General features: G+C 44.7%; 1 protein-coding gene across 1 annotated transcript; it reads right to left on the reverse strand.

Annotated features, from left to right (window-relative positions):
• Positions 1–10,296: 10,296 nt before the first annotated feature.
• Positions 10,297–50,219, reverse strand: GAL3ST2 (galactose-3-O-sulfotransferase 2). Its single transcript, XM_020989059.2, has 4 exons — positions 50,105–50,219; positions 20,178–20,264; positions 17,686–17,944; positions 10,297–12,374 (listed from the first exon to the last, which is right to left on the reverse strand). The coding sequence occupies exons 1-4, from the start codon at positions 50,131–50,133 to the stop codon at positions 11,565–11,567; spliced, it is 1,185 nt and encodes a 394-aa protein (XP_020844718.2). The 5' UTR covers positions 50,134–50,219; the 3' UTR covers positions 10,297–11,564.
• Positions 50,220–72,089: the final 21,870 nt, after the last annotated feature.

A 72,089-nucleotide genomic window follows, 5' to 3' on the forward strand; every position in this document is an offset into this window, starting at 1 on the left:
ATGTTATCAGCATGACAATAACAAATAAATAAGCAACCACTCAGACCCATGAAGTTCCCAGCCTTGTGACCTTTTCAATTCAGGAGGAACTATACAACTTAGCATCTGTTTGGTCCCTCGTGGCTTAATCACCTGCAGGTTGTTATGGAACATAAACAATACCATTTCCACATAGGGTTTGATGCACAAATCCAGTGAGGCCAGTCCTCAGATGCTAATATTGTAGGAACTCTGAAGAGAATCTGGGCCTATGATTCATGGCATGGGTAACGAACTCTGAATCCAGGTGGACATGGGAGAAGAAACATGAGTAATGATAGTTATGTCCCTTCAAGGAAAGTTCTCTTCTTTTGAGCCAGAGCTATGGTTTTATCAGCATAGAGAACTTCTGTCTTCTACCAGTGCAGACTGGCACTTGATTTGAAACTTAGAGGCATAGAGAGTTGCTCGGGGGAACTGAGAGGTTAAACAGTTTACCCAAGGTTAGGTTGAAGTCTCCAAGATAGTTTTTTAATTAATGAGAGAAATGTTGCAATTTAATTTATCAAAAAGGAGCTCTCCAAACATTAACCCAGACTACCAGACGGCCTGAGATGATGCCAAGTTGATGTGTGAATGAGGAAGAACTGGACACCAGCTCTTTCTGACTTGGAGGCTGGCTAGTTACCCGATGTTCGAGGCTGCCTCTCTCAGGTGTAGGAAAATGCTTTCTGATGATGGGGTAATGCCTTTGTCTAAACCAAAGAATTCATGGCAGCAAAGTACTATGCAAAAGGGCACAGCTATGAAGCCCCCTCAAAAACAGTGACGACTTTGCACATCCAGAAAGCAGGGCTCAATGGACTTGGTGAATTTTCTTTTCTCTTGGAAAAAAAAACCCCTATTTAATGTAGAAAGTTCTTAACACAACTCACCTTGTGATATTCCCCTTCAATGTAACTCTCTTCTGGGCTCATAGAGTCACAGAATCTGAGAGCTGAAAGGCACCTATACGGTCCCTTCATCCAATCGATACAGAAAAGGAACACGCTATAACACGCCTAGCAGCCTGAGTGCAAAGACCTCCAAGGTCTGGGTCTCTTGAGGCAGCCCACCTTGGACAGCTCTATTAGTTAGGAAGTTTTCCCTGATATCAAGCCCCAATTTGCCTTCAGGTACTTGACTGCAGCCATTCTGTGCCCCACTCCCACCAAGTTTCTCTTCTCCATGATAAACACATTCATTTCTGTAAGTAATTAGCAGACTCAAGGCCCTCCACCACCCTGGTTGCCCTCCTCTGCACACTCTCCAGCTTATCAATGTTCCACATCAGAACTGAATCAAATATGCCAGATGTGGTATGGTGACTGCAGAAGATGGTGAAATCCTGAAGATGGAAGAAACGGACAAAAAGGTAAACATGAAAAAGTAATCATAAAGGCCTCAATAAAGTTAAGCTGTTTACATTCCCATGTGGGAAGATGATATATGTAACTTCTAAGAACTTTATCATTATTAGTGAAATTAAAAGTCACTTACATAAAGGGCATGAGTGTGAGTCAATTATGCTGTAATCATCTCAAAAGATGAAGGGATGAGATAGAAGGGTGCACTACAAGAAGGAAGGAAAAGGTAGAATGGGGAAAATTTTTTCACATAAAAGAAGCACACAAGGAAAAGCTTTTACAGTGGAGGGAGAAGTGGGGGGTAGGCAATGCTTGAACCTCACTCTCATTATAATTGGTTCAAAGAGGGAAGAATATATATGCACAGTCAGTTATATAGGAATGTAACTTACCCAATAGGGAAATAGGAGGGGAAAAGGATAAGAGAAAGGGGGAGTGGATGATAAAGGGGAGAGCAGATAAAGGTAGTAGTTAGAAGCAAAATATTTTTTAAGAGGGGCAGGATAAAAAGAGAGAGGAAGAAACAGAAGAAAATGGGATGGAGGGAAATATACAGTTAGTGATCACAACTGTGAATGTGAAAGGGATGAGCTCACCCATAAAATGGAAGCAGAGAGCAGAATAGATTAGAAACTAGAATCCAAAAATATGTTGTGTATAAGAGAAAAAAAATGAGACAGAAGAACACGACAGAGAGGTAAAATAAAGGGCTGGAGCAGAATCTAATATGCTTCTACTGAACTAAAAAAAAAAGCAGACAAAGCAAAAGCAAAGGGGTTAAGGGGTTAAAAGGGATAAGCAGGGAAACTACACTTTACTGAAAGGTACCGCAAACAATGAAGTAATATAGACAATGAAGTAATAAAAAAAATTGATAAATGATCAAAGGACATAAAAGGCAGTTTTCAAAAGAAGACATCAAAATTATCTATAGTCTTGTGAAAAATGTTCTAAATCACTATTGATTATCTAACTTAGAGAAATGAAAATTAAAATAACTTTGAGCTACCTCACACCTAGCAGAAACGAAAAATGCTGGAGCGCATGAGGGTAAAATAGATACACTAATGAACTGCTGGTGGCATAATGAACTGGTCCAACCATTCTGAAGACCAGTTTGGAACTACTCTCAAAAGACCATAAAACTATGCATACCATTTGACCCAGCCATACCACCACTAGGTTTGTATCTTAAAGAGATCAAAGAAAAAGGAAAAGAGCCTATATGTACAAATATATTTCATTATAGTAGCTCTTTTTGTGGTGGCAAAGAATTGGAAAACGAAGAGATGCTCATCATTTGGGGAATGGCTGAACAAGTTATGGCATATGATTTTGATGGAATATTACTGTTCTATAAAAAATTATGTAGAAGGTAGTTTCAGAAAATATTCTAAGGCTTACATGAACTGATGCAAAGTGAAGTGAGAAGAACCAGAAGATCATTGTGCATTGTAACAGCAATGTTGTAATGATGATCAGCTATGAAAGACTTTCAAAGGACTCATGATGAAAAATGCTCTCCACCTCCAGAGAGGGAGAACTGATGAACCTGGAGTGCAAATTGAAGGATTTTCTCACTTTCTTTATTTTACTTGCTTTTTAAAAAATATGGCTAATATAGAAATAGGTTTTACATGAATTCACATGTATTATTGATATCATATTTCTTGCCTTTTCAGTGGATATGAGGTAGGAGGGAGGGAGAGAATATGGAACTCAAAATTTAAAAAGAAAAAATGTTAAAAATAAATAAACGAAATGTTAAAAAAAAAATCCTAATATTACAATATAAATTGTTTTCATCTCCCAAACCCTCCCCCCAAAGGGTTTCAGGTTCCAAGGTTCTCCAGACCACACTTTGAGAGCCATTGCTATAAATAGTTCTGCATGACTCAGCCATTTGGTCAATGCTCTTTGTTGGTTCAGTTTCAGTGGATGTCACCCATGGAGAGATTCCACCACCAGCACCACCATCATCATCATCATCATTATCCCTAGCAGCCTAGCCCCTGCAGTCATCATCCAGAGAAGTAACCACTGTGGAAGCCATCCCCACCAACCATGGACTGACTTGCCACCTATGTGGCAAGCAAGCCAGCCAGATTAGCTGAAAGAGCAAGGCAGCCTGAGGGAGAGACCCCAAACGGCTTGTGTCAAAGAAATGACACCATCACCACCAGCTCACCTCCTGACCAAGCACCACAAAAGGCGGAGCTGCAGCCTCTTCTTCCTTAGTAGTCACAGATCGGGGAATCGATGCCACCAAAGTCCTTGGTCAACATCAGAAGTGGAAATGGTTTTATCAAAATGACATTAAAGACGAAGCACTGTCATCTGCTCTGTGGCTGCATTCTAAAAATCATCAGCCAATCTATCAATAAATATTTATTAAGAGCTTATTATGTGCCAGATGCTATTCTAAGAGCAGGGGATACAAGAAGCAAAAGACGATCCCTACCCTCAAGAACTCACACTTCAATAGGGGAGATAACAGTGACTCCCCCCTTGGGATATAACCTCCCTGAGGGCAGGAACCGTTCCACTTGTTGTCTTTGTAACTGAACACTTTCCACAGTTCCTGAGCTTGTAGGCACTTAATAAATGTTTGTTGTTTGTCTCCTGAAGGAGTCATGCCAGATTGACTTCATTGCCTTCTTCGATAAAGTGAACTGACGTAAATACTGGAGTGTAGCTGTAAGCCCTTAGCATCAGGAAGGCTACTGGGAAGTGTAACTTTCCTAGCTGGAAGGAAGGCATGAAGGATCATAAGGATTAGATGCCGTGAGAAACAGGAAAAGCCCAGGGAGGTTGGTGCCCTGGTGCAGACCCAGGCCAGGCCAGCACCTAGCCAATTGCAAATGAAGGATGCTGCTCCCTCCAACTAAATAGAATCATGAGTTTGGCTGGCTCACCACTCCTTTAAAGAGTGACCTGCTTGCACAAAATGTGCTGTCACAAAAGATGGTGAGGTGCAGGCTAGTACAATTAGATAGATTTAGAAATAGGTTAAATGGCCAGATCCAAAGAGTTATCACTAATGGCTCCATGTCAACTTGTAAAGCTGTCTCCAGGGAGGTGCCACAGGGATCTATTCCTGTTGTTGTTGTTGTTATCGTTGACTCATTCACTAATGTCCAGCTCTTTGTAGCTCCTGGACTGTAGCACTCCAGGCCCTTCTATCCTCCACTGTCTCCCGAAGCCTGTCCAAGCCGATGTTCATTGGCTCTACGACACTGTCTGTTCACCTCATCCTTTGTCCTATCCTTCTCCCTTTGCCTTCAGTCTTTCCCAACAACAGGGTCTACTCCTGGCCCTGTGCTATTTGATATTTTCTTAGAGATGTGCAAAAAGGCCTAGATGGCCCACCTAGAGAATTTTCAGATGATGTAAAGCTGAGAGGAAGAGCTAACACCTCTAATGACAAAATCAGGATCCAAAAATACCTTGACAATCTACAACATTGAGACAAATTGATTACAAGTTTAATCAGTTAAAATAAAATTGTTGTTGAGTAGTATCTGACTCTTCATGACTCCATTTGGGGTTTTCTTGGCAAAGATGCTGGAGTGGTTTGCCATTTCCTTCTCCAACTCATTTTACAGTTGAGGAAACTGAGGCCAACAGGGTTAAGTGACTTGCCCAGGGTCACACAGCTAGTAAGTGTCTGAGACTGGATTTGAACTGAGGAAGATGAGTCTTCCTGACTCGAGACCCAGACCTCTATCCACTGTGCCATATAGCTGCCCCTCCTTAAGGGCAGGGACTTTCTTGTTTAATTGTATGCCCAGAGCTTAGCATGGTGCCTGACAAATAGCAGGTACTTCATACAGAGATTGGAAGATGAGTCAATAGGGTGACATCACATACTGTTAGTACAGTCTTTGGTATCATTAGCAGAAGCCTAGTTTGCAGGAATCATGAGGAGATGAGCTCTGTGTCCTGATCAGCCCACATCGAAAGTAACGTGCTCTAGATCCCGCCATTAAGAAAGGACGTTGGTGCTAAGGACGTATAAACGCCTCGTATATTTCTTTCATAGGTTTTGACATCCTAAATAGGCACTAAGCTTCTGGGTCTTTTTTCCCCTGGAAGTTCTTTTTATTTCGTAGCTTCCTGGGTAAGCCTTGATTAGTCATTAATGTAATATGTTTATATAATGTCATTTATCACCTAGCTAGAAGTTTGGAGTAAAAAGTTAATTTCTTCAGTGTTTCGCCCTCAAATCTTATTCTGCATCTCTATCGTTGATGATGCAGTAGAACACCTAGCATGTATAAAAGAGCCAGACTAACACCTCTTCTGTTTCACATGAGTTGGGAACTAATGATGAAACTTGTCAATCACCAATCTCTTCTAAAATTATACTTGTAAGAGATATAGGAAAGTAAACTGTTCTACCCAATTTTATTGTTGGGGGAAAAAAAAGAAAGGACGTTGATAAACCAAAGAGGAGGTGGCCCCGAGGATAGAGAAAGGCCTTGAGGTCTTGTCACATGAAGAGAAGCTGAAGGAATGAGCAATGTTTAGCCAGGTGATGAAAGACTTAGAAGCAACATGGTAACTAATTGCAATATTTAAAGGGCAATACGTAAAGAATTACACTTGTCATTTTTGTCCTCAGAGACCTACTCAAAAGGCGAATGAGCTGCCTCGAGTGGGGTAATAACAGCAAGATCAAGAACAAGTAGCATTTATACAGAGCTTTACAAGCATTCGACCCTCCACTCTCAGGGCACTGATCTAGTGTCTTATTATTACTGAATCCTTTGCGTCCTTGCCCTACCGTCTCCACACTGCCAAACCTCATCCCTGAACACCTCCCACTGTCTGTTGCCTTCATTCCTATTCACATGCTGTTGAATTGGAGGAAGTCATCCAACCATGCTAACTAGATCCACTCAATCTACTCTTATTTTATCTAATGGCAGCTGAGTCCTCACTGCTGCAAGGCAATCCTTTTAGTCCTAATTTTATTCTCTATCCCACTCGCCATAATTCATATTATGAACCTTGTCTTTTTTTTCTCAAGTCTCCCACATCACTCCCTACCCCCACACTCTCCATGTGGCTGAAAACCTTGCCTCATACTTTACTAAGAAAACTGGAGCCACTTGCTCTCAGCTGCCTTTACTCCCCTCTTCCTCTCACATCCCCCATTATTTCCTGCTCTAGTCTCTGACACCAAAGTGGCCCTTCTCCTCTTTAAGGTCAGTGACTTTACATATGCCCTTGATCCCATCCCATCTTCCTCATCAAATTGTCCCCAATGTAACCCTCACTCTCTCATTATCTAACCATCGATTTCTCTGTATCTATCGGTTCCTTCCTTGCTGCCTATAAATACACAATTTACCTCCGTAAAAATGAGTCAACAGCTTGGTTAAGGAGACATCAAAAATACTGAGGAAAAGAATACCTTAAAAAAATAACCCAGGCCACCTACATCCTTCACAAGAAAACTCTCACCGGATGTTACCATCCCCCCCAGACTCTATTCTGTATCTTCCCTCCCCTTCTCAGCTAGCCAACAAGTCAGTCAACAAGCATTTTTCAACATCTCCCATGTGGCGGCACTGTGCTAAGCACTAGTAACACCAAGAAAAGACAGCCCCTGTTTTCAAGGAGCTCACAGCCTGATGAAGGAGAAAAAGATCCGTTTGATCTTCGATCTTCTCAAGTGCTTGAAGAAGTTCTCTGTACTTAATGCTACATTTCCTCTTCTCACATTCTCCTCTAAACTCTGCACTTTGGCTTTCTGCCTCGTCATCCACCTGAAACTGCTCTCTTCAAAGTCGCTAATGGCTCTTAACTTTCAGATTTAAAGGTCTTTTCCCGTCCTTCATCCCTCTAGACCTTTCTGTAGGCTTTGAGTTGACCATTCTCTCTTCCTGCACACTTTCTTCTCACTGGACTGCACTTTTTCAATCCCCTTTGCTGAATCATCCGTGTTAAACCCTGTAAGTGTGGGTGCCCCCCAAGGCCCTGTCCTGTGCCCTCTTCTCATTACTCTCTGTGCTTTTGGTTACTTCATTAACTTCCATGGGTTCAGTGGTCACTTCTCTACAGAAGATTCCTAGTTCTATATATCCAGCCCTACTCTCTCTCCCAAGCTTCAGCCCCACGTCACCAACTTCCCACAAGCTATCTCAAAGTCAACCCACCCAAAACAATTTCTTATCTTCTTCCCAAACCCATTCCTCTTCCACACTTCATAGCTACTGACGAGGGTCTTACTACCCTCCCATTCACCCAGAGTCAGAACGTTGGTCTCATCCATGACTCTCACTTTCATCATCACATAAAGCCAATCAGTTGACCATCTCATTTCTTTGTCCACTCTCTTCTCTCCACACATTCCTACTTTATGTCTTTATCACTTCTTGCTCAGACTGTTGCAGCATCCCCCTAAGGAGTCCCCATCCTTCAAGTCTGTTCCCACTCCAGTCCATCCTCCACTTGGCTGCAAAGGGATCTTTCTAAAAGCACAAGTATGACCCCCCTACACACACTCAATAAACTTCAGTGGCTCCCTATGGAGTCCAAGATCAAATAGAAACTCTGTTTGGCATTTAAAGCTCTTGCAAACCTAGCATTTTCTTATTTCTCCAATCTTCTTAGTAAATAACTAATATTTACATAGTTTCTGTGAAGTTTGCACAGAATTTTACATGTCTCATGTCATTTGATGCTCACAACAGCCCTGAAAAATAAGTGTTATTATCATCCCTGTTTTACAGGTGAAGAAACTGAGGCTGAATGATTTGTCCAAGGTCACATATCCAGTAAGAGTCTGAGGCAGGATCTGAACTCAGCTCTTTCTGACTCCAGGTCCAGTGTTCTTTCCACTGCACCAACTAGCTTTCTTTTTTAATGCACCACTCACTTTTCCATACTCAACTGGCCTTCTTACTGCTTCTCATGCCTGGCACTCAATTTCCCACCACTATGTCTTTGCATTGACCAGCCCTCATTACTGCAATTCATTCTCTCTCTCTCTCTCTCTCTCTCTCTCTCTCTCTCTCTCTCTCTCTCTCTCTCTCTGTCTCCCTCTCCTTCTCTCTCTCCCTCTCCCTCTCCTTCTGTCTCTCTCTGTCTCTGTCTGTCTCTCTTTGTCTCTCTCTCTGTCTCTCTTTGTCTCTATCTCTCTCTGTCTCTGTCTCTGCCTCTCTGTCTGTCTGTCTCTCTCTCTCTCTCTCTCTCTCTCTTCTCTCTCTCTCTCTCCTTGGAACCTCTATTTTTACAACAAGCTTCAGCTCAAGGATCACCTTTTGCAGGAGGCATTTCCTGACACCCCTTCCCCTTGGCTGTTCATGCCTTTCCCTGTCTGGTTTTTTTAATGTGTCTCATATATGCCTACATGTGTACCTGTTGGTTCCCTTGTTAGAATGTAAGCTCCGTGACGTGGAAAGGCTGTTTTACTTTTGTTATTGTATCCCGAAGGACTAGCTCAGTTGATTGGAAGCAGTGCACTGCAATGGCAGTTGGAGAACCTGGGCTCAAACCCCACCTCTGATGCGTCGTAGCTGTGTTACTTTGGACAAGTCATTTAGTCTCCCTGCATGTCAGTTCCCTCATCTATAAAATGGGAGGATGGGTGGGCTAAATGGTCTCTTTTAACTCTAGAGCTATCATCCTATGAGCCCATAATTGAACTGGGAAGGTAGTCTCTAGTGCAGTGCCGCAAGGTTCTGTTCTTAGCCCTGTTCCGTTCAAGCTTATTTAGCAATGATTTGGACATTGATGGCAGACTTAGATGGCATACTTGGAAAATTTGTGGAGCCTGAAATGAATTGCTACCATGTGGGATGAAGAACTATTATGGACTGAATCTAAGAAAATGAAACTCACTAGGGATAAGTATGAAGTACATTAAAAATCTCAACTGTCTAACTACCCAAGCTCTACACTGAATAATGATTGACAAGGTAACTGAGCCTCTGAGTGTTCTGAAGGCTCATGAAGCTAGGCCATCTTGGCCTCCATTCCCCGAAGTCTGCCTGGCCTCTAGAATATGGCATGTGGGAGCCGTTGTGGGCTCTATTCTGGGCAGACTTCATCAGAAATACTACGATCAGCTCTTGGGGCCATCTTTTGGAAAGGACTGTTACAGGCTCCACTGAGTCTACAGGAAAACAACCTGAGCTGTGCCATAGAGGTCGGGCAAAGGCACAGGAGATGTTTATTCTGGACCAGAGAAGACTTCGGAAGAGCTTAAGAGGTGCCAATTAAGTACTTGGAAGCTGTCATGTGGGAGAGGGATTAGATTTGTTTGATTTGGCTTCATGAGGGAGGGCTGGCGCCAGGGGATGGAAGTACCACAGGGACAGATTTCAACTGGTTAGAAAGAAAAACTTCTCAATACTTACACCTGTTGGACACTGCCTTGATATGTACTGAGCTGCCCATTACTGAAGGTGCTCAAAACATGGACTGGACGGGGGCAGCTAGGTGGCACGATGGCCCTGAAGTCAGGAGGACCTGAGTTCAGATCCGGCCTCAGACCAAACATTTACTAGCTGTGTGACCCTGGGCAAGTCACTTAACCCCAATTGCCTTAAAAAAACACATACACTGGATGACCACTTGTTGGGTGTTGCAGAAAGGATTCCCTCTCAGAAATATATTAGAAACAGCGGCTTCTGAGGACCCACTTGTGGCGCTGAGATGCCAGTGTGGTTTTGCAAGCTACACTGGCCACAATTTAAACCTGCCTTGATTCCAAAGGCATTTAGGACATCACAGAATGGACCATTATTAATGAATATCTGTCATTGTTTTATCATAGAAACGTGGAAATGGTGCTTGGCGGAAACCTGGGCACTGGAATGACCAGTAACAAAGAATGGTCTATCTGTTGCAATCATCCTAGAATATGTTTATGAAATGAAGACCAAGGTTCCAACGTGTCCAAGGTTTAATCATTTATTCTTCAATTACAACATTATTTCTCATAACATTCGAATCCATTCCATACAGGGGTAGGGCATCAGCAGGCTTGAGGCTACATACTGCCCTTTAAGTCCTCAGGTGCGGCCTTTTGACTGGGTCACAGTTCTACAGAACAAATCCATCTATGAAGGGGATTTGTTCTGTGAAGTTTGGATTCAGTCAAAGGGCTGCTCTTGAGGACCTAGAGGGCCACATGTGGCCTTGAGGCCTCAGGTTCTCCACCCCCATGAGAACATGAGTTTCTTGAGACCCAAGATCATGTTTTTGCCTTTCTTTCTACCTTCACAGTGTTTGGCACATAATAAGTACTTCATACGGACTTGTTGATCTACTGAATGACTGACAGATCCCTGGAGCTAAAAATTTTTTCCACAAAATTTTTTCCAAACATGTGTTTTACACAGTAAGAGTTACCTAGTATCTATATTTTCCAGCCTGTAAGTAGTCAGTATAACATGGTACATAGAAAACTGGCCTAAAGTCCAGAAAAACTTGGGTTCAAGCCTTGACTCTGACACATCCTGGCTGTGTGACCCTGGGCCAGTCACCTAACCTCTCAATGCCCTGGATGGCTCTCTAAGACTGAATTTCAGAACAATGGCAGATCTGCATTGGTAGACGGAGTTTCCTTACTGGAAGGTCCCTACCCCAATGAAATCATAAGTTTAGTCAAGGAGGGGAGAAAAGCGAATCAGACTTAGAATTCCATCTTCGGGTCCATCCATCTGATTCTTCCATGTTAGCTACAGAGTACTCCTCTTTGGGGTGAATGTTGTGCCCTTACTACCTGTAACCAGTCTGGAAATATTGCCTAGAATTCTTGGTTTAGATGCTCCCATGCAGAAGTTTTTTCTGGGAGGAGAAGGCCATGAGATCAGTGACTTGGGAAACAGAACCTCCTTTTCCATCTTCTCCAAGCTGACCTCCTACCCACACACAGACACATACGCACACACATACACACTCTCCATACACTCTGTAAGGAAAATAATCCTGTTTTCTTAAGGCAACATTCCATGGTAGATTTTTTAAAAATAAAACTTGGGACTGAGTCAAGAATTGCCCAGGCCCCCCAGAGATCCTTTAGACCAAGGTGTTCCCAGTACCCCCTCTTTCTTGAAGCCTACTCCCTACTAGCCAAACCAGAGCCAGATGAGCCTTCAGGGATCTGACAGGGCACTCAGCCCCTAAGCATTGAGCTTCCAGTTGGAAACAATCGCTCTGCCATCACTGCAGCCTGATCTTCTTGGGGGGATTTGTGGGGAATTGCCGAGAGTATAAGTGGGCCATGTACTGTATCTCGGGCATCACCATCCTCCAACACATGGCCATGGTCTCACTGTCTAAATGCTGTTTGAGATTGTAGCCCAGGATGTTGGCCTGCCCAGACTGGTAGGGCCTGAGCCTCACATCTTTGATCTGTGTCTTACTCTTCGGCTCCCCATCCTGGATGCAGATGTCCATGAGCTCCCGCTGCCTTTCCCTCAAGAGAGCCACTTCCTTCAGCAGTTTTTCAAGCCCAACAACCTCCCTGATTTTCTGCCAGAAGGTCCTGTTGAAATGCTGGTAAAGCTCCCAGTCCAGAGCACACCACTCCTTTGCTCTCTCCTGGCTCTCCCTGGCCAGCTTCTGGATCGTATCCTCACTCCGTGAGTTCAGCTTGAAGTAGACCACGTCGTCCAGATCCCAGTGCAAGATGTTTCTCAGGAGGACCATGGACTCATCAAAATACTCGGAAATCAGGATGAGCTGGAACTGCTGCTGGATCTCCCGGATCACCCCCCGCACGTAGTCTTTGCCACTTTCGTTGTTATCGTAGCCAAAGTCAAACCACATGTTATTCTTGGCATACATGTTTCTTATCGACAGGTTTTTATTGTAGTACCTCGGTGGAGATACCAAGAACTCATTCAGGCTCTTTGTCTTCTGAAAAGCAGGCACATGTCCTTTGTAATACACAAAAGAGGACTCCAGCTGGAAAACTGGGTTCCTCACTATGGAAAAGTAGAACGTGTTGTTCGGCATGACTTTGTGTACCTTTGGGGGAGGAAAAAACAGAAAAGACCATGAGCAGGTTTGGTTGATCGTGAAAGGATGCTCAGAGCCTGAAAAAGACCCTGGGTCAGGCCCCCAGGCAGAGGACGCCTAGCCCAGGCTGAGAGACATCGAGCAAAGTGTCAAGCACCGTCCTGGAGGAAATCACCATCTGGGGGCTGCAGCCACTGTCCAGATGCAACCCCCACCCCACCCCACCCCTGCAGGGGCCCGTGCAAGGACCTGACGAGGAGAAATGTGCTTGCTCTCACATACATTATGATAGAAATGAGGTGAACTGAGAGAATGAACCAAGAGGACCCCGTCCTTCTCCCACGACCTCCAGTCCCTGCACCCTTCAGTTCTCTCCCAGGCCAACACCCTCGCACTTGCTCCCCTTCCAACAGTATGTTACATCGGGTCACAAAGAATTGGGTACAACTGACTGACAGGAGCGGATTCATCTCCCATCGTGGCTCTTCCAAATCCTTCCATCCCTCCTCAAATTTCGTAGGCTCCCATGGCACCTGTCCTCTCCACCCTCTCAATGTGGAGCTTTGCCTCATCTCATCACTTAACCTTGGTTTGCCTTGATTTCCTCAACTGTCAAAAGGGGACAATAATAGCAGCAACCTCACAGGATTGTTGTGAGGATAAAGGAGATAATATTTGTAAAGTGTCTGGCACACCGTAGGTCCCTCTCCCCTTCCTCATCTCACATCTCTCAGATGCTTTCTGTCTATCTCCTCCATCATTCCTATCTCGCTTTACAAGGTGGCCCTTCTCCTTGCCAAGACTGACTCCTCCATGAGCATTCTTGACCCTGTCATCCCCTTCCTTCTCCAGCAGTCTGATCCTACCTATCACCCCACTCTCTAACTAATCCCCAGTGCTCTCCTGCCGAGTTGGCTGCATCTCTGTCTCCCTGCCTTTGCATTGGCTGTCCCTGATGCCAGGAATGCCTTCCCTCCCCACCCCCGCTTCATAGATCTCCTGACTTCCCTCAAGACTCAGAACAAGGAGGCAGAGCCAAGAGGCAAAGTGACTTCTCCTCTGCAAAACTCTTCTAAACACATCTAAAAAATGCAGCAGACCAAATCCTGCTTGGGAAATCCAGAAAAAGCCGGAGTTGTCTGTCTAGCCCAGCTCAATATAAGGAGACCAAGAAGGACTGTGGACACTGGGGATGGAGTTGGGCCAGGAGCACATCACTTGCTAGCTCTCTGACACCTGGGGAGAGTCTGGGTGCCAGGGCAAGAGGAGGTCCCAGACTCATATTAGGGCATGCCCATACTGGGACCCTGGAATGGGGAACAAGGGAGGACTGGAAACTTTGTCACCCACTACTCAGATTCAAGTAACAGATTCAGAGAGATCTGAGAGGTGGCCCTGCACACAGGGAAGGTATGCCCAGGTAGGGAGCCCCTACTTGGTCAGTGTACCAAGAAAGGAGGGTGTTCAGAAGCCAGCAGCAGCATTGCCGTGGCTCAAACCCCAGGCCCAGAACTGGATCTCATTCCCAGAATCTAGCCCAGCCTGCAGAGGAAACACCAGGGCAAAGGGAAGCCCAGACTATCACAAACTGTCCCATTTGGTCAGTGGTTTGGTTAGTTCTCCCGGACTGGGTTTTTGGGAGGCGGCCTTTCTTTTTTAGTCTTTATTACAAGGGCTGGCTCTCTGAGAAGACAAAGATGACATGAAGGTGGAATAGAAAGAAAAATATCAGGGCAGCGAGGTGGCACAGTGGCTAGAGCTCCAACCTTGGAGTCAGGAGGACCTGAGTTCAAATCCAGCCTCAGACACTTCACATTTACTAGCTGTGTGATCCTGGCCAAGTCACTTAACCCCCACTGCCTCACCAAAAAGAAAAAAGAAACAAAAATATGAGTTTTTAAAATAAATGTCCTGTCTACCTTTCATGAGTACAAAATCTCCCCATTCCCCCACCATTGGCTTTATACTGTTTCTTTCCCTACACCCCAATCCCAAGGTTCGCCTCATGCTCAAAAGACCCATTTCATTCATGGCTTGTAACAACCACAATTATGGTAAGTCGATTGGGTTCCATCATCATCACAGCAGCTGAAATTGCATATAGCCCTTCAGGGTTTTTTCACAAACTCAGGGTCACAGATCTAGAGAAGAAAGGAGGAGGAACCTGGGGGGCAGGGTAGGGACAGAGATGAGAATGAAACATAGGCTACAGCTAGTAAGTACCACGACAGAATTTGAACCCGTGGCCTGTAATTCCACAGCTGGAGATCTTTCCATTGGACAACATTGCCTCTCTAACATAATCTCAAAGAGCCTCAGTTTCCTTATCTTTAAAATGGCCCTTACCTCCCAGCGTTACTTTGAAGCTGAAATGAAAAAAGGTAAATAAAAGGATCTGAAAACCTTTCAATGCTCCTTCCCTTCCCCACTCCTGGGGCAAAACAATTGTGTAGACATGTTGTATTTACTTATCGCTATACAAGTTGTGTCCCCCCATTAGAATGGAAGCTCCTTAAGGGCAGGGGTCAGTTCAATTTGGTCTTTGTACCCCCAGCACCCAGTATGGTGCCTAGCACATAGTAGGCACTTAATAAATGTTTGTTGGATTAATAATAATAACAATAATAGCAATCATATAGCACTTTAGGTCTGCAACATATTTCATAAACATTATTTCATTTGGTCCTCACAACACCCCTGGAAGATAAAGGCTTTTATTATCACCATCTTACAGATGAGGACACTGAGGGAGGCAGCAGGTAAGTGCCCAAGGATACACAGCTAATAAATGTCTGAGGCTGGATTTGAACTGAGGCCTTTCTGACTCCAGAAACCAGATTGAATTGAACTGTTGTCGAAAGCATCTCCTTAGATAGATTTACAGACTTCACCTTTTCGAAGGGCTAGCAACAGGAAAATTGAAAGATAAGTAAAAGATATTCATGGGACGGGAAGGGCCAAGCAACAGCTTTCCTAAACTCTGTGGGGTTTTTGCCCCAGAACAGTCATTTGTGTGCCTTGGGCTGCAGGGAAGCAGCTCCTTCCATCAGGTAATTTCCACTTCACTGGGCAAAGGACAACAAGGTGGAAATTGGCACTCATCACTGTGTATTCAAGGATTAGCTGACCCTGTAAGATAGTGATGAAGGGAGGCTGCAAAGCCTCTTGCTCAGAAGGACACCTGAATCATAAAAGAGCTGGAATGAGGCCAGAGGAAAGAGGCCAAGATTCTGCAGTGGCTTGAAACCAAGCCATACAAGGATCAACAATTGAAGGAAGCAGGGATGCTTAACCAACAGATGGGAAGATGGGAGGGGAAACTCAAACTGTCTTCATTTGAAGATTTGTCATGTAGAAAAGGTAGACTTGCCCCATATAGATCCAGAGAGTGGATCAAAGATCAGTAAACAGAAGCCAGAGAGACAATCTGGGCTCAACAGAAGAAAAAAACAGGTGACAGGCAGCCTCCAGCACACAGCAGATGTGCGACCCTCATTAAGGCGTGTAACTCCTCAATACCCACACAATCTCTGAGTCTCAAAGAGTCCTTGAAGTTACCGGTCCCCTGAGCCAGGAGATCGTTTACTGGGAAAGGGTTCATTACTCATCTATATTCTCCAAATTAGCCCAGCCTCTCTTAGAATGGAAGCAGGGATTTAGCGGAAGGTCCTATAGAAGCAGTGTAGTGTAGCAGATAGAAAGTTGTCCTCAAAGCCAAGAAGACCTGGGTTCCAGTACTGTCTCTGACTGGCTCTGTGACCCTGGGCAAGTCACATCACTCCTCAGTATCTTAAGAAACTCTCTGAGACTCTAAGTAACAGAGAAGGTTCCAGCCTGTGCTAGTAGAGGGGTTTTTCCTCACCTGGGAGCTCCCTATGCCAATGAAATCATGGGTCCAACCCCTGTCCCTATCCCAACAGGGGTCACAGCCTTCAAAATAGGAAGATAAGCCAGGCCAATGTCATCTGTCAGAAGGAACAGATAATGACAATAGCTAGCATTTATAAAGCCACTTTAAGGTTACAAAACTCCCTCCTCCAAGAGGGACAAGGAGAGAGGTAAAGGATGGCTTGAAGCCCAAGGGAGGTAGCTTTAGGGACCAGGTCGATAGTCAGTCAATCAACAAACATTTGTGTATGTTATCACATCTCATCTTCGCAACAACCCTGTGAGATAGGTGCTGTCATTGTCCCCATTTTACAGATGAGGAAACTAAGGCAGGCTCACACAGGTAGTCAGCATCTGTGGTAAGTTGTGATCTCAGGCCTTCCTGTCTCCATACCACCTGACTTGAACATGACCTGGTTAAGAGCTGGTAATGCATGTATTACATGGGTACATGCAGTCTGGAACTTTAAGTTGATTGATTGGCACCTAAAGGTAGGCCGACTAGAAAAAAAGGGTCCAGGGAGGAAGTTGTGGGGGCCACATAGCAAGCAATCAGTCGACAAGCATTTATGAAGCCCCTGCTGTGTGCCAGGTACTATGCTAAGCTCTACAGATACAAAGACAGGCAGAAATAGGGCCCTTGCCCTTGAGAAGCTCCCAGTCAAAGGAGAAAGACAACACGGGCTCCTGCTAAAAGTTAGCATGTTCCCCTCAGCCTTTTCTTCTGCGAGCTCTCAGTCAACCTAGCAACTAATCCCTAGTTTGTGTATAAGCTCCTGCTGTGTGTCAGGCACATTGCTGGGCTCTAGAGACACAAGGACAAAAGTCAAGCAGTCCCTGCCTGCAAGGAGCTTGCACTCCAACGGGGGAATGACGTGACTACAAGGAATGATCTCAAAGCCCTTGATCTGAGGCAGGGGATCAAGTTGGACTGGAATTCGGGAAGGCCTGAGTTCAAATCCTGACTCAGACACTAGCTGTGAAACCATGTCTCTGAGCCTCAGTTTCCTCATCTGTAAAAGGAGAGGACCGCACTCAATAGATTTATGGTCTCTTCCAGCTTGAATGCTATGATCCATGATCCCATTCCTCTAAGGTCCCCTTCCACGCTAAATTGCTGACCCTCACAATCGGATCCCTCCCCAGCCACGATCGCCTTCCCGGCCTAGTGATCTGGCATCACCTAAATCTATCCCTTCCCCCTCCTAAAATTCTGACAGAGAACGGGGCTCTCAGTAACAGGTCACCATTCCAGATCAACCCCAGAAGGATTCTCCCTCATTCACCTGCCTTACTCAGCTTCCTGCTGTTAGAAGAACGACTACCTCCATGACTTCTCCACCCAGCTACCCTGCTGATGCTCACTGGTACCCAGCTTGAGCCAGGTTCACAAGTGGGATCGCATCTGCCGGGGTCGGGGCGTGGACCTCACCTCCGTGGGATTAAATCTCAGGTGATTGCACATGATGTTGAACGTCCCATGCAGGGTTTTGAATCCCTCCACATACTTGGTCAGAAAGAGCCAGGGGTAACCCAGGTGGAAAAGCTGCCCTGCAGGCAGGGCCACCGTGAGGTTCCACTTCTCTGTGAACCGATATAGGATGTTCATAACGGTGCTGCTGGCAGTCTTGTGGGTCTTGAGGAACATGACGTTGGTCACAGGGTGGAAGGATTCCTGGCCACTGAAGAAACTAGGGAGAGAAGAATGGAAGATATCTTCCATCAGTATCTAATGTTATTGTTCACTATAAATGAAAGAAAACCTTGGCTGAGAATTCTTCCAGCCTGTCCCTGTCCAGAGTTCCCACTGATTGCTGGTTATCTCTGCCTGGAGGCATCTCAGATTTAACATGTCCAAAATGGAACCGTCACCCTCTAAACTTCCAGCCCCTCCAAACTTCCCTGTTTCTGCTGAGGGTACCAACATCCTTCTAGTCTCTGGGTTTGAAGCCTAGAATCATCTTAGATTCCCCATTCTTCCTCATCCCATATAACCGACCAGTTGCCAAGTCTTGTAGATTCTATCTCCACATCTCCTGAAATGCCTTTCTCTGTCCTTCCAACCTTCCCACTCCTTCATTCACATCAAACCTGGTCTTTGCTCTTATTTTCTTCTCTACCTTCCTGTTCTCTCAGACCACCTTTTGTCAGTCAGCCAACCAATAAGCATTTATTAAGCACTTAACCATGTGCTTGGCATTGTGCCAACCTCTGAGATACTCCTCACCTTTATGGTCTGTCTGCTTAGATTCCTAAAATCAAGCCACTACTGGGATTCTTATAATCTAGCCACTGCTTACTCATGTTCAGACTCCTTAAGAGTCTGCCTAATATGACAATGTTCTAATAAACCTTGTCTTTGGCTGAAAGAAGGCTTCTTTTGGGCAGGACCTGCATGTTGTGATTTTGGGGTCCCAGGACCCCTGAACCCCTAAACCACATCATTTTGGTGGCCCTCACCCCTGTACTCCTAACTGAATCAGATCTCAATCTGCCCATCCTCAATCCCAGCTAGCCCACATTATCTGATCCCTCTGTTCCAATTCTTGTCCTGTCTCTTTAACTTGAAAGGCAAATTTTGAGCCTTTGTGCTTTTCAGAATGTTGCATGGGTGAGGTTTTAGGAATTTCATAAATTTGTAGGAGTCAAGCCCTCCAGTAAAATCTTCCACTGGCTCCTTATAGTAGCATGGAGGTGATTCTGGGTCTTTGAAGGCTGACCTAGAGAAGCCCAGGCTCTCCTAAGTCATACCAAGCGGGAAAGGCTTCTTGTCTCTCCAGCTAGAACGTAAGCTTCTTGAAGGCACGGGCTGGGTTTTTGTGGTTTGGTCTTTCTCTATATCCCCAGCACTGAGCATGATGCCTACCTAGCACATAGTAAGTGCTTGATAAATGCTTTTTTGGTTGATGAATTTTGATGAAGAACCAGCTTGGCTAGCTAGGTTCCGAGACTCTCCTTAGCAAAAAAGGTCTAGGGTGAGCAATATTTTGACACCTGCTTGGTACTAGGCACATGCAGAGATCATAGAGACACTGAAGAACCAAAACTGAACCCAACGTTTAGACAGTTATCCAGTGACTTCTTCACAGATAACCTGGGGCTATTTCAGAGCAAGGCAATGAGCATGAGGTGAGAAGGACTGGGAGTTCAGAAAGGAAATGATTTGGGGAAGGGCCACTCAAACATATACCGTGAGTCTCAAGCAATCAATCAGGCGTTTTCTCTTCCCTAAATACACCATCACCTTGCAGTAAGCCTAACACCATTCCTCTGACTCACCATGAACCCACAGACTCTGAAGCATCCATCTTTCTGCTCACAAAGCTTGTGCCAGACTGGCAGTGCCCCTGCTACCCCAAACTGGCCCAACTGATTCAACAAAGCTACTTCTGCTCAAAGGGGTCTATCAATTGAAGCCAGAAGGAAGTACATATGGGGCAGTTAGGTGGTGTAGTGGACAGAACATAGGGCCTGGAGTCAGGAAGACCTGAGTTCAAACCTGACCTCAGATACTTACTAACAGTATGACTCTGGGCAAGTCACTTTACCCTGTTTACCTCAGTTTCCTTGTCTGTAAAATGAGCTGGAGGAGGAAATGACAAACTACTCCAGTATCTTTGCCAAGAAAACCCCAAATGGGGTCACAGAGTCAGACACAACTGAAAAGACTAAACCAACCCTGTTATTTTACAAATGGAAAACTGAGGACCAGAGAGGTGAAGGAGTTTGTCCAAGGTTGCAAATAGTGGATAAGGAAGAGAGCCCACACTCAGAGCCTCTAACTCTAACAAAAAAACAAACAAACAAAAAAAGCAAACACTCTTCTCCCTACCCTGCTTCCTCCTGTGCAAGGGGATTGATATCAGCTGACAATCCTGTGGGTCAAACCCCCCAAGAGTCCCTCTGTGTCAGTGACCAACTTACGGGACCAGCAAGCTGACTTGTGTATTGAGGAAGCTTCCCAAGAGAAGACTCAAAAGCACCACGAGCATGATGATGACACGGAAGTACCTGAAATGACACCAGACGGGAAAAAGTGCTCAGCTTAGCAGGGGTGAGATGATGCCCCAGCAGCATTCAGGACTTGGGGCTCACTAGGCTGCCCTCCTCCTCTGCCTCTTGAAATTCCCAACTCCCTTCAAGGCCCGGGTCAATCATGACTGTCTCAAGAAAACCTTTCTTGATCATGTTCAAGGGTCACCTTCTGTATACTTTGTGTTTTGTATACATCTGGGTAACCCACTGTTTCCTCCCCTCTGCTTCCCTTGTAGCTTCCATGGCTGCCCTCAAGACTCAGCTCCTGGTGCAGGAGGATTTCCCAACCCATCCCCTCCCCACCCCACCCCACCCCCAGCTGCTAACACCTTCTTGGAGATTACCTCCCATTTCCAGTGTCTATATTTGCATGCACACAGCTATCTGCATGCTGGCTCCCCCATTAGAATGTGAGCTTCTGGAGGGCAGGGGCCAAGGTTTCACCTTTCTTGGTATCCCCAACACCTAGTCCATAGTCCAAGAAGATACTGCAGGCATCCAGAGAGAAGCCATTCAAGCACCAAGGAACAAGAGCCACGATCACTCCAGACCTGGCATCTGCTGGACCTTAGAACCTCTGGCTACCAAACTCTCTCATCCTCCGTTCCCAATCCCCGTGATTCAAGATCACCACATGCTAAGGAAAAAACCCTCATTTCAAGGATAAGGAAAGTCAGGCCCAGAGAAGTGCAGCGATTTGTCCAAGGTCACTCAGCTAGTAAATTATCAAACTGAGACTCCAGCCCAGGCCCTTTCACTCTAACGCTTTCCACTGCACTCCCCTGACTCTCTCCTTTGATGATGGATAGAAAGCCATGCATCTGTGGCCTTCCCCTGGGGTTCATTGGTTCTCATCTCAATAGCTGCAGTTCCCTGAAGTAAGATGGCAGCAGCGTCTTTCCTTATCCTTGAAATGGACTGGCTGAGAGAGAACTCTGGTGTACACAAAACCCCAAGATTAGAGGGGGCCCCTCAAGGTCTACTGGCCCATCCCCTTGTGTGGGCAGAATAGCTCCCATACATCCCAGAAGGAGCTGTCCAACCTGTTCTTGAAGCCCACCAGGAAGTTTTTACAACCTTTCTTTATGATGCCATCCAGATGAGGGTTGCATAACCCTTTCACCAGGAAATTCTGGTCCTGTAGCTATGGGGGGTTGGAGACTGGGCAGGTTAGCTCCAACCACTAGGCTGTCTCCTTAGTGAAAGGTGCTGGGCAAACATAAAATATGGTTACCATTGTCCTCCTTTGCATTAAACTAGAACAAGGAAATGTGGTGTCATGGAAGGTCAATGGGCTTAAAGGAAGAAGATCTCAGGTAAAACCCCAGATCCATGTTCAGTCAAGTTCTATTTCCTCTCCGAGCCTCGGTTTGACATCTTTTGTGATTCCCCAATCAATCCATCAACCCACCCACCTACCATGAACCTACCATGGGCCTTACCCTCACTAGCCTCACTGTCTTATCAGAGGGATTAGTCCATGGAGCCCAGAGAAAGAGAGAGAGAGAGAGAGAGAGAGAGAGAGAGAGAGAGAGAGAGAGAGAGAGAGAGAGAGAGAGAAGACTCTGGGAATCCAGTGTCCTCTCAGCGTAGGGCTGCATTATCTTACAAAGAGTCTCAAGTGATTTTGAAGACACTTCTTTGGAAAGAGGCCTTTTTGTTCTCCAAATTAAGTGGGTTTTTTTTCTATAATCAACAAACAATAAGCATTGGGAGGAGGAGTGTTGAATTCTCTGTAATATTCAATCCACTGTGAAATGGTAAAGATGGGGTCCACTGAAGAAGGTCCCTGTAAAAAATGTTCTCTGCTGACATCTTCATCTGGAGGCAGTTAAGTGACACATTGGGCTTGATGTCAGGGAGATCTGAGTTCAAATCCACAAAATCAAACACTTATGTGTGACCCTGGGCAAGTCATTCAATCTGTTTGCCTCAGTTTCCTCAAATGTAAGATGGAGCTAAGAATAGCACCTACCTTTCAAATGAGATGTTTGTAAAACATTAGCAGAGTGCCTGGAACATTGTTGTCATTCAGTTGTTTCAGTTATGTCCTACTCTTTGAGACCCTATTTGGGAGTTCTCTTGGGGTTTGCCATTTCCTTCTCCAACTCATTTTATAGATGAGAAACTGAGGAAAACAGAGTTAAGTGACTTGCCCAGGGTCACACAGCATACATATCTGAGGCCAGATTTGAACTCATGAAGATGAGTCTTCCTGACTCCAAGTCTGGCACTCTATTCAAACATAGTAAATATTTAATAAATGTTTGTTTCCTTCCTTCATCAAGGATGCCCTCAATTCACATGTAGATGATTCTCATAAATAATTTGCCTAAACGGGAGAGGAGGCATATAGGTTGGTAGTTGTTGGGGTTCTTTCTGTCATCTTTTGAGGATATTAATAAGTCTAAGACATTTTCTACATCTCTGGTATCTTTCCCCTTCTTTGAGTACCTTGGAATCAATCTCTCAATAACCTCACAATTACATCACTTCCAGCTTAGATTTTCTCTGTATGCCCTTAGCACAGTCAGGCTGATTTTCCTACTTTTGTTCTCTACAGGGAGAGCCCTAGCTCAGCTCCAAAGGACTTGTACCTGGGGATGATGGAGGACATCCCAGAAATGTGTGGTGTTGGGTCCACAGTCTACCAGGGGTGGGGACCCTTGCTAAAGAACATGCAGAGCAGAGGCTCCTACGTGATCTCTTTGTTAACCATCACTGGGAGCTACATTGAAGAAGATTGATGATGGGGCCAAGAGGTTGCCTACTCAGTAGGTGAATAAAGGAGAAACGATTTCCACTCTTTCTCTTTTTCAAATAGGTGGCTTGGGGCCCTGACAGCTCTACCTTGGACTTCTAGAAAGGGGGAGGGAAAAGGGATCCCCATGTCTTCCCCTCCTCCCCAGCACCACCTGTGGTGACTGCATAAACATGGCAGGAAGAATACGTGTTCACCTAGATCCAAGACTAGAGCTCAAGTTGCTGGCTACCTCTCCTGCTTTATGTTTCTCCTCCAGAGTGTAGATGGTCCTTATCTTGATGGCAACCTTGTAAAGAGATCAGAAGAGCCTCGTTCCAGGTCCTGACTGGCCAACAACAACTTCTCAGAAGAGGAGATGGTCACCACCAAAAGTTTGGTCCAGATGTAATGGGTAAGAAAGCCCAAGCCAGGCTATGGATTGCCAGGAAATCCCAACTTGTGAGCTACCCAAAAAACCTGAGTCACAGGTAAAAGGAAAGTACCTGTTCAGCAGTCCCGAAAACCCCCTAGGAGTCTTTACCCCCTGGGAGAATATAAGAAAAGTAATGTGTTATGGTGCCGTGTTGACTTGTTTGTCAATGTGCTTGAGCCTGTGGCGCATCAAGCATTTCTTTTGAAGTGGATATTAACAGGTCCTAGACTTGACATCTACTGCTTCATACACTGAGTGATTTTCAGGAAGGGACCTTGCCCGTCCCTTTTGGGGAGATGCTACACATTAGTCAAATCTTAGCTTTGTTTAAGGGAAAAAATGAGCCAGAGAGTATGAGAAAAGAGTGACCTGTCTCTTTTAGAGGTCAGGCTCCCAAGTCTGCTAGAGCCAGGAGTCAGGGCCCCCTGGGCTGGAGGTAACATCTTGACTATGAACACATCCCTAAGATTTTGACAGTAGGGCAAGGAGAGCCCTTTCCCAGCAAGGTTCTGCTCTGGACTCACACAGGTCCCAAATTCATCCCAAGACAGCCTGACCACAATAAAAAGTGACCAGGTCTATCTCTCTGATTTGTTATAGTCCCACCCTAGAGTAGAAATTAGAGGGAAATCTCTTAAACAGAAGGTTAATTTAGTCCAGGGTCTCCTCAAAAGGGATTAAGCAAGGTCCTTTTTCAGGAAAGGCATTCAAGAGAAAAAAATAAATATTAGTTAGGGCAGCTATTTATTTCCTCCACCACAAAAGAGGCGTTCAAGATACAAAAGCCTCATAAGCACACATTAACCAAAACATAAAATAACCAATCATGACCGTTTTATGCCCCTGAGAGGGAAAGAAAACAGATGAACCCAGACTTCCCATTCACCTAAGCTTCATACTTTCAGAGCAACAGGCAAGCCCAGCTCTCCTGGCCAGGCCCAGCTCTCTGGACCCTTCAGAAGCAAGATGTGCCCGTCCGGGTGGTCATCTTCTCCTCTCAGAAGCACAAGTTCAGGAACCACCTGCCGCTGAGTAGCCAGCATCGACTCAAGAACTCCCCAGTTCTCAAGCTCATGAACAAAGCCACAATTCCAAAGAAACAGAGCCAAGGCTTCCCATTCCTCTCACAGCCTTCTGTGGGGGTGACGTGCCCTTGACTCAGCTGCTCCCAGTCACCACAACCACCGTCAAGGAGTTGCTGCATCATCACAATGTGCCTGTCCACATAAAACACGTCTCCCAAAAGAGGGCTCAAAGGGGGTGCTGTGAGCCAGCCCCACGATGCTTAGATTGTCCTTGTTACTAGGAAGAATTCAAGGGGGGAGGGGGGCCCAGAGAGAAACAATTGTTTAAAAGGCATGAATCAAAGGTATTAAATTGGAGGCAAAATAAAATATGCCATATGTAAAATAGTGCTACTTTTCATGGCGGCAGCTGCTTAACCACACACACACAAACACACGTACACACACCCCAAACACATACACATGCCCACTCCATATACACACATATACACACCGCACACATTACATCACACACATACACACCCCTCCATACCTCCTATAATCTGTACATGGCCAGGAGCGCCAGGGGCTGCCGCGCCTGCTGCGTTGCCCAGCAGGGACAGCTGAGGGTGGGGGAGTGGTGGAGACCGTCACAGATGTGACGGGCGCAGGTATTTCCAAGTGCAACAGTTTCTCTATCAAAGACGACAGGAAAGAGCTTGGGGAACACACTAAATAGCCTCACTTGGAAGGCATTCCCCTGAGGACGGTCAGTCACCAAGCCTTGCGTAAGTGCTGCCCATGTGCCAGGTACTAGGCAAGGAGCGCACTGGGCTATGGGGACCAGCATTCCAAGTTTGCAGAGCTTCTGCCCTGGTTTCCTAGAAACAGTCACCTCTCAAAGCAAGAAGCTAGAAGACCTCTTAAAGGCCTGAAGCATTGATTACTCCATCTCCACCAATGAGAAGACTCCTATGTAAATAGTCTTTGAGGAAAAGGACAAATGCTGGAGGGGATGTAGGGAAATAGGGACACTAATGCATTGTTGGTGGAGCTGTGGACTAATCTGGCCATTCTGGAGAGCAATTTGGAACTCTGTCCAAAGGACTATAAGACTGTGCCTATCCTTTGACCCAGCAATACCACTTCTAGGTCTGTATCCCAAAGAGAGATCATACAAATGGGAAAAGACCCATATATACAAACATATTTCTAGCAGCTTTTCTGTGGTGGCCAAGAATTGGAAATCGAGGGGATGCCCATTAATTGGGGAAGGGCTAAACAAATTGTGGCATAGGATTATGATAGAATTCCATTGTGCTATAAGAAATAATAAAGGCATGGTTTCAGAAAAACCTGGGAAGACTTATCTGAATTGATGCAGAGTGAAGGGAACAGAACCAGGACACAATATCAGCAATACTGTAAGGATGATCAACTGTGAAAGAATTAGATACTCTGATCAAGACAATGATTCAAGATAATTTCAAAGGATTCATGATGAAAAACACTATCCACTTCCAGAGAAACAGGTGATGGACTCTGAATGTAAATCGAAGCATTTTTTTCACTTTATTTTTCTTGCTTTTTTTAAAAAACATGGCTAATGTGGAAATGTGTTTACATAACTTCATATGTATAATGGGTGTCATATTTCTTTCCTTTTCAATGGGTGAAGGAGAGAATTTGGAAATAAAAATTTAAAAATTTTAAATAAAATTTTTTAAAAGTTTGAAGTCTAAGGACCCCTTCTCAGAATGTCTTTAAATAATTGGAGGAAATACTCCATTTCAGTTAGGGGTTAGTGAAAATCAAGATGTAATTGTTCCTGTCCAAATTCAAGAATCCCCTGCCATCTCTCCATAGAGCCCCAGGTTAAGAACACCTGTTCTAAACCTATAAACGACAGAGAAGATGTTGTTCTGCATTTGGTAAAGGGCTTCTAAGCCAGGGAGTTCTCCACAAGTCTTCTAGATTCCCTCTCCTCCCCCCAAAAAAAAAAGCTCAGATGAAAGTTCAAATCAAAGATCTGACACTTATTTATTGACTCAAAAAGAAATAAATTTGCAACTAGAAGGAGAAGATAGTTTCCTTTATCAGCACTAACTACCTGACAAAATCCAGGCAAATGAAAGTGAACTAAATCATACCTTCATTTATGCAATAGAAATCTTATGGCAGCAAAGGAGTTTGTTAAATGCTAAATTTGTGCCGTGTTTTTTTTTTCAGCAGAAATGGATTATGACTTTTTCTTGTTTGCACGTAAAGTCTTGAATTATTGGTTCTGAGGAGTGTCCATGAGTAAAGTCCTTGTTACCAAGACACTGATGTTAAGAAAGAAGAACACATCACCTGGCAATGGGTGGGGAGGTAATAGGTAAACAAGCTCTCAGGGGAATGGCCTATGGATCTCCAGTGCTGAATCAGGGGAAGATGTGGACAAGGGGAGCACAGGATGGAGCAGAAAAGAACAGCTTTATTGGCAGGAACATCCACATGGACAAGAGGCCAGATCCGCTGGAGTGGATGTAACATATGAAAGAGTCCTGGAGTAAGAGGAGCTGAGTTCAAGTTATCTCTGCCACTAGCTACCTATATGACTGTGGGTAACCCCTCTGTACCTCATTTTCTTCATCTCTAAAATGCAGCGGAGAGGGCTAAATGGCCTCTGTAATCCTTTCCAACTATCAATCTGTGGTTCTGTGATCACGTATACAAATATGTGTACAGGTTAACATACACATATACATGACAGCAGGTACAGGCTGAAGGCGTACTGGGTCGATTTTTCCAGGTGACTCTGGAGGTGTTGGAGCAGAAGCCACAGCAGCCTCCAACAGGCTTTCAGAAAGCTTCCAGGAAGCAAGACTCAATCATTTGTTAGCTTATGAGGGAGCTCTTCTTGCCAGCAGCCCAACCTTCCCCAGCTTCAGGCTTAAACGGGACAAGGTAGAAGGAAGTGCTCCTTGGCCCAGGTTCTGAATTCTAGAGTATGACATCGAAAATGGTCCCAAATTACTAAAATAAGAGAATTACTCCTCTTGGTTCTTGAGATCCATTCCTACTTTTGGTGTCTTCTTTTCTCATTCATGTCCCTCTGCATCTATTTGTTGTTATTTTTATATTGTCATAAAGGTGACTCACCCATAGCCATAATTTTATTGGACAGGACAAAATTAAGGGAGGCATGATGATTGGGAGGTTGTTGTCCCTCCTTCCCAAGGAGGAACAAAATGACTTCACTATGTTGGGGTCAAGGTGTGGCCCACTGTGGCTGATCAGGCCAATATGAGCTTAAAAGGCTCTACCACAGGTTGGGCACAAATAGTCCACGGGAACTCAATTTGTCCCTAAATTCGTGCATCTCGCATTTCTTTGGAGCTACTGCAATTCTGCTTTGCTCATAGAGCACAGTGCTTTCTTTGATGCAGGCATGCCATGCTGGATGCTCCTATACCAGGTCTACCATGTCTAACAATCAATTCCAAAGTTCTTCAGAGTGATCTTGAGAGTGTCCTTGTATTACTTCTTCTGACCACCACGTGAGAATTGCCTTTGTGCGTTCTCTGGGCAAGCAGTCAGGTATTCAAACAACATGGCTAGCCTATCAGAGTTGCACACTCTGCAGTATAGTTTGAATGCCTGGCATTTCAGCTCAAGAAAGGACCTCAGTGTCTGGTATCTTATCCTGCCAGGTGATCTTCAGAATCTTCCTAAGACAATTCAAATGGAAGGGATTCAGTTTTCTGGCTTGGTGCTGCTAGACTGTCCAGGTTTCACCGGCATACAGCAATGAGGTCAGTACCACAGCTCTGTAGACCTTCAGTCTGGTAGTCAGTCTGATAGCTCTTCTCTCCCATGATTTCTTCAGAGACTCCCAAACACTGAGCTAACTCTGGTAATGTGTGCATCAATCTCATCATCCGTGTGTACATCCCTAGAAAGTATACTGCCAGGGTAAGTGAACTTATCTACAATATTTCATATTTCTCCGTTTGCTGTCACTGATGGTTCCACATGCGGATGGTGTGGTGCCGGCTAATGGGGAACCTCTATATTCTTGTGTTAGTTGCCAAGCCAAAATTAACACAAGCAGCAGAGAATTGATCCATACTCTATTGCATCTCATCGTCATCAGATCTCATGGGGAGGGAAGTAGGCGTCATACCTGACTACAGTCAGGAAGACCTGAATTCAAATCTCAGATCCAATTCTTAGCAACTGTGAGACTTAGGGATGCCCTTGATATCTCTGATGTCTAACCAAGCTCCAAAGCTCCACAGAGCCTGCTTCAGGCACCTTCATGGCTGTTGGAGTGAAGTCCTTTCATCTGCCCATTCTTCAGGTGACGTCCTCACATGCTTGAGGTGGACAACCCCCTAACTCTCCAATGGATCTGAGACCCCTCAGTTACCCTCAGCCTGGTGCAGCCCATCTGCCTAAACAGTTTACTGGGGTGTGGCCACTGCACATGCCACAGCTTCCTGGAGCCACAGGTGAGAATTGTGTGAATGAGGTGAACACCAACGGTGGAAAGCAGCCCACACACCAGAGGTATGTCTTCCCTGAGCATGCCTGCACAGCCCAGCATGATAATAAATAGAGTGGAAAGAACACTGGATTTGGAGTCCAAGAACCTTGGGCCAAATTCTCACCCCTGCAACTCCTAACCCTTGTAACCATGGGCAAGTCATTTCATATTCCTCAGCCTCAGTTTCCTCATATGTCAAACAGGGAGGTTGAGCAAAGGTCCATTCCAGCTCTAAACCTTTGATCCTAAGATCAATAGAAACCTCTGTTGAGTCCCCTTTGATTTTTTCCAGGTAGTGAATGAGCTCAGGGGGATAGAGTCAGGACAACCTGAGCTCAACTCTGACCTCAGACACTCGCTAGATGTGTCACCCTGGGAAAGTCACTTAACAACTGTCTGCCTCAGTTTCCTCATCCATAAAATGAGGAAGGTAATAATAGCACCTACCTCCCAAGGTTGTTGAGAGGACAAAATGAGATAATATTCGGGCGGGGATGGGGGTGTTAACCCCTCTCAGATATCAGGGACCTATTTCAGTTGGGAGCAAAGAAACACTGTAGAAGGAGAATGTATCCATCCACTCTCTGGCCAGCTGATATGATTCTCAAAAGCTGCTGGTTCCATTCATCCCAGTTTCCCTCTCTGCTCTAGACCTGACATGCCCTATCATCATTGACTCCTTGCAACAGGTACAACAGCTGAGACCCTGGCCTGGAATAGAGATGCCTGCTGCCCAGAAATAAAATGAAGAGCCTTCACCAGGGCTGCAGCTAGCCCACAGCAACTGGGTCTGTGCCCCAGGCACCAGCATCATGGGGGGCGCCCTAACCCACCCTACCTCTACTCTTTCCCAAAGCCAGTTGCCAGGGCAGTCCAGTCTCCCACTGCCACTCCCCAGGAGTCCCACCAGAGTCAAGCCCCTGTCCCTGAGTGCCTTCAACCAAAACTCAGTGAGGCACCAGGGATACAGATAGTACCTTACAAAGAGTGAAACAGTCTCTTCTTTCAAGGAGATTCCATTTTTCCTACTAGAGTGGGGCAGGCCACTATCCCTCACTTTCAGTGGATGAGCTGTGTGGTCAGGGGACCCACTATACATAAGACTTCTGGGTATCAGTGTAAGGCACGACCTTGACTCTGAGATTCCCTGCTGGGCATATACCCAAAGAAGGTCATTGAGAAAAAGAAAGGGCCCATATATGTACACCAACATATATGTGTGCATATGTATATATGGCTGTGTGCATGGATATAGACATAGATAGATCGATATATCAGCACATCTCATGATAGCAAAGTCGATGTTGGGGTGCAAAGTCAACTGGGAGAAAAGAGCAGTCCTAGAGTAGGTGAGTGCGCGGATGATCGTTGCGCTAGCAGACTGTGAGTATGATGAATCCACAAAAGTAGGGGAAACAGAAACTCATTCAAGGTGAAATAAATGAGCCAGGAAGTGACATAAACAGAAGCAATACAAATAAACTGAAGCCGTGTAAATAGAAAGACCAAGGCAACTGACACCAAAGCTGACTGGTATAGCCACGGCCATGGCCATGGCCACTGCCTCTCCATCACAAACTCAGCTCTTGCTTCCCCCAGTGACTCACTGCCCTTCACTGTGCCCCCATGAAGCTCCCTCCATTGTGGTCCTGTGGAATGGGTCATGGCTTCAGAGCCAGAGGACCCACATTCCAGGTCCTGGTTCTGCCCCTTACTTCCTCCTTGGCCTTAGACAAGTGACCTTGTCTTTCGGAGCCTCAGTGACCTATTGCAAAATGAGGGGTTGAACTAAGTGACTTCTAAGCTCATCCACAAGGTCCCTTCTAGTCCTAAATCTGTGGTCCTAGACTTCTTCTCTCCTATCCTTTCTCTCTTCGGTGCTCACTGAAAACTGAGGCAGGCATACTGGGGAAAGAGCACTGAATCCAGAGTTAAAAGAGCCAGGTTTGACCCCCACCTCTGATGCTTACTGCCTCTATGACTCTTGGGACTCAGTTTCCCCATCTGTAAATTGATGGAGTGGGACTGGTTGGCTTCTGAAGCCCCTTCCAGATCTAGGGCTATGATCCTCTCACCTAGCTCTCTTCTGATGACTCTCCAAAACTGGCCACTCCACTTATACCCGGGGGCCAGGAGAAGAAATCCCTTTTCTGCTCCCACTTTTAGAGCCTCCTTTTGCCACCATCACTCAACAGCCATCTCTCTTCCTTTAATGATAACTCCATCCCTTTCTTCTCTAAGCCCTTGCCCCTGTCACCCATGGATAAAGTCCCCCTCCCTCCTCCCAACGAGTTTACTACCTGCTCTCGGTCCTCTTCTCCACCCCTACCCTCCCCCTCCTTAAAACATCCTGACATTTTAGGTTCTCAACCTTCTCAGCTCCCATGACCTCTACCTGTACAGGTTCAGGCATACATTAAAACTCCTATGCCCCATTCTGGAGCTCAATTTAATTCCTAGTTAGGGCTCTGGTTTTCATATATTAATGTAATCAAGCCTTCTCTATGGACCAAACTTATTGATAAGGTCATTTTCCCTGGCGTAATCTTTGGGGAAATTCCTGAAATAAATGAAACATTCATCTAAATCACAAGTGTAACTTAAAAGCACGTAGCCCATGCCTCAGAGCCCATTTTAATAGATTTGATTTTAAGGGTTTGTTTTTTTTTTTAATCCTGAGTTCCAAGAAAAATTAAGTAATTTTTTTTAAAAAAGTCTGCTTCGATCTGCACTCAGAGTTCATCACCTCTCTGGAGGTGGATAGCATTTTTCTTTTTTTTAATTAATTTATTTTAATTTATCAACAATCACTTCCATAAGCTTTTGAGTTTTAAATTTTTCTCCCCCTCCCCAAGATGGCACGCAATCTATCACAGGCTATACATATACATTCCTATTAAATGTAATTTCACACTAGTGATGTTGTAAGAATTAGAACTAATAGAAGGAACTACCAGAAAAAGGAAACAAAACACAACAGAAGAAAAAAAATAGCAAATAGTATGCTTTGATCTGCATTCAAACTCCATAGTTCTTTCTTTGGATGTGGATACCATTTTCCATCCTTGTATTGCTGAGAGGGGTTAAGTCTATCAAAGTCAGTCATCACTCAATGTGGCTGTTACTGTGTACAACATTCTCCTGGTTCTGCTCACTTCACTCAGCATTAAACCATACAAGTCTTTCCAGGTTTATCTGAAGTCAGCCTGTTCATCATTTCTTATAGCACAATAGTATTCCATTACATTCATACATCACATTCACAATTATGATTACTATCTGTGTCTTTCTCTCCATCCTTTTCTCCCCGTTTATGCTTTTCTTTCTCCTTTCTCCTTTTCCCTCCTCACTAATGTTTTACTTTTGACCACCACCTCCCTCAGTCCCACCTCCCTTCCATTAACCCCCTCCCTTTTCTTTCCCCCTTTCCCTCCTACCGCTATAGGGCATGTTAGATTTCTATACCTAACTGATTATGTTATTCCCTTCTTGAGCCAAATCTGATGAGAGTAAGGTTCAAACAATGCTCATCTCCCTCCCTTCTTTCCCTCTGCTGTAATAGGTTTTTGTGCCTTTTCCTGTGATGTAATTTACCCTTGTCTGCCTCCTCCTTTCCTTTTCTCTCAGTACATTTTCTTAGGTAGATGAGATTAATTCACTTATTTGGATCCATTTAACCCACTTGATTAGAATTTTTTCATCATTACATGAAAGTCAATTTATACCCACCTACTTTATGTATACCCCTTTAACATGGTATAATAACAATACAGTTCTCAAGTGTCATCTTCCTTTGTAGGGATGTAAACAGTTTGCCCTTATTAATAACATATTGTTTCTTTCTGTCCCATTTACCTTTTTATGTCTCTCTTGAGTCTTGTATTTGAAGATCAAATTTTCTGTTGAGCTCTGGTCTTTTTATCAGGAAGGTATGGAAGTCCCTATTTCATTGAATATCCATCTCCTCCCTGAAAGATTATGCTCATTTTCACTGGGTAGTTGATCCTTGGTTGTAATCCAAGCTCCTTTGCCTTATGGAATATCATATTCCATGCCCTACAGTCTTTTAATGTAGAAGCTGCAAGGTCCTGTGTAATCCTGACTGTGGTTCCATGATATTTAAATTGTTTCTTTCTGGCTGCTTGCAGTATTTTCTCTTTGACCTGGTAATTTTGGAATTTGGCTACTATATTCCTTGGTGTTTTCAATTTGGGATCTCTTTCAGGAGGTGATCAGTGGATTCTTTCTATGGCTATTTTACCCTCTGGTTCTAGGACCTCAGGGCAGTTTTCCTTTATGATTTCCTGAAAGATGCTGTCCAGGCTCTTTTTTTCATCATGATTTTCAGGTAGACCAATAATTTTTAAATTGTCTCTCCTGGATCTGTTTTCCAGGTCAGTTGTTTTACCAATGAGGTATTTTATGTTTTCATCTATTTTTTCAATCTTTTGTTTTTGTTTGACTGATTCTTGCTCTCTCATAGAGTCATTAGCTTCCATTTACCTGACTCTAATTTTTAACAAGTTGTTTTCTTCTGTTAGATTTTGTACCTCCTTCTCCATTTGGCCAATTTTATTTTTTAGAGACTTTTTTTCCTCAGTGTATTTTTTTTCCAGTTGGCCAATTGTATTTTTTAAGGACTTGTTTTCTACAGTTAATTTTTGTCCTTCCTTTTCCAAGCTATTGACTCTTTCTTGCATCCCTCTCATTTCTTTTCCCATTTTTTCTTCTACCTCTCTCATTTGACTTTTAAAATCCTTCTTGAGCTCTTCTAACAAGGCTTTTTGGGCTTCAGATCAGTTCATATTCCCTTTTGAGGTTCCAGATATGGGTGGGTTGAAAATGTTGTCCTCTCCAGAATTTCTGCCTTGATCTTCACTCTTCCCGTAATAAGAATCTATCATATGTTTCTTTTTGCTCATGGTGTTTGCTTATTTCCTGGCCTTTAAAGAGACTGAGCTCTCCTGGTGGGAAGTAGAGGGTACTGACCCAAGCTTCTTGTGTTGGGAGCCTAGGGGCTGGTTGTTGGCTTTGTGTGCTGGGGCCTCCAATGCTGGCAGTTGGAGGCTGTAGGATTCTGGCAGCTTACCTGGTGTTGGGCTGGAATCAGCAACACTGAAACTCTAGGGGTAGGATTGGGTAGTGTGGCTCCTGGAGATTTCCTGCTCACTCTGGCCTTTCCTTCCTTTTGCTTTCTTCAGCTTCTTTCAGATGGATGTTGTAGGGTCTTTATCCACCTGGGGCCTCTTGGAGCACTGCTTCCCTTAGTTTTGCTGAGGCACTGGGAGAGCTGGTTGCTGTAGAATGCTGGTGGTTTTCTGAGCTGGTTTCCACCAGTCCCCCCACCTTCAATGGGGCACTCAGAGGTCCAGGTGTTGGTGTTTGCCTGCTCCACCACCTGGGCTTCAGGATTTCCTCCTGGTATGCTGAGGTGGGGCTTTCCAGTAGCTTGGTGGGATGCCTCCCACTCTGTATTGCTCCCCTTCCCCCAAGGTGAGAGGGGACTTTCCAGTTAATTCCTCAGGCTACCTGGGCTACTGGACTGCTGTACCCCATCTTTCTTCTGGTTCAGATGTGCCAGAGTTTTCCCTGGGCTGATATTTTCTGGGCTTTCAGGAGTTAATAAGGGAGGGTAAGAGACACTCATCTCTTACTCCACCATCTTGACTCCCAGAAGCAGAAGTCCCCTGGAGAGCATTTTTCATCATGAGTCCTTTGGAATTGTCTTGGATCATTGTATTGATTAGAGCAATTAAGTCTTTCACAGTTGATAATCCTTACAGTATTACTGTTATTGTGTACAATGTTCTCCTGGTTCTGCTCAGTTCACTTTTCATATAAATCATATAAGTTCATATAAATCTTCCCATGTCTTTCTGAAATTATCCCCCTCACCATTTCTTAGAGCACAATAGGATCCCATCACAATCATACACCACAACTTGTTGATGGGCATCCCTCAGTTTCCAATTCTTTGCCCCCACAAAAAGAGCTGCTATGAATATTTTTGTATATATGGGTCCTTTTCCTTTTCCTTTGATCTCTTTGGGATACATACCTAGTGGTAATACCATTGAGTCAAAGGGTACACATAATCTTATAGCCCTTTGGGCAGAGTTTCAAATTGCTCTCCAGAATGGTTGAACCAGTTCACAGCTCTACCAACAGTCCATAATGTCCCTATTTTTCCATATCCCACCCAGCATTTGTCATTTTCCTCAAAGGCCATTTACGTAGCACATTTACATTGGCAGAGATTGATTATTCAATGTTCCAAGCCTGCAAAATGTCTTCTAGCTTCTTGCTTTGAGAGAAAAGACACATGGTTCCAGACTCTCTTTAGGTCCCTGAAAAGAGAGAAAGATTCTGGGAAGAAGCTGACATGACTGAATCCTTTTCTTTTAAAGCTGGAAGTCAGCTTTCTGATTTCTCTTTTCCCAAGCTCTCCCCAACTCTGGCCCTCTCAAAGGCATGGATCTGTCTCCACCAATGAGAAGAGTCCCATGCAGATGGGCTATGAAGTGAGGGGTACAAACAGATAGTAAAGCTCTAAGCAAAGTCTCCAGTAGGGCTTTTAAAGTTGCCGTTATGCCTTTAATTACCAGAAGGGAGGGACTCTTAATTTCAAGGAACTGGAGTTTCAGAAAGCTGAATGGGAGTTTCTTCAGCATAGACTTGAACTGCAATTAAAAGCTAATAAGGAATGATAGAGATGTGCTGGGCATGAAGAGAGCAAGAACCATAGCAAAGCTAAGCAGAATTTTGGTCTCAGCCAGACCTATGAAGGAACTGCTCACTTGAATCCTAGCTTAGAGTTGCTCTGGGAACTGAAAGCTGAAGGGATTTGCCCAAAGCCAGTCTGGCTCTGAAGTGCGCACTTTGGAGCCAAATCTCTCCGAATCCAAGCCCAGCCTTCTAACCTCTAACCATCCTACCTCAAATAAGAAAGAAAGAGGACATTTTAAACAGCAGCTCAACATACTGATGAGCAGGAGTAGCCTAGCAACCCTGGGAGAAGTCATTGGCATAACTTTGATCCTTCCCAGGATGTGATATTTCAAGAATCAAAACCATGTGGCATCCCTTGGGGAATGGTTAGGTTTAAAAGATGGCTTTTTCTGCAGGGGAATGACTTCAAGTTGTCGACAGTGGCACACAATTTCCCAAATGCAGATCCATCCTTTTTGAATTGCAATCATTGCCCATCTATGTGCAGGGCCCATCCCAGACATGCACACTGCTGATCCGTCAGTGGACTGGGCTTCCACCTGCATGCCTTAGTGTGGTCCAAGGGCATCCTCCACCCAATGAGCTTATTTCCAGTATAATAGAAAGAACACTAACTCTAGAAAAGGGGACCAGAGTTCAAACCCTGTCTCTAACACTCACTACTTGTGAGATTGGGCAATCTAGTTAACCTCCCTGGGATGCAGTGTCCTCATCTGTAAAATGAAGATATGAGACTAGTTGGTTTCTGGATACCCCTATAGCTCTGGATCTATGATCCAATGACCTCAATTATGAAGGCAAAATTAGAATCATTATGCAAAAATCTGTGGGTATCCCTCCCCTTTTGAATGTAAGGAGAAGAATATTCCTATCTGAGATCCTAGATATACATGTATAGAGTACAGAAGGGAATCTGAGATGTTTTTAATGACCTGGATAACTAATAGGACATTGGAATAGCTGTCTTGAAAATGTTGCCCTTAAGCCTCCCATCCATCAGGGACTCTACATTTTGCCCTATAGAAACAGCCATTACAGTTGACTCTATGACTTAGAGAAGGTTCACACCCAAAACTGAGTGCTGACAAGTAGAACCCAATTGGGAAGGCCTCACTGGAAATACAGCCATGTAGCAGAAGGTCAAAGCTGTCTGGCAAGGCCATGGTCTCATAGCTACTTCCTCCTGGCCAGAGAATCTAAGGCAGAGGGGAGAAGATATGGAGACTGGCTTGGGTGCATTTCCCAAGTGGAGTGAGAAAAGACGAGGCCCTCTGGGATTTCCGGATTCAAGGCACATGCATCCACTTCCTGGAGTTCAGCTGATTCGTCACAGTTTCCCCTGTCTCCCATCTCTGGGATCTGGGCTGGGCATAATTTGATGGCCACCCTGAGTAGTAAAAGATGGGGAATGAGCCATACATACCTCAAGTTGGGATGCTAGAGTGCACAGAACCAATCTTCATGCACTGTCTGGAGGAAAGCCATGGTTAGAGTTGCATGGTGGGAGACGGGCTTCGCAACATATGATGGGATGTCTCCAAATGAAGTCTGGGTGGGATATGCTTCTCATAAAGGAAGAAAACCAATGGAAGACCAGAAGGAAATACAAACAAGCAGGACAGCTTTGAAAGTTACAGGTTAAGTTTTGTTCTTAATTTTTGTACTTAAAAGAGAAAGCAAGCTGAATGTAATAGAGAACATTGGTTCCATGTACAATCCTTTTTTTTCTATTCTACTTTGTATATGGAAATGCTAGGGGTTTGTTTTACTGTTTATTAAATTCAGAATTTGATCCTTCCTGAGATGCCTCAGAGGTCATGACTCTGCAAATGTCCAAGCAAGTTTTTCTCTGCTCTTGTGCTGAACTTTGCTAGGAGTTCCTAATTTATGCTTGTGGGCAGTGTTTGTAAAAACCCATGCAGTGTGAGTGGAAGGTGCCTCCGTGGCCACACCAATACACATTACCAGTAAGGGGGTGGAATGAAACATCACCTAGTGGAGGAGACAAGAAAGCTGGCTGACCATCCATGAGTGTGGGTTACCCACCACGTGCCTTGCCTAGACACCAGAGAAACACTGCTAATACTTGTGTTCATACTGATCCAGCTTACTCATCATTGGTGTATTCAAGAGTTACCTATTGGTAATATTTGTTGATATATTTGAAAAAGGTTCTAGCTATTTTTGCTTTCCAAAGTGTAAAATAGTGCAGCTCCAGTCACTGTAACCACTCAGACCTAGCAAGTGTTCTGGTAAGATTGTATTTCAGGGAATAGAATGACCAGCAGAGAATTTGGTGGCCTGCCAAACCGACTGACATTTGTACAGTGCCACTTTTGCTCTATTCCTCCAGTCTTCATTTCCACTTTCAGTTGGGGTCTCCAGAAGGGTGAGTACTCTCAGGATTCAAAGATGGCACTACCTGTGGCACCACCCTTCTAAAACTATAACTGATGGGTCCCCATCAGTGTGTTGTCCATTAACAATCAGCCAGCAAACCCAATTAGCTCTTAGAAAAGGAATTTATTCAAATGGTGTAGCAAGAACAGGAGTTACAAATACTCTCTCTGGTGAACCTGGGACATACTCTCCCACAAATACACACAAATTTTGGCAAAGTAAACCTGGACCACAATCTTAAAGTATAATGTCAATGAGGCACACATGAAACAGGAAATTCACAACTTTCAGACTACAAGGTTTCAATGCCCTTTCTCCCTGTGGAACTGAAGAACCTTGAATGTCTTTACTCTCATGATACAGTCACAATGAAGTTCACTGCTGAGCTAGCTAGCATGGAACCTCTGCCAGATGGGTCAGTCCTCTCAAGACAACCTCACTTATTCCTCAGTGGGCACTCATAGACTCCACCATTTCCAACTTCAGGTTCAGCTGAAATATAATCCTCAGCTAAAATGCTTGGTGCTCTTTCAGAAAGAGCAATGACCCTTGGCTTAGACCTGAAAGAAGCCTCTCTGCTTCTCTTTCCTCAGGGCCTCAGCATAGAGGTGTGTGACCTCCAAGACAGGAGATGGGAGGTTAGAGTCATTTTGATACTAGCCTTTCCCTTTGACTACTTTTCCTGATTCAGGACTGAGTTCTCTTAGTAAGAAACCACACCTTGATTTATAGTGACCATCCCGTACATTTCCCAAATCTCCATCTCCACAAATTAAGCACAAACAGGCAAACATTATTTGCTGAAATTACCAAGCAGCTCTGGGATTCGGGGTTCCCCCATTTTTTTATTAAGTTTCTCCTATCTATCTGGTCTATGGAAATGAGTGGCTGGGGGGGAAGGTAGAGAGGCAATCTATGCCCTCAGAGCAAGTTCATTATCTCTGCTGATTTTTCACATGTAAAAGGACTGCAAAGCCTCAGTTACTGTCCAAGGTACAGAATGATACACTCATACATAAAGAAGCCTCAGCCTCTATTAGGTACAACTGCAGCCTGACTAGGGCATGCCCTGCATCTCACAGTTTCTGTAACTTGCTCTCATAACTTGCAAATGTTCTTGTTTGAAAGGGCTACGCCTGGCATCCTGATCCGTGCATCCTTTTTGTGTATCTCTTTGTTGGCTTATATATTGTCAATAAACCCTATATTGTTAGCTTCAAGTAGTATGTGTCTGCAAAGGAATATATGATTACATATGTATATATACATATGTGTGTGTGCACATCTGTGTGAATATTGTCCCAGATTATCATGATATTATAAGGAAATTCAACCAATGTAAGTCAGTCTCTAGAAAAGGGAAACCAAGAGAACCTAGAAACTATGTCAGCTACTAAGGGCTTAATCTTATGTCTCTGAGAGTCATGGTGACCTATGGCAATCCTATTTAAAACATAAACGTGTTTGCAAATCTGATATAAAGGAGAAGGATGGGAGCCTTGGAGCAGTATTATTTCATAAAACAGTGAGAAGCAGTGGAAGGAAAACCAGTTTACAGAAAACTTGGCAAGAGATCTAATCTGACTAAGCTCATAAAAAGAGTAGTTAAGGATGAATCTGAAAGGAGGAAAATGGGGGGTGGGGCAGGGAATGAAAAAACTGCCAAGATTCCTGTACTTGGTCTTTCCGTGAGTGACAGAGGGTCATGATGTTTGGAGTCTAACACTATGAACCCGAATTGTCTGTACAACAAAGTGGAAATGACAAGGGTGGTCAGAGCAACTGACCACACACGAAGGGGCTCTGGGATGGAGACAACACAATTTCCAGGAAGGCGAACATTTGTTGACAGAGTCAAGTAGGTAGGAGGACCCAGACACGGCCAAGTGATGATTGCTCCTCTCCTCTGACCCAGAAGTTCCTCAGGCAAGCTTGCCTGTTTTGTAGCATGGATTACATAGAGTAACTTAGAACAAGAAACTCCCCCTTCTTGGAATCCAGGCTTAGCCTGAATGAATACCCTGCAGTACCAGAGCTCAAGACTGAAGGATCACAAGGCCTTGAGCAGGAAGGGGACATGGAGATCCCCTAGCACCCTCATGGGAGCCCAGACTCACAGATTTAGAGTTTGAAATGATCTTAGAAGCTATCTAGCCCAGAAGAGGAAACTGAGGCTCTGGGAGAAGTGACTTGCAGGGGCAGCTATGTGGAGCAGTGGATAGAGCACCAGCCCTGGGGTTAGGAGGACCTGAGTTCAACTCCAGTCTCAGACACATAACACTTACTAGCTATGTGACCCTGGGCAAGTCACTTAACCCCAATGCCTAACAAAAACAAACAAACAACAAAAAAAAAGTGACTTGCACAAGAGCATACAGATAGTAAATAGTGGAACCAGGTTTAAACCCAGGTCTCCAAATCTAGCTCCTCTTCTATTGTGAGAAATCACTTCTTACTGTGTTGCAAGGGGCCAAGCTTACCTACCGCAAACACATCAGCAAATTTGGACCAGAAAAACCAGCAAATATACCCGGCCCATGGAGCTTGTTTATCTGGCAGATTCTAGTGTAATGGAAAAGCTCAGTCAGGGAGCTGCCTTGGAGCTCCAACTTCTCCACACACTGGCTTATGACCTGAACTTCACTTCTCTGGAAAATGGCCATTACATTCAATTTGTCTTCCCTCACAAGAGTGTTGAGGGACTCCAAGGAAATAACACTTTACACATTTTGCATATTTTACATGTTTGCAGAGGTACATACAAAGTACACTTGGGAGCAAATGGGGAAATCCCCCCACCAACGTTGTTCCAATAATAACAGTAGAAAGACAAGGTAGAGACCACATGGACACATCTCCAAGTTGCCCTCCTTTTTCTCTTTCCCTCCTCTTCTGTTCCTATGGAACAAGAAACAACCTGACTTAGATGGGGACAACAGACTTGGGTAGGATGCTCCTGGACTGGGGAGGCCAGGCAGAAATAGGAAAAGCTATGGTTTTATAACTATTCAAACTACAGGCAAAAGCATCCTAATGCTAACCCAGTCAACATTGCTGCCTCATTGATAATATCAAAAACATATTACAACCAAACCTTAGTGATGACAGAACCAATTAAAACTATTATGTTTTTATATTTGGGGCAGTGAGGTGGCACAGTGGATAGAGTACCGGCCCTGGAGTCAGGAGGACCTGAGTTCAAATTCGGTCTCAGACATATAACAGTTACTAGCTGTGTGACTCTGGGAGACACTTACCCCCAATTGCCTCACTAAAGAAAATAAAAACTACTATGGCTGTAGTTCTGATTGTAACCTTGACACCAAGCCCACTAACTTCAGTCAGGATCCTAAATGCAATTGGAAAGCAAAGAAAATGGGTCTGTCACTCTCCTGCTTTTCTCAATCTTTCTTCTGCCTCAACTACCCTGCTCCCCAAACACATAGTTCCCTCTGAGTGCCCCAAATCCCCCACCCCTCCTACCTTTCCACCCCAATTAATTATCCATTCCAACTTCCAAAGATGCCATCCCAGTTACTATTGATCTGATTATCTGATTAAAACAGATGTGGTAAATGCCGCTGAATTTCCCTAGGGGTATTTAAGTTTTGAGATCCCCTTGGCATTTTAGCCCTTCCTGCCTCGTCCTGCCTCCTGCCTTTCTGGTCTCCTTCCACCTTGCCCCCACATACACTTCCATCCAATGACATTGGTTTCCTTGCTGTTCCTTAATTCCAACTCCAAGCATTTTCCACGCTGGCTCCCATGCCCCGAATTCTCTCCTTCCTCACCTCTTTCTCTTGTTCTTCCTGCCTTAAATCCCATCTTCCACGAGAAGCCTTTCCCAATCCCTTCTAAGGTTAGTGCCTTCCTGCTCCGACTAGCTCCAGTTCTCCTGCAGAGAGCTTGTTTGCACATAGGTTTGTGTACGTCATCTCCCCCACTAGACTTCGAGCTGCTTCAGAGAAGGAGCTGTTTTTCGCCTTTCTTTGTATCCCCAGTGCTTGGCATGAAGTCTGACGTAATTTGTTCAGTCACAGCACTCACGCCCAACGCTTCATGACCCCATTTAAGGTTTCCTTGGCAAAGATACTAGAACGATTCGCCATTTCCTTCTCCAGTTTGTTTTACAAATGAGGAAACTAAGGCAAACAGGACGAGTTGACTTGTGCAGCCTCGCACAGCTAGTAAGTGTCTGAAGCCAGATTGTAACTCAGGAAGATGAGTCTTGCTGACTCCAGACCCAGCAGTCTTTCTCCTGGGTCATTTAGCTGCCCAACCGTTGGGGGGGGGGTGGAATTTAGATGAAATGACGTCACAGAGGACCAGGCTGTTCCATAAGAGCAACATTATGAATGCGTCAAACAACATTAGACCATTGGGGTGAAGGAAGAGGAAAGGGTGTTAGAACGTTTCTGTGAAGCTAGCTTACAATGTATTAATTTCTTTACTACAAAATGATCTTAGGTCAAGACTGCATCAGAATGCAGCATATCTCCTTCCTCTTAGCAGAGAAGCAGAGGACTATGGGACAGGCCATTTCATACAGTGTCAGATTTTCTGCTTAACTGTTTTTCCTGTGTCATAAGGAAGGGGTCAGATGGGAGGGGGAGTTAAACCCCAAAGTGACAGTAATGGAAAATCAGAAGTCGTCAACACAACTTTTCTTGTAAACAGCATAATGTAGAGTGTACCAGTTTACAGAACAAGCGGTGAGTACACACTGCTTGGGGGCACACACACACGTCCCCTCCCTTTTCACACGGCAAATTTTGCTCTTGGGGCTCAGGAAAACCAGTGATTCATTCATTGCTTGCAAAGATATCCCAAGTTCATCACTACAAGCCACAGAAATGCAAAACCCCAAGAATGCTCAGGGGACTTCTCATAGTGGAATACAATTCTTCCTTCTCCTCCGTCTTACCTTCAGCCACTCCACAAAAATTCATGAATCACCTGGTATGTGTTAGGCTATATTCTAGGTGCTAGGGACAATACAATGATATAGCACTTGAAAGTTTGCAAAATCCCTCATATATGTAATGCCTGCCCAGCAAGCCTTGTCTTTTCTTTAGCATTTGCCTGTTTTTTTTCCATCCCTGAGATTATTGCTACAGTTAAGTTTTCCTCTGAACAAAAACACCTGGCCTTGGTGGTAAAGAACTGGACACTGGAGGTGGAAAGGAAGGTGAGTACGTAGACCTCCCCACTTGCCTCTCCAAGGCACTCTGAACTCAGAGAGTTCCGTCTCTACGTTGGCCACCAGGTGACGCTCTCAAGTTTAGCTATAACACCAGGCATCTTTCACGTATGTCCAGGTGGAAAGGGTCTGTGCAAGTTCTGGGAAGCCCATGTGGATCCTAATGGCTTCCAGCCCACGGCCACCATTTATCCCACATGGGATATCCATGTCATGACAGGAACAAACCAGTCTGTAATGCTCATGCTCTCAGCTTCCTAGCCCCTGCTCAGATCCTACCTCATTTATTTCAGGGTTTAAAATGTAAAGACTATTACTATAAAATGTTTAATTTATAGATGTTATATGTGTGTATACATATATACACACATACATATGTATATATGTGTCTAATACACATGTATATTTTACCAAATTGGGCTCAGCCCCATTTCCCACTAAGATTTTTGTCTCTTGAATTTCACATGATCCAAAGAAATACAAATTCACATTATTGAACTTAGCAAAATACCCAGTACATAGTAGGTACTTAATAAGTGCTTAACAATTAGACTTCATGAAAGATTCTAGTACATTTATTGAATGGACTTTGATGTTTATATAAACATCCAGCCTGCTGGTAACCTGCTTACTTTCCCAACTTCACATTCATTCATTCAACGGACATTCCTAGAGGCTGTACTCTATAGAGAGTTATCAGGTAGAGAGTTATGACTAGCAATGTCACAGTCATGAAAGGGGGAGGTGCCAACCTCACTGGAGGGCAAGTGGTGACTCCTTATCCAACTACTTAAAGGTCATGGCCAACTTTTGGCTGAGTGCCAAACCAGTGGTCTATGCTTCTGATCACTATCTCTTATCCATCAGTATCACTAATTGCCCCTTCTATAAAGCCCATGACCCATCTTAAGGTGACTTCCCATATGAGTCCTCTTGCTGGCCTCTCTGGTACGTTTGCCACTCACGAGCAGGTCAAACACTGCCAGACCTCATTCACTAGTGCCCAGTGTGGGGAGAAGGCAGCCCCTAACCAGAAGACAGAATGTTCCCCAATCCTGCAACATACAGCAAGTTTGTGGACCACCAGCTTCCCTCTCCTCTGGGGATTCCACAAAGCAAGGAAGCTCAGTTCTCTTTTAAAAGATTTTATCTCCACAGCACAACAATTAAAACAGTTTTTGGCAGCTCTCCTCAAGCTGATACCCTGAGGCCACACAGGCCACCAATACTTCCCCTCAGTGCCTTCAAAATCCAGGGGAATGCTAAAGAAAAAGCAGGCATTGCATGTATTGAGCTCACGTGAACTCCCCAAGTTTCCTGAGCTCTGTCTTTCAGATACTGTTCTAGTTAACAAATAAGGAAGCTGAGGCTCAAAAAGGTTAAGTGACTTGCCGGGGTCACACACCTTGTTCTTCTATCTTTTCACTTGTGAATGACTCTTCATGACTCTATTTGGGGTTTTCTTGACAAAGATACTAGAGTGGTTTGCCATTTCCATCTCAAGCTCATTTTACAAATGAGAAAACTGAGGCAAAGAGGGTGAAGTGACTTGCTGGTCACACAGCTAGTCAATGCCAAAGACACATTTGGACCTCAGGTCTTCCTTTCTCCAGTTTCAGCCCTCTGTCCACTCTAGCATACTGCTTTTCATGAAGAAGACCCAATCCCTGCCCTTAGGGAGCTGGTGCAACCACTTGGTAATTAATAATAATAACAATATAGAGTCTCAGAATATAGAACTGAAAGGAGAGGAGGAAAATGTCTGAATTAACCTCTACCCTTTTGTTTACCCAACCAGCTGTTGGACATCTCCACCTGGTTATACCATCATATCATTATCCTGTCAAGCTCAACATATCCCAAATGGAAATTATTCATTAAATTCCTTCTCTAAAGCACTACTACTCCAAACTCTCTATGTCTGCTGAGGACATCACTGTCCTTATGCTTCAGGTCCCTATTATCCTACACTCTTACCTGTCTCCCACCCCCATCCCCAGATCCAATCTACTGACATGTGCCACCATGACAGCTCTCTTGTTTACCCCTTTCCATCCACCTACAGGATTGTCACTCAGATTCAGAGACTCAGGAGCCATGACCTCAACTGTCACAACATCCTGCTAATTAGACTTCCAGTTTCTAGTCTTCTCCAAGCAGTGGCCAAAATCATCATCCTAAAGCAAAGATCTGATCAGGTCAGTTCACTGCTCAAGAAACTTTCCTGGCTCCCTATTACCTCCAAGGTAGCCTAACTAGAAGCTCCTCAGCTTGGCATTTGAGGCTCTTCACAATCTGGCTCCAGCCCTTCTTTGCAAGCAGACTGTACATCACTCACTGACCTCCATATGCTCTACTTGCCAGCCAAATGGTCTTCAAATTCAGCACTGCGTCTGCCATCTTGGTACTTTTACCCTGGCTGCCCTTCATGCCTGGAATCCACTTGTCCTCAACTCCATCTCTTAAAAATCAGTCCCTAGCTTTCTCCAAGGCTCAGATCAGCAGCTAGAAAAAGTCTTAGTGGCCTGGCTGCCCTTTTGCACTGATGCATCCATGAACAGACTCTACCTGAGAGCTAGTTTTGCCCAACTTTTTAAAGGGTTTGCTCATCTGAGCTTGTGAGCAGAGAACACTTTCAGGAACTTCAGAAGAAGCAACTGAAAGAAAAGTCAGCCCCAGACAGGGAGCTATACTTTTGCAGGAAAATGTCTTCCTGGACTGGGGGAAGGAGGGGATTTTCCTTCCACTGCCCCTGCCCTAGTAACGCTATGATGGCTACATATGCATGAAAGGGAGAGCGAGTACTTGGTTAGAATGTAAATTCCTTTGAGTATAGGACCAATTTTATTTCTTTGCATGCCTGGTGCCTAGTACAGAGCCTAGTACACAATAGGAGCTTAATAAATACTGCAATGGGGCAGCTAGGTGGTGCAGTGGATGGAGCACCGACCCTGGAGTCAGGAGGACCTGACTTCAAATCCGGCCTTAGACACATGATACTCACTAGCCGTGTGACCCTGCACAAGTCATTTATCCCCGATCGCCTTGCAAAAAATAAATAGATAGATAGATAGATAGATAGATAGATAGATAGATAGATAGATAGATAGATAGATAGATTTATAAATAAATGAATGAATGAATGAATGAATACATAAATAAATAAATAAATAAGTGAATGAATGAGTGAGCGAATAAATAAATAAATAAATGGGTGAGTGAGCAAATAAATAAATGAGTGAGTGAATGAATGAATGAATGAATAAGTAAATGAATGAATAAATAAATAAATGAATGAATGAATGAATGAATAGATACTGTGATGTAGCCTGCATCTCCAAGCCCTAGATGCCTTTTGTGCTTTCGGTTTCTCTCCTTGGGCCACAGGCAACACAGGAAATGACTAGTGGGGATTCCAGTACTGCTGGGAGCAATCTGGAGCCCTGTAAGTTCTAGAGGCAGAAGCAGGGACAGTGGCTGTGGGTTGTGTGTGCTTCGGGAATGGGAGGGGAGGGGGGCACTAACAGAGACTATAGCAGCTAAGGTGTCATCCAGGTCTGGCATGTGACATGAAGGGAATGGAAACCCAAAGCCCTCTAGGGATCTCCTTCCTGGGAGGTCACTGGGAGGGAGAGAGGACCATGCCCAGGTACAGGGCTCGTGGCTGAGTTGCTAATACTCCAGGACCCGCACACAAAGGGTGCAATAAAATGGGTGAGGCTTATCTAGGGCAGCAGCTCTAACCCAGCACCTGAGCTTCCAGAAGACAGAGCCTGTGAACGAGGATGCAGGGCAGACCCCAAGCAACCTAACCATCATCCCCCCAGGCTGCTTTCCTGCCCTCTCCCAATGCCACTTAGATGGGTGGTCAGGGTGGGCCATATGATGGGAAATGGATGCATCAGAGCAGACAGGCTCAGAGACAGCCTGGGAAGAAACTTTCCCAAGTCTCTCTTCCTGTGAAGAAACCTTCCCAAGTCTCTCTTCCTCTGCTCCTCAGGCGACAAGGATACTCTCCCTTCCTCCACTGTTTCTAGGGAAGCAGAAGGAAACGCTAGCCTTCCTGGGGTAGGACCAAATCAGGCTCTGTTTTAGAATCAGTTCTTTCACTGCCCGAGGGGGATTTCACTCATGGTGTAGGGAATTCCTAGGGATCAGACTCCCTCAGCCAATGCAGGTAAAGCCTGCTCTGTCACTTTCCATCTTGGAGGTGCTTGAGGGCACTGAGCACTGAAGGGACTGGTACAGGGTGGCACAGCCAGCCTATGTCAGAGGTGTCAGAGGAACCCAGCGCTTCTCTCTGAGGCCAGTTCCCTATCTACTAGGCCACACTGCCTCTCACAGGGGTTCTTAACCTGGGGTCCTTGCATTTTTAAAATATGTATAGATATAGATAACTATTTCTTAAGATAATTGGCTTCCTTTGTAATCCTTTGCATTTTATTTTCTGCATTTAAAAACATGATTCTGCGAAGGGGTCCATGGGCTTCATCAGATCACTATATGTCTGGACCAAGGGACCCAGATGCACACAAAAAAAGGTTCAGAATCCCTACAATCAATACCAGAGACCAGGCAAACTCACTCAAACCACTTCTCACAAGGAGAGCCTTCAAACATGTCTATCTACCATATTGGATAAATTTGGGACAAGATAAGACTCTGTATGGGCAGCTAGGTGGCACAATAGGTAGAGTGACTGACTTCATATTCAGCCTCAGATACTTACTAGCCGTGAGACCCTGGACAAGTCATTTCACCCTGTCTGCCTCAGTTTCTTCATCTGTAAAATTAGCTGGAGGAAGGAAATGGCAAACCATTCCAGTGTCTCTGCCAAGAAAACCCCAAATGGGGTCACAAGAGTTAGATACAACTGAAAAATGACTGAACAAGAAAGACACTGTCCATTCCCAGATGAAGAGGAGGAAAAATTGTATACCTGTCTGCATCATGTGCCTTTGCAAGTGGCTCCACATACCTGAATACCCTTTTCACCCTGACCTCACAGTATCTCCAGCTTCCTGCAAAGCACGGCCTGCACGCCACCTGGTACACAAAGTGTTTCTTGATTCCTTTCCCTTTGAGTGTTTTCTCCCCTTTGGAATGGCTCAGTGGATAGAGCTCTCAATCCTGAGTTAGAAAGACTCGAGTTCAAATCTAGCCTCAGACTCTGCCTAGTTGTGTAACTCTGGGCAAATTGCTTCACCTCTTTCAGCCTCAAATTCCTATCTGTAAAATGGGGGTAATAATAGCACATGTCTTCCAAGGTTGTTATGAAGATCAAATGAGACATTTCTAAAGCACTTTGTAAACGTGAAAGTACTCTATAAATGCTAGCGATTATTACGTTGTCATTGTACACACACAACAGAATGTAAGCTCCCTGAGGGCAGAGGCTGTTTGGTGTGGTTTGTCTTCTCTCCCCAGTCCCTAGCCCAGTCTCCTTGAACATAGCAGGTGCTCATTATTGGTGAACTAAATTTAAAGAGAAGGGAAGGAACATTAGAACTGCAATTTGAAAGAAAGGTTTAAAATGTGCATTTGTCTACTGAACTTTTTTTTACTAAACCCATTCCTCACAACCCTTACCAAAAAAGTTAATTAAATCTTAAAACACCAAAAAAAAAAACACTGCACTTGCTTATTATTCAAAGGGAAAGTAGGCCCCCCAAGATTTACCTCTTGCTTTCTTTTCCTGCTGTAGCAGCAAGAGAACCAGGCCAAAGCACAGGTGATTGTTTTCTTGTCCCTTAAACGACAAGCTTAAAAGCTCGCCTTGGATTCTCTGTAATGTCTTTATGAGGTTTATGTCCAAATCATGACAATGTTAGCAGTACTTCCTTACCGGGCAGGAGAGGAAGGGAGGAGGCAGAGTGAGGTCCTTAGAGGGTAGGATTATCAAGCTGAATCTGGAGATTTGTCCCAAACATCTGTATTCTTCCATTCACTTAAGAACTTAAGAAAAAGTGAAAGCAATGCCTGAACCAGGTAGCCTGGCAGTAACTTCGGGGCAGACGGAGACAGAGAGAGAGGAGGAGGAGAAGGAGGACTCTCTCCCCCCTCATGCCCCTACTCCACACTTAGGAGAACGTATTTGTCTTTCTAACAATCTGGGAACATTTTGTGATAGAGGCAGGGGCAGAAAGCTGTTTTTCCCAGCCTCTGAAGTAGCATCTTGAGATGGTTCCAGGCTTTCAAACAGTCACCTCTGACTGCCTGAAAGGCAGGGAGAAATGTCGGTTCAAAGTGAACGTTTCCTAAGGACATAAAGATAGAAACCTTCACATAGGGCCAAGCCATCTTAACACCTCACGCTTAGGCTGGAGGGGAGGCGGGGAGGGGGCGGTGACACAAATGTTTGGCCGTGGGCTAGATGCTGGTGGGCTCAAACAGTAAGATGAGCAAGGCCGCCAGGCGGAAACTGCCAAGCGGTGCAGGGGGAGAGGGAGGGACATGTGCCTTTTCCACCCGAGCATCCATGATTCAGGGGCCAGGGCAGAAGAGCTGCCTAAAAGGAACTATTCATGTGCCTACCCCCTGGAATCCAGTCTGTGAACTTTGTCTTGCTTAATGGAAAAGGTATCACAGAAAGCTGAAGCAAAGATGATTTGGGTGTTTTTTGAAAAACCAAACAATAATGTGGGGGCCAGGGGAAGGCTCATTCCCTTCCAGCTTATCTTAAAACCTACTCATATTAGAGCTTTCTTATTCAACCTCAGTCAGCCTAAGCCTTCCACCGCTGCCTGGGGGCCCCGAGTTCTGCCCGCCTCTCTTACCTCCATTTGGGAAGCAGCCCCAAGGACATTCCGCAATGAAAGACTCCCGGGGAACAAAGAGCTGCCTGTGTTCGAATCAGCCTGTGGCTGGAGCGCCAGCAGACTGTGCCTAGGTGTCCAGCTTGGGAGGAAAGACCTCGCCAGCCTGGGGCGGGTTCAGAGAAGGTGGGTGTGGCTGGCATAGCCAGAGATGGAACTTTAACCACCTGACAGAGCTCACCTCAAGGCCGAGATGAGGTACTCTTTCCATTTTGCCCAGAACCCCGAAGCCGGGACCTTTTAATTATTCCACTCTCCTGAGGATAAGAAATTTAGTTCTGAAAGGGACCTCAGAATGACTATTCAGTCCAACCCTCTCATTTTACAAGAGAGAAAACCGAGACCTAGAGGAAGTGAGGTGACTTTCCCAGGGTCAGGTAGCTAGTAAGTGTCAAAGGGGACCTGCCGATTGCTGATCCTCTGATTCCAAGTCCAGCAGCACCCTCCCATGGCACCAGGCTTTACTTACTGTAAAACTGAGGGACAAATGCCATTTTAAGTAGCCATTTAAAGTTTGCAAAGCCCATTAAAAATTAATTCCATTCAAAAATAAGCTATCTGACAGGTTCTGCCCAGGTGAGGAGGAGAAGAGGAAGGAAGGATAAGCAATATGTTTGGGGAGGAGGACAAGAAGGAGGAGGGAAGTTAAGGAGGGGAGAGAGAGGGAGGGAGATAAAGAGAGAGGAAATGAGGAAGGGAGGGAGGGAAGGGGGGATAGGGAGGGAGGGAGGGAGGGAGAGAGAGAGAGAGAGAGAGAGAGAGAGAGAGAGAGAGAGAGAGAGAGAGAGATTTATAAGACATAAATAACACCACCTAAGGATGTGAGGCAAGAATCTAACAATTCTTTATTATCTCAATGGAGAGGTGGCAGATGGAATGCTGGACTTAGAGTGACTTGGAATCAGGAAGATCTGGGTTCCAATTTCACCTCTAATACTTTCTACCTGTGAGCAAATCACTGAACTTCTCTCATCTTCAATTTACTCATCTGTAAAATGGACATAATAACCTCATAGAATTTGGAGGATGATCACGTAAGATCATGTATAAAAAATGCTTTACAAACCTTAAACTCCAGAAAAAGGTTAATGGTGATGATGATGGTGGTGGTGGTGATGATGATGATGGTGGGGGTGGGGGTGGGGGTGGGAGTGATGACAATGTTGAAACCAGTCTCTGTCCACTAAGAGCCTACATCCTATTTTGTCCACACAAACTGCACACCAATAAATCAACCTAAAATATGTCAAAGTAACTTTGGGGTAGGGAGAAAATACTAACCATTAAGGTGATCAGGAATGACCATGTAAGAGCTAGTGCTTGAACTGATCCTCGATCCCTTGGATTCCAAGAAGCAAAGATAAGAAGGGAGAGTGTTCGAGGCATAGGGAACAGCCTATGCAAAAGCATAGAAGTGGGAGATGGACGGCTGTATAAGGGAAGAGCAACAGACCAGTTTGCCTGGGGTATAGTATGCATAAAGAGATCTTAAGGGACAAAGGCATTCGCATTTCTCCTACAGGCAGTAGAGAGCCACTGAAGCTTAATGAGTCTGGCAGTGGCATGGCCAGACTGGTGTTTTGAGAGCATCAACTTTGGAATGATGTGAAGGATGGACTGAAGAGAAGAGAGATGCAAGGGAGTAAGGTCTATTAGGATATTATCAGGGTAATCCAGGTGAGAGGTGACGATGACCTGAACTCAGGTGATAGTGGTGAAAGTAGACAAGTTTAGATTCAGGAAATGCCACGGAGAGACAATGGCTAGGGCTTGGCCACTGGCTAGATATGGGAGGGGGTGCAGGAGAGCAAAGCATCTGAGATAAATCTGGATGACTTGGAAGGATAGTGGTGACCTTGGCAGAAGAAAGCTAGAAAAAGATAGGGGGTCTTGGGTGGGTTGAGGAATCATGAGTTCCATTTTGGACATGTTGAATGTCATGTGCCTGGGGGTGTTTGCATGCAGTTGGTGGCCATGGGGACTGGAGCTCAAGAGAGACAGAGGGTTATGTATATAGATCTGGAAGCTATGTGAAGAGAGGTAGTCTTTGGACTCATGGGAGCTAATGAGATGGAACAAAGAGGAAGAGCAAAGAAAAAAAGAAGAAATGCACACTTTTTCCCTTTTGTTCTGATTCTTCTTTCCCAATATAACTAATGTGGAAATATTAATATGATTGTACATGTACAACCTATATCAGATTGCATGTCATCTTGGAGAAGGGGGGAGGGAAAAAATTTGGAACTCAAAATCTTATAAAAGTGAATGTTGAAAACTAGCTTTACATAATTGGGGGAAAATACTATTAAATGGAGAGAAAAAAGAAGAGCCTTTTGGTATACTTATATAAATAAGAGGAGGAGATTGAGAAGATCAATAGTCAGATAGGGAAGAGAAGGCTAAGCACAACAGAGTAGGGTCAGGAAAGCCCGGGGAGGAAAGGAGATGAGATCCAGGATCAGATGGTGGCCAACAGTGTCCAGCACTACAGAGGGGTAATACAGCAGGGACACAATATTGGCTATACCCAATACAAGCTGTACTGCTGGAGAACAATAGTACCACATACAAATAAATGGAGATTGAACTGTGAGAGCATGATAGACAAGAAAGTGATTAGCTGATATTTATTTTATAGCCCCTTGTGACCTCACTCTCATGAAAGTTCTTTAATAATCAAGATTCAATCTCCATTTATTTGAGTGTGGTACTACCACAGCCTGTACAGGCATACCTTAGAGATATTGCAGCTCCATTTCCAGACTGCTGCAATCAAGCAAATATCAGAATAAAGTGAGTCACATAAATTAACAAGTGTTAAGTAACTAACCGAAACTACTTTGAAAGAAATTTGCTTAACTCAGGGAAAGCACCTAGAAGGTAAGTGAGGCTTAATTCTGGGTTAATTATTTTTTTCCTGCTGAAGAGGTCTAGGGGTTTTGGGGTGCTGGGACCCCAAGATCGCGGTACCGGGCCCTGCTGAATGAATTCAACTCAAATCTTCTTCAGCCAGAGAAAAAGTTTATTAGTGATAAATCACATTGACCAGGTGACGCCCGTAAAGACGAGCGGGCATGAGAGGTTCTCAGCCTTTTGAGCGTGAGATTCTCAGCATCTGAATGAGGGCCAAGGTGGATCTTAAATACTAAAGTAACTTTGGGTGGCCAGAGAAGGGGGTTGGGAAGAGGGTCTAGGTAAGAATTCTAATTGGGGAGGTCAGAGAGATTGAATAGACAATGGGAATAGATAATGGAGGGAACAGGAAGGCAGAAGTTTGAAAGGCATCTGCACAAAATCAAGGTGGGGCTAGGACTTTCAAAAGGAGATAAAGGAAGTCGATAAGGAACAGTTTGAGACCAGAGAAGGCCTTTCTGGGGCCTATAGACCAAAGGGAGCCTAAGGCTTTCAAAGGGAGATGAGGGTCTGGGGCCTGAGTCAGATTCCCTTTGGGGCAAAGGGTGAAGATCTTGGCTTGGGCCCCGCAGCCAAGATCTTTGCCCTTTGCCCCAAAGGGAATCTGACTCACAGGCCCCAGACCCTCATCTCTTGGACCTGGGTAATACCTTCCTTAGCACAGAGGACGTACTCCCTATCAGAAAGGGTTAGGTCCAGACCTCTCAGTTCTCTCAGCGCTAGGGAATTGGGAAACTGTTGGATATTTCTTTTTCTTTTTTCTTTCCCCTAAGCCCACAATGGGTCAATCCTCTTCAATTCCCAAGAATTCACCTTTGGGCTGTCTTTTACAAAATTGGAAAAGTTTTAGCTTCTGTAAAGAACTTAAAAAGAAATAGCTGGTGCATTTTTGCAACACCATTTGGCCTCAGTATCACCTGGAAAATTATGAGTCATGGCCCCTTTTGGGGACATTACGGCTAAAGACCCTCTCACAGTTAGAAAAATATTGTCGCAGAGAAAGAAAATGGGTGGAGATTTCTTACTTCATGGCTTTTGTTGAGCTTTCTAGAGACCCCATTCTCAGAAAGGATTGTAAGATGCTGGTAGCTAGAGCCACCCCACTAGTGGAGAGTGGAGATCAAATAGACCTTTTGGATGATCCTCTTCTTATGCCTCCCAGGGTTCTGACAACCCCATCTTCCCAACCTCCCTCGGCAGCATCTCCCCAGCACCTATCTCCACCCCATTCTCCTCTGGCCTCCCTGGCTGTTCCCCATTCCCCCAGACCCCACCTTCTGCTCCCCATTCTCCCCAGACCCCTCCTTCTGTTCCCTATTCTCCCTTGACCCCCCCCCCTGCATTTCCCCATTCTCCCCTGTTATACCAAGAAATTTAGCGAGTTGACCACCCAAGCTGATTTTAAATTGTGGACTTTATTAGCCCGCGGCTGCCAGGGATATTCACATCCAAATCAAGCAGCCCTCATCAGGGGTCGAGCCAGGGTTTATATAGGGAGTATACAGGACAGGGAGGGGGATGGATCTTTGAAGTCTGGCAAGAGGAAGAGTTTTTTTTTCAAGGACACCCCTCTCCCTGTATCTAGATATGATAATGCTCTGCAAACTTTCTCACAATGGAGGCTTCCAGAGATATGATCTGAGGGCTGTGGCCTGAGCAGCCAGATAAGGATCTTGCTAAGGAATTTGGAGGTTTCCAGAGATATGATCTGAGGGCTGGAGCCTGAGCAACCAGATAAGGGTATTGCTAAGGAATTTGGAGTTTTCCATGGCCTAAAGGGCTACTACCTAAATGGTAAAATAATGTTCTGCATTACACCCTACCCCTCCCTGTTTCCCATGCTCCCACCTACTTGCCCATCCCCCTTTCCCTTGGTTCTCCTTCCCTTTTGCTCTGGCTCCTGCATTTCCCCCCCAAGCCCCTGCTCTAGAGACTGCTCCTACTCAGGCCTTGAGCAAGGGTCTCGCCCCAGCCTCTACTTCCAAAGAGACCCCAGCTCAAGCTCCGGATGAGGTTCTCAACTCAGTGCCTCCTCCCCAAACCTCTATTTCGGATGGGACCCCTACTCAGGCTGCAGACGAGGTGTCTTCTCCCCTGATCCCTCCCCCTCCTCCGGTGTCAGGTAATCTTTCCCCTTGTCAGCTGGATTCCTCGGCCTTGCCAGTTCAGCCAGCACTTTCCAGTCCCTCACTCACCAGAAGTGGGACTTCCTATCTCCCTCCCTCGCAAGCCCCTGCTCCTGCAGGGCCTTCAGGGCTTTTTCCTTTAAGGGAAGTACCTGCCTCTCCTAATGGGACACTTAGGGTGCATGTTCCATTCTCCATTTCAGACCTCACCCAGATTAAGGAAAGGCTGGGTCGGTACTCCGAAGATCCCACTAAATTTACTGAGGGCTTCAGGGATGTGTCCCTACAATTCGAACTTTCTTGGGGTGATTTGCATGTCCTCTTCTCCACCTGTTGTACCCCTGAGGAGAGGAAGAGAATCTGGGAACAAGGCCAAAATTTTGGGGATCGTTTTGCTAGCAATGACCCCACAAAATACCCCCAGGAACAGCTGCTGTTCCTGCTAGTGATCCGGGTGGGATTATCAGAAGAGTGAGGATAGGGGAAAGAGGGACTACATGATAATTTGCCTGTTAGAAGGCCTGAAAACAGCATTTCAAAAGCAAGTAAACTTTCAAAAGATTAAGGGAATTACTCAGGAAGAAAAGGAAAACCCTGCCCTTTTCCAAGATAGGCTAGTAGAAGGCATTAAAAAGTATACGAATTTAGATCCTGACTCTACAGAAGGGGCAGCAATCCTTAGTATGTATTTCATTAACCAATCTGCCCCAGATATTAGGAGGAAACTACAGAAATTGGCAATGGGACCCCAAACGCCTCAGGCCCATTTATTGGAGATTGCCTTTGGAGTCTTTAACAACAGAGACTTAGTTGCAGCGGAGGAGAAAGAACACAGGCAGAGGGCTAGAGACAAAGAACATGTCCGATTCCTGGCTGCTGCTATGGTCAGGAAAAGACCCAAGGGTGTTCCTGGCAACCTGGGCAGTGGGAAAACCTGCTTTCGATGCCACCATGAGGGTCACTGCTCCAAGGAGTGCCCCTCCAAGGCACCCCCTTGGAGGAAGCCCCCAAGACGGACACCTCCAGGACCTTGCCCAAGATGTGACCAGGAGGGACATCGGAAGAAGGATTGTCCCCGAGGTAGGAGAAGTGGTAGGGCAGCCCCCAGTACCCTGTCCTCCAGTCTTCTCAAGACTGGGGAGGACAAGGGAGCCTGGGTGCGGACCACACTCCCACTTTCTCCATCTCTCTCACCAAGCCCTGGGCAGAAATCGAGGCTGAAGGTAAGGTTACCCACTTTTTCGTGGCTATGTTCTTTGCTTTAACCAATTACTCTGGCCCTATTCACTCCTTGACCCATCCAGTCATGGGCATTCCAGAGGTAACTGAGAGATGTCTCCAGACATATCCCTCCCCCTGCCTATTTGAGAATCTGTTGTTTAAACACTCCTCCCCTATGTTCTCCTCTTGTCTTGCCCCTTGTTGGGAAGGGACCTAATGGTGAAGTTGGGGAGCCAATTTTCTCTAGTTAAGGCTCCCATCTCCCTTTTTGCTCTGTGTGCCAGACCCTCCCACATTCCTCTGGAAGTGTGGGAGACAATTTGGGATACTTTTGCCACCCCAGCCATTGTTCACCTCCGAGACCCTAAAGTATTTTCCTATCACTGTATTTGTAGCCCCACCCAGGAGGTTTCTTTGTGCATTGCCTCAGGAATGCTTAATTTCTTGGGAACCCAAGGCTATAGGGTCTCTTTGAACAAAGTTCAGATAGCATGCCAGTCTGTAAAGTTTCTGGGCGAGGAATTCCCTGTCCCAGCCACTAAGAAACAATTTCGAACTTTTCTAGGCATGGATAGATTTTGTAGACTCTGGATCTCTGATAATAGTTTGATTGTTAAGCCCCTTTATGACTGTCCTCTGAGCCCTGACTCACTCCCTCAAGAGTGGGGCCCAGACCAGACTAAACCTTTTGTGATTTTAAAATCTAAATTGACCTCCACACCCCTAAATCTGTCCTTTGGAGCAGCTGGAAAGCCTGCAAGCTTCCTGGCCGTGGCTGCCACAGTCATTCTAATTGAGGAAGCCTCTAAATTTGCATTTGGCCTCCACGAGTGGAGAAATATTTCCCTAGTTAAACTGGGAAGCTCTTTAGAACACTCCCACCCACACCCACATAGTAACTCTCATCTCCACAAAGCCCCCCTCCCCAATATGACTTTCTCAGAAGTTTATGCCACTCCGTTTATGCTTGCCACTTCTCTATGGGCTACTCTCTCTGTATCCACACCTTGCTTCTCCACAGGGGAATATTCTCTTACTTGGGAGACAAGCTCCAAGGCCACTAGACAAGTTAACACCCCTGTGGAGGAAGGGCCTTTTAGAGTTTCTGCTGATATTTTGACCTGCACTACCTGTGCAGACAATGCTAGTGACAAGAATTTTGGGGAAGAGGTGAAACTAAGTGCCAACACATGGCAAGACACCAGAACTGCTGTTTTGGTCACTCAATATTTGACACCCTACAAAGACTTTGGGGTGTGCACCCTCAGATTTTTAGCACCGCCCTTCTCCATTTTCAATGTCAAACAGCCCACAGTCTCTAACTTAAAGGCAAAACATGGATTTTGGGGAAATGTCCTCTGGTCTCTTAAAAAGGAGCACAGTATCTTTGTCCTGGTATAACTTACAGCATGAGCATATTCTCTTTAACATTTCAGAGACTATTCACCAGTTGGCAAATATGACAGCTTATGGTCCCCCGGAAATCCAGCAATCTCTGGATTCCTTAGCAAAAGTAATTCTAGACAACAGAATAGCCCTAAACTACTTGCTTGCCTCCAGTGGGGGTGTATGTGCTTTAGCAAACACATTTTGTTGCATATATAACAACTCTGGACAGATAGAGTTCTGCACTGCCCATATTTTAGAAAAGGCTAGTTGGATGCAAGAAATTCACAATAACTTTAGTGCTCCAAAATCTTCTTCATGGGAGTCCTGGCTTCTTCCTATACTGTCCCCTATTCTCATTCCACTACTGATTATACTTCTCTTGTGTTTGTTTGGTCCATGTTTACTAAATATTCTTGCCAGATTCCTTTCTTCTAGGGTCGAGCCATCAACTTCCAGATGACTGTATACCAATCCAAGGTCTCTAGTCCACTGAACCTGGCATCAGCCAGGTTTTGAAGTTTGACCCCTCGAACGGGACCCAGAGAGGCAGGGACAGCTCTACGCCCCTTGCCAGCAGGAAGCAGTTTCAGAAGCAGAGACCTTCCCCCCCTTTCACCAAAAGAATTTGGTTCCAATCTGTTTGAGGGGGGAATGATGGGGGCAGGGCCCAAGCCAAGATCTTCCGCCCTTTGCCCCAAAGGGAATCTGACTCACAGGCCCCAGACCCTCATCTCCCTTGAAAGCCCTAGCTTACCTTTGGATCTTATTCAGATGCACTTTCAACCCTTGCCCTGAATAGAATCTGGCTCCTGTTTGTCTACAGGACCCAGAAAACCCTTAAACCTTCAGGTTTCCTAATTGACTCCCCTCATCTCCCTTTGAAAGCCTTAGGCTCCCTTTGGTCTATAGGCCCCAGAAAGGCCTTCTCTGGTCTCAAACTGTTCCTTATCGACTTCCTTTATCTCCTTTTGAAAGTCCTAGCCCCACCTTGATTTTGTGCAGATGCCTTTCAAACTTCTGCCTTCCTGTTCCCTCCATTATCTATTCCCATTGTCTATTCAATCTCTCTGACCTCCCCAATTAGAATTCTTACCTAGACCCTCTTCCCAACCCCCTTCTCTGGCCACCCAAAGTTACTTTAGTATTTAAGATCCACCTTGGCCCTCATTCAGATGCTGAGAATCTCACGCTCAAAAGGCTGAGAACCTCTCATGCCCACTCGTCTTTACAGGTGTCACCCAGCTGAGAATCTCAGGCCCACAAGGCTGAGAACCTCTCATGCCCGCTCGTCTTTACGGGCGTCACCTGGTCAACGTGGTTTATCGCTAATAAACTTTTCCTCTGGCTGAAGAAGATTTGAGTTGAATTCATTCAGCAGGGCCCGGTACCACGATCTTGGGGTCCCAGCACCCCAAAACCCCTAGACCTCTTCAATTACACTTACTACTTAAGATTTTTATTTATCACGAAATCACATTAATGTTTAAAAAATTACTTTGCTCAGTGGTACAAGTTTTAATACATTTTTCAGGTTTTCTTACTGGCTACATTTAGTTAATGGGATGTATTACACTTCTTGTCAGCACTTTGTCACACTCTGGAATCATGTTTGAAATCAATTTCTTTAGAAATCTGAAAACTAACCTTAGTAGCCACCTCATTTTCTGAGTTTACTTTCTTGAAAAACTGTTGTTTCCCACTAAGATTTTTCCACAATTTGGATGTTTTAATTTGGTTTTCATTGGTGTCCAATTTGCTTAAGTCAGGACATTTTGATTCAAAATGGAGACAAAGATTGTATTCCTTCAGAACAGCTATTACTTCTTGCCAAACAAGGCACAAGTTTTTGTCTCTTGTGTAAGTAAACAAGTATCTATTTGTCCACTCCAGATTGAACACTGTTCTGATTTGATCTTCCATTTCTTTTTATCATCCATTTTACAGTCACCTCTAGAAACTTTAATGTTAGAACCAAAAAATCTCCACAGCAACTGCTCATGTACAAGGAAATACTGAACTGAGTGTTTGACCTTGGAGAAAATGCCAGACACTCATGTAACTTGGAGAGTGACTGAGCAGTGGAGGATGGGAAGAAGCCCTCTCATTATTGCCACTCAATGCATAGCCGACGTCCACTGTGTTGACATGTGGCTGCATTCACTTTGTCCCTGTTCAACGCCAGTAGCCACCAAAGACTCAGCAAAAAGATTTGACTCTCACTCCTTTCAGACCAGAGATAGACTGATGATGGTTGGTTGCCACGGGTCACATGACAAACAGGAGTGTGAGCAGTGGCCACCCACCCACCAGATCCGTGGCGGGCACCATAGTGGCTGGTGGAAAGAATTAAGCAGGGCACACACAAAGCACTCGTTATATCTTTCCTTTCTTTTACATCCTCTACATTTTTCGTGGGCCACCTGAAATCCTTTGGTGGGCCACAAGTAGAACCTAGGGCCATATGTTGTGCAAGCCTGTACTGATGTATATTATTACAAATCATCTTTGAAATATCTCAGAATGATAAAGGAATAATTAGACAAATATGAAGAAGTTTGTGGGACAAAGGTATAACACTTAATAAAGTTAAAATCAGAAATATCTTCTGTTTTGTTTTAAGGAAGAGAATTTCAGTGAAATCAGTTATCTTACAGGATGAGTAACTGAACATATTTTAATCTTTGGTTGTCTTACAATTGAAGTTGGATAAGCATCTTTTAGTCAAATCCACCCACCTCCCAAGGTTGATTGTGGGAAGCAATTGTTTGTAAAGTGCTGGGCTCAGTGCCTTGCCCACAGCATATATCAAGCTCCTTATAAATGCTGGCTATTGTGATTACTTCATTCTCTGTGCTCCATACCTAGTCATTTTAGTGTGAATCCATTTGTCTTATGGGATTTCATTTACAGAGAGATATATCTTCCTATTTGGATAAATAGAACTTATTACTACTCCATGTCACCTCTGTTTCTGAATCTAAAGGGACAAGTAGGAACATTCAACCCCACCACCACCACCCAGGATTGTCTCATGTATATGTTATTTTTTTTTTGCTGGTTCTGTCTTTAATGAAATGTGTTTGGTATTAAAACTTTTCTAAGTTATAAGGATTACAAGTTTAAAAGCTATTGTGACGGAATGATTTTCTATGTAAGATAATTTGGAAATGCATTTTGCTGATTTGATGTCATCAAAGAATAAGTTTCATTTCATGTTTTAAATTCCTGACATTATGAATGTTTTTGTTGTGTTTCTAAGTTTTCTTGTATTGTAAATTCTGGGAAATCATTGTTTAAGAAATGCTGTTTAGGGGAGGATATGATTGTGCCATTGGTAAACTATAGGGGAGGGAGGAGAAAGTGGTCTCAGCATTTACCCTCCCTGTCACACGAAGTGGAACTAAATGTGGCCAGTGAATGCTCTCATCACTCAGTACCCGCACCAAAGTCATCAGTCACTGAGATCCAGGCACCACCCACTCTTTCATTCCTATCAGGTTACCAACCTTGGTTGGCTCCAGAGCCATTTCCCATGAGCCCAATAAGAAACCCATTCCAAGTGTTACCCCTAGAAATGTTCTCTTCTCACACCTGTCCTCAACATCTGGGTCTCTACCTCACTAAGGTTCTGTTCCACAGGGCAGGGCTTCATCAACTACCAGGTTATGAGTTCATACTTTCAGCTAATCACTCAGCACATTCACACTAACAAACACTGGAAAGGAGAAGACTCCTGACACCTGTTGACAACAGCTTCAAACAGTAATCTCTCTCTTTTTCAGCCTGCATACATTTCAGAATAGCATACATTTACATAATGCTTTAAAGTTTGCATAGAACTTTGCCTAACCACTTGAAGGGCTAACTTACCACACCTATTCCAACTCAGACTATAACCACAGTCCAGAAGCTTCTCATCAGTTCCTTCATTGCCCTGGGGCAGTCAATCCTACATTGACAGGAAGACGAGAGACCATTTCAGGTCAACCCTGTAATTCTAACATGGTCCACCCAACTACCTATAGAACATTTCCACATCATCAGTGGAATAAAGCCAGCTAAAATCTCTATTCAAAAAATAGTATTTGCCTTTAAAAAAAAAGTTCCTCACCAAGGCATACTTTCTGAGAGACATCTCTGGAAAAACCCACTTGCTCATGGGGCTTTGTATGTGTCAGGCCACTGAAGGAGTCGCTGATCATAAATGGTACCTGCTCATCAGCTTCTAGGTAGGGAAGGAAGTTTAATTCTTTTTTTTTCTTTGTTCCAAGGGATTGGCCCCCTGGGTTTGGAGTAAGGAAGGGATGTGTTTGGAAATCAAAATTTTAAAATAAAAGACCTATACTCAGCAGTGAAAAGGGCTGTAACAAGATGGCCAGCCAGGATATCCTAAGGTCTAAGCCTTAATAATAATTAATAATAATTCCCTTAACAAAAGGATTTGTTCTGTGAAGTTTGGATTCAGTCAAAGGGCCCCACTTGAGGACCTAAAGGGCCACAGGTTCCACACCCCTGTAAGGCCATAAGATCTAAGGCTTGTGTCATCAAGTTAGGAAGAAAGACCAAGTTAGAAAGAAAAATTATGATCACTCTCTATGTGATATATAAAATTTGGAACAAATTGAGAGTGGATAGTGATGAAATTGTACCTAGAAGTAGTTTGTTTGGTTTTGTTTAAAGCTTGTTCTCAAAAATTCCCTTATCTACTCTAATATTTGCTACGTTTTACTGGTCTAATACTTTTAAAGCAGTCCCAAATTCACAATTATTAGCTAGATGTAGGTAGCACTTATACACTTTGTGAAGGTTTGCAAAGAGCTTCCCATATATTATCTCATTTGATCCTTTACAAAAACCCTGTGAGATAGGTGCTTTTATGAACACCATTTTACAGGTGAAGACACTGGGGCTTACAGGGATATCGGACAAACAAGGGATCTTGCAGTTCACAGGCACAGATGTAGAGCTGAAAGGAAACTTAGAGGTCATCAAGTCCAACCCCCTCATGTTACGGATGGAGAAACTGAGGCCAAGAAAGGTGAAGTGACTTGCCTAAGGTCACACAGCTTTTAAGTGTCTGACACAGGGTTTGAACCCAAGTCTTCCTGGTGCCAAATCCAGCGTCTTATCCGCTGCACAACCCTGCCTCTGGACCACGTGAATGAGACAAAGGCATTCGTCCACCTAGTGACAGCGTGTGACGTCTGCAGGACAAATGTCCTGGGGAAGAAGGAAAGTTGGGGCTCCGATTCTTGTCATCCAGCCACTGCTCAGATTCTTATAATGTGGCCAGTAAGCCAATAGTGCACTCATGTTCAGACTCCTTAAGAGTCTGCCCGAGATGATGGATGCTCGAATAAACCTTGTCTTTGGCTGAAAGAAGGCTTGGGCCGAATTCTTTCACGCAGGACCCGCATGTTGTGATTTCGAGGTCCCAGGACCCTTGAACCCCTAAACCCCATCAGTTAGACCAGTTCACGACTCTACCAACAATGCATTAGCATACCTATTTTGCCGCATTCCCCCCAATATTTGTCATGTTCTTTTTCTGTAGTGTTGGCTAATCCGATAGGTGTGACGTGTTACCTCAGAGTTTGTAAAATTTGTATTTCTCTAATTGGTAGTCAGGTACAGCATTTTTTCCATATAGCTTTGATTTCTTCATCTGAAAACAGCTTGTTCGTATCCTTTGACCATTTATCAATTGGGGAATGGCTCTTACTTTTATAAATTGGGCTCAATTACCTAGATACTTGAGAAATGAGGCCTTTATTAGAGAAACCTGCCTCCAGCTTAGTTTTGAAATAAGCTCAACTCCTTTTTAAATGCCCTTTGTTCCTTTGGACAGCTATTACATGTTTCCTTCAACTTCACTGTGTTAGCAAACTCAGCCCCCAGTCATTTATCAAGGAGCCGCCTAGTACTAAACAATGAACTCATTACATTGCACTCAGAGAACCCTCTATAATTTCAAATTAACACTTTAGTATAACCTTAGAAAGAAAATCACTAAAAGAAAAGTCTCTCCCTGTTACCTTAGGTTTGTTTGACTCTTTAGGAATTTTACCTTCCAGATAAATCACCTCTGAGAATTTTTCCATTAAGGAAAATTTTCTCCCTATTTTTCGGACCCAATTTTTTCTTTAGGGTAAAGTAAACATTTTGCACCACATAATTTGTTGTATGTTACCTGGAAAAGATTTATCATTGTGACTGTACTTCAGGATTCAGTTTGGTGGATAGAAAGATACCATTGGGAGTATACTTCAACACAAATCAAGTTGAGGGAATGACTGGAGGGAAGAGGAGCTGAATAGCAAGAGGAGATTAAAACAAAAAAACAATAAATGGATAAAAACCAAGACATTATCACTGAGAATAAAAATTCCAAGTTCTTTAGCCAACATTTATGAGATTGACCAGCAGTTTTATAGCTCTTTATATCTTTTACCACCACAAGGTGGGCCACAGATTCCCTTGTTTATTTCTTCTTGATCACCAGCCTAGAAGGCATATTCTTCAGGTACAGGGTTAGTCAAGAAGCACCAAAAGGCCCAAATTAAAACACTACAGCTTAGATATGAAAAAGAGGAGGAGGAGAGGAAGAAGAAGAAGAGGAGGAGGAAGAAGAAGGAGAAGAAGAGGAAGAAGAAGAAGAAGAGTGTGTTGGTGACTGCCACCATTCTACTTTTGGAAACATTTCAAACTACACATTTCTTCACCCTTGAAATCGGACATTAAGTCTCAGCAATTCTTTCTTTGTGATATGTCTTAGACTAATCCTTTCTCTCCTATTCCCATGGCCACTATGCTAATGCAGGTGCTTCAGCCAAAGATGCCTTGGCTTTAGAATATTTGTCCAAGGAGGGGGAGTACATGCTCCCCCAGTCTCCATGTCACCTGTGATGTTTTCTCCATCATCAGTCCAGGATAAAGATGGGGATTTGAAAACAGTGACCTGAACCTGGCCAAAAACCCAACAGTGAGACCTTTGGGAGTTGGATCTGGGATTTCATCAGTGTATTATCACTATCAGCATCATTGATACTGATATACTAGGCATGCTGGCATAGGTATAGAGAGCTGGCCCTATACATACAAGGTGCATGACTCTGAACATGTCCCTAAACCTCTCAAGGCTGCAAGAAACCCTCCGAGGCTGTAAATAGCTGTAAATAGTTGTTGATCTGCTTTAAAAGGGAAGAGTGCTCACCATACATTACCAAACTAAGATCTCACAGGTCCAGAACAATAATAATTTATTTTATTATTATTATTCACATTTATACAATGTTTTAAGGTTTGTGAAAATGTTTTGTATGTTTATTACTTGATAAAATGAATCAAATGCTCAAATGAAGATGAAGTTCATCCCTAAAACTTAGATATCCTCCTCAATCCTTTAAAAAAGAATGAGGCAACTTTGTTCCAGCCTTCTGTGCTACAAAGAAAAAATGTTCCTCCCATGTCTCGCCTGCTCCTTCCACTAGTGTTCCCACTTGGTCAGGGCAGGTAGGTGGCATTGTGGTTAGAGTACCAGGCATGGAGTCCAGAAGATTCATCTTCCTGAGTTCAAATCTGGCCTCAGACACTTCCTAGCTGTGGGACCCTGGACAAATCACTCCACCCTGTTTGGCTCAGTTTCCTCATCTATAAAATGAGCTGGAGAAGGAAATGGCAAACCCCTCCTGTATCTTTGCCAAGAAAACTCCCAGTGGGGTCATGAGGAGTCAAACACAACGGAAACAACTCAGCAACAACAACCCACTTGGTCAAGGGTCTGGCCCTTTCTGGAGCTGTCTTACTAAAGGGGGCAGGGAAGAGGGCTGGGAGCAGACCTGAGAGAAGTGGTTACTGTTCCCAGACTCTAAAACTGTGCAACTGGGACAACTAGAAAGAGAAGGAAATAAGCCCATAAAATCCATTGCAATTTCCCCAAGATGCCTGGAACTTGCCATAACCAGGGGAAATGCCCCTTCCTTTATATTTGCCCACCTCCAGAGTAGTCACTGAGAATACATTCTTTTTCCATGTGCTGATTAGTTTCTATATTTCTCTTTTTTTTATTCTTTGCTATAAAAAATGGAAGGAGAGACACAAGGGCTGCATTGGGAAAGATTCAGCCAGACTCTCAAACCCAAACGCCTCTGAGCCCCATCAAGCTAGGAAACCATCAGCCCAAAGAGGACTTTTCTAGGAGAAATGAAGCCATACGAGCCCAGAAAGAACAGTAGACTCAAAGATTAGTGTCAACCCAATGCCACAATCACACATGCACTTTGACCACTTCTGATGCCATCCATCAGGAGCTGAGGGGCTCCAACTCTGTAGCCTCCAGTAAGCTATTTGACCTGTCTGGGCTTTGATTTCCTAACATAGAAAATGGAGCTGGATCAGCTGACTTCTGAGATTCCTACCAGCTATACATATGGGGCTCCTGAGGTATGCCATGTCTCTCTGAGCCTCAGTATCATCCTCTGTAAGATGAAGGGGTAAACCAGATGACCCCAAAGGTCCCTCCCAGCTCTAAATTATAAGTCCAAGAACCTGAGCTCCGAGATTGACAGGATTGATCAGGGGGAAAAAAATGTTGCCTCCTGCCCTACTCTACTCTCGTAGACAAACCTTTGGTTGAAGCTTAAAGAAAGTTTCAAAAGGAAATCAGGGGTCAGAAATTAAGGCAGGATCCCAGGGGTTCTCTGGAGTTGGGAACGTTGACCAACTCTGAGAATGCACAGGCTTTTCCCAAGCTGGGGCAACTTGGCGGCCATGTTTAAATTCACAAGCTTCACCTACACAAAATGCCAGGATTCATCTCATCTCTAAATACCCTTTAAAATGTGGATGAAATAAGAATCCTGGGGACTCCAGTTTACAAAGCACTTCACAGATATTCTCTCATCTCAACCCTGTGAGATAGCCTTGCCTAGTGTAAGAGTCACACAAGACCCTCGGCCTAGAGCCGGAAGCAGTTTAGGAGCCATCTGGTCTGATTGCTTCATTGTACAGGTGACAAAATGGAGGCCAGAGGAGTGGGGAGCAGCTGGTGTGGCAGGATTCACACTCAGGTCCTCCAGTGCCCCGCCCACCACCATATGCAATACTACATACCAATACCATACACAATCTTGGCTCATCAAATGACCCAAACATTAAAACACGCATCTATTAACAATGCTAAAACACAGACCCTCCTCTACCCAACAGCAGGTCCCAAGAAAGCTGTCTCCAGCCTCCATGCCCAGGATCTTACCACTACCCCCAGCTGCCTCTCCTCTGGGAGCAGGGTCCTTAGAAATAGCTGTTCCTTCCAACTTGACTTTACCAGCCCTCCTGGCAAGGCTGCTCCTGCCCTTACCTCCATTTACATCCCAGGGACATGCTGTGCCTGGGGCCTTTGTGGGAGCTGAGCTGGAGACTGATTTGTTCACCTCTGAGTGCCCTCAGTCCTGCTTCTCTGCCTTGGAGGGAACTACCTTATAAAACAGCTCTCCTGGCATCGAGACTTAAGACAGACTGGGTGGGTGGGGCATGGCTAAGCACAGAATACCAGGAGACTAGTCAAGCCAGGCAGCTCATCTCGGACTTAAGGTATTAGATGAAAACTTTGAGTAAATTTCAGAAGATTAAAAAAAGATCCAGGTTTCCTGTCACACCCAGAATCTCAGGGATATTTAAGCAAACCTGCCTGTCTCCTCCACTCCTAATCCCTTTTCTTCAAATTAAAAAAAAAGTTCTGTTGATGCCCTTTTTCTTCATCTGTCATTATATGACAACCATTCTGTCCCCTTCCTTGAAATTAAACCCTCCCTTGAAGCAAAAAAAAAAAGCTAACAAAATCAAACCAAAAAAAACCATTGGAGTAACATAACCTGGTGACACTGAAAACCTTCAGACCTACTAGTCCCCCACCTTTTTTACCATTAGCCTTCTCTGATCTCCCAGCTTCTTTCGATTTTGTGTCTTCCTACACGTCTACATGCTCTCTCTTCCAGACACAGTGTAAGGTTCCCTGAGAGAAGGAATGGTTTTCCCTTGCTCCTTGCTGTGCCCCTCGCATGGCACCTGGTATGTAGCAGGCCCTTGATAAAAGCTTGGGGATTGATCAATTTCTTCCCTCTGCAGAGAAAAAGGAGGCAGTCATTGGATTCTTCCACTACTCAGAACTGAGTTCAACTTCCTTCATTTGCTTCATTTGCTGCTCTGGCTCCACTTCCTCCAGTCTGTATGCATTCAGACACAGGCTCCCATGTTTCTCTGAAATCTTATCAGCAGTTTCTGGGAGTTCAACAGAAGCACAGATGTCGGGCTGGGAGAGAGCCTGGAGACCGTCTGGTCCAAGCCCTTCATTTTACAGGGAAGGAAACCAGACCCAGAAAGATGACGTACCTAAGGTCACACAGGTCACAGGCATCAGCTAAGCCCTGGCTGTTCAGTCATTCCCCAGGTGAGGGGTGCTCACTTTGCTCCTAATTCTTTATTCCCATAGACAGTGTCACTGTGAGCATTTCGATATATTTGGGACTTCTGCTCTTATCTTTGACCTCCTTCCCCCAAACCCTTTGCCAACTGAACTCTCTGCCCACTTCAAACCCAGGATGAAAAAGACTCACCCAGCTCTTTTTCCTGGTTTCTGAGTTGGGACCTAAAATGGTGTCAAGATGTAGAGAGTGGAGCAGGACAGGGCAAAGGCAGATCTGGACACAAAAGGGGGAGAAGGCCCCGGGGCCAGCTTTGTGCACCCAAGATGGGGCATGACTCCACGGTCTCATTCACAAGGGGACATAGTCACAAGATATTGAAATTACAAGTGGCTGGGGCTGCTGGTTCCAAGGCCTCCCAATCTCCTAGGCTTACAATAGAATTTGCAAAGCAGTGAGCATTTCAGGAAGTAGTATCCAATTTCTAACTCCCACTGTTAGGGTCCGTAGCTCTGTCAGTAGAAAGACACTTCCTTAGTTAAGGGCTTTCACTGCGAAAGGCAAATAAGAGGGTTTCAATTACTCAAGAAGGAAAGTGGAGCAGGTGTTTGCTACTTGTCTTCTGAAGATTTTGAGGTCCTTTTCATGCCTCCCCCATCCACCCAGCAGTCAATCAACAAACAGTAAGCATTTATTTATTAAGCACTTTCTGTAGGCCAAGCATTGTGCTAAGCCCTGCAGATACAAAAAAGAGCAAAAACAGGACCTGCCTTCAAAGACCTTCCATTCTAATGGAAAGGGGCTGGGGAGAGGGGCAACATGCAAATAACTAGCTGCCTGCAAGATATGCCTAGTAGAGAAAAGGTAATCTCAGAAGGTGAGAGGCAGCTAGGTAGCTCCATAGTTCACAGAGTGCAGGTCCTAGAGTTAGGAAGACTCATCTTACTGGGTTCAAAACTGACCTCAGACTCTTACTAGCTGCATGACCCTGGGAGAGTCACTTTCCCCTGTTTGCCTCAGTTTCCTCATCTGTAAAATGATCTGGAGAAGGAAATAGCAAGCCACTCCAATATCTTTGCAGAGAAAACCCCAAACGGGATCATGAAGAGTCAGACACAACTGAATAGCAACAAAACAACAAATCTCAGAAGAGAAGGGACTAGCAGCTGGGTATGGGGAAGCAGCAGAAGGTGGGGTCTGAGCCAGCGTCATTGCACCACGAAGCCCCACGGAGGGAGTAAAGTGCAGTAAACCAGACATGTAGGAAGGGGCTGGCCAGGTTAGGAAAAGAGTTAATGTCAACAGAAGATTTTACATTTGATGCTGGAAGTAACAGGGAGCCACTGAAGGTCATTGAGGGGGGCAGGAGTGTCTTCCTAACTTTAAGACCGGTTCCCTCTGGTACTCTGCTAGCAGGCACTTAATACATGGGCTTTTTTTCCACTCATTTGTCCTTTCACAGGATAGAATTTGTCAATACAACTTCAGATCCTTCGACAGGGACTGTGCCTGGGATTTCATTGCTATAGGAAACTCCCTGGTGAGGAAAACCCTCTCGACTAGGTGGCACTTCTCTGTAAGTCACAGTCCTAGAGAGCTGCCTAGAACACTGAGAGATTTAAATATCTTGCTCAGCATCACCTACGGGTTTTTTCTGGGTGGAAGAATGCCTGTACTACACCTGATCTACATCGGACATTCAGTACCTTTTGAATCCCTCTTTTGCTGAGGAGATTCCAGACATGATGCCGCTTCCTCTAAGTGATTTTCTCCAGGGTTACAAGATGGTGGAACAAAGAGCCTGACCATTCCTTCTCTTCAGAAACCAGGCACCCCCAGGCGTGAATCGGTCTCTGGGTGAGCCCACAGCTGGAGCCCCTTAGTGGGAAGGGAAGCCCCAGCCCTCCAGGCCAGCAGGGGTGTTGTTGTTACGGAAATTGTGTCCAACATACGGTCAAAGGAGCTGAAAGTTGGTGTAACAGAAGAAACACTTCATTGGAAGTCAGGAGACTTGGCTTTACATCTCAGCTCTGTAACTCAGTACATAGAATATTTAAATTGCAATACAAACTGACATATAGCTTGCAGGCATCAAAGCCTTTCATGGCCTGATTCCAAAGGACTCTTGGTGCCTTAGTACAGGTAAGTCACCTTCATGCACTCTGTGCACCCCAGCTGGTCTTCTCGATTTTCCTCACGTATAACTTTTCACTTCTTGTCGGTGAGTCTTTGTATAGGCTTGTCCCCCATGTACGCCCTTTTCATTTCAGCCTCTTAGCATCCCAGATTCCCTTCAGAGTTCAGCTTGAGCATGGGGCAAAATGCTGAGGAAGTGGAACAGTCTGCAGAGTGGAAAGAGCATCAGTGAAACCACTCAAGTGATCCGAGCCAGGGATTCATCAATTGGGACAGCAGGTCTCAGACTGCAAAAATCTCCAGTTCTCTAGCTCAATTTCCAGGTTCCTAGAGTCTTCTGCCCTTGTGGCCCTCTCCTTGGATTGGTTAGCCCCTGGCCTGGACCACTATTTCATGCAGTATCCATGCCATCCATGGGTACTTCACTCCCGACTCCACTCAAGACTTATGCCTCTCTTTCCCTTGCCCCAGAGGGTACCATACTTTGGCAACTCCCATTTATGGATTGCCTTCCCCGACTAGAATGTAAGCTCCTTAAGGGTTTTTGTATTCCCAGAGCTTAGCACAGTTTCCCCCAACATATTATGAACTTAAAAATACTTTTTTTCTGTATGTACTATGAAAACAGAATTCATAAAAGAAAATAGAAATGCAATGAGGCTGGAAAAGCAGGTAAGGTAGGAAAGTGTGGAGGGTCTTAAAATCCAGACTGAGAAACTGTATTTGATTCCCAGAGGCAATTCCTCGAGCTACTGAAGATTTTAAGAGATGTGACAAAGTCAGACTTGCACCTTTAAGCACTGGTCGCCATGTTCATATTAATATTAGCTGGAATCCATCATAGGAACTTTTAAATCCACTTGTCTAATTAATGAGTGTTAATTTAGTTAAAACTAGATAATATTACTAGATTACTATGATAAAACTAATAGATCATTTACCTGGGCACAAGTAGGATCTGAGATACAAGGAGGAAGGTGGACCTTTGCAAAGGGAAAATTAGCCTTTTCCTCAGAGACCAGAGTAAAGGGGAGAGGTTGTGTGCAACATGAAGAAGACAAAGATGGGTTGAAATTTGTGCCACTGAGAAACAACCTATGTAAATAAGATCACAAATCCATTGAAAGACTAGGAGTTAAAAAGAATAAAGGAATTGAAATTTTTTCTAGCTCTAAAATTATTTGCCATGAGTGGGGGAGGGGTTGGGGAGAGAAAGGCAGAGAAACAGGACTGGTGCCAAGTACCAGGCATGAGGTCCATGAGCTCCACCAATACCCGGATGGGGTAGGAAGCTGCCGACCATCTCTCTGGGAGATGTCAGTCACACTGAGAGGCACAGTCTCCCCTGCCCTCCTCCTCTTCTCTGCCTGAGTAGGGAGGAAGCTGATTCCAAATCTAATTCTACTCTGTAAAGAAGAGAAGATAGAAGAGGTCGGTGCTGCAATCAGTGCCGACTCGATATGATTGTGAAGTTCCCAGTGCAATTTGTGTGGCAAGCAAAGGTTGGGAAATGTTGGCAGCTCCATGGTAGGGGCTTGATATTCCTTTGTGTTGTTACTTTCCATATTTGTTCTGCTCCTCAGAGAGGCAACCAAAAATATATATGACATTTCCGTGTTTCCTTGGGCTGGTTTGACACTAATACACCAGCACATTTGCCCTTCTGCGATCCTGCGGCATGCCGTCAAGTCTACACGACCTTTCAGAGATCAGTGGCAGGAGCTCACCTATCTCAGCTGC

Source organism: Phascolarctos cinereus, unplaced genomic scaffold (genome assembly GCF_003287225.1).
Source record: "Phascolarctos cinereus isolate Bilbo 61053 unplaced genomic scaffold, phaCin_HiC Scaffold_7;HRSCAF=346, whole genome shotgun sequence".
In the NCBI taxonomy this organism is placed as follows: Eukaryota; Metazoa; Chordata; class Mammalia; order Diprotodontia; family Phascolarctidae; genus Phascolarctos; species Phascolarctos cinereus.

Excerpts from the sequence above, each read along its gene's own strand:
- GAL3ST2 (XM_020989059.2), bottom strand. The coding sequence starts at position 50,133 with ATGTCCTTGGGGCTGCTTCCCAAATGGAG. Across the intron at positions 20,265-50,104 it reads GGGCTGCTTCCCAAATGGAG|GTACTTCCGTGTCATCATCA; the intron begins GTAAGAGAGGCG and ends GTGTCATTTCAG. Across the intron at positions 17,945-20,177 it reads CAAGTCAGCTTGCTGGTCCC|TTTCTTCAGTGGCCAGGAAT; the intron begins GTAAGTTGGTCA and ends TTCTCTCCCTAG.